This window comes from Triticum urartu, chromosome 5, assembly GCF_003073215.2.
Source record: "Triticum urartu cultivar G1812 chromosome 5, Tu2.1, whole genome shotgun sequence".
Classification (NCBI taxonomy): domain Eukaryota; kingdom Viridiplantae; phylum Streptophyta; class Magnoliopsida; order Poales; family Poaceae; genus Triticum; species Triticum urartu.
In genome coordinates this window covers 557984888-558056976 of record NC_053026.1, presented here as the reverse complement: position 1 = coordinate 558056976, position 72089 = coordinate 557984888, and the positions used below count along the sequence as shown (strand labels likewise).

Genomic DNA, 72089 nt, shown 5'->3' with positions numbered 1-72089 from the left:
TCACCCACCGTAAAATACTTATGCTCTTGAGAGAAGCCACTAGTGAAACCTATGGCCCCCGGGTCTATCTTCCATCATATTAATCTTCCAACACTTAGTTATTTCCGTTGCCTTTTATTTTACTTTGCATCTTTATCATAAAAATACCAAAAATATTATCTTATCATATCTATCAGATCTCACTCTCGTAAGTGACCGTGTAGGGATTGACAACCCCTTATCGCGTTGGTTGCGAGGATTTATTTGTTTTGTGTAGGTGCGAGGGACTTGCGCGTAGCCTCCTACTGGATTGATACCTTGGTTCTCAAAAACTGAGGGAAATACTTACGCTACTTTGCTGCATCACCATTTCCTCTTCAAGGGAAAACTAACGCAGTGCTCAAGAGGTAGCAATGGTAGATATAGGTTTTGGTAATTTACAAGTAAAAAAAGTGAGCGTAAACGGTATTGCAATGCTAGGAAACAAGGCCCAGGGTTCATACTTTCACCAGTGCAAGTTCTCTCAACAATAATAACATAATTGGATCATATAACTATCCCTCAACATGCAACAAAGAGTCACTCCAAAGTCACTAATAGCGGAGAACAAACTAAGAGATTATTGTAGGGTAAGAAACCACCTCAAAGTTATTCTTTCGGGTCGATCTATTCAAGAGTTCGTACTAGAATAACACCTTAAGACACATGTCAACCAAAACCCTAATGTCACCTAGATACTCCAATGTCACCTCAAGTATCCATGGGTATGATATTATACGATATGCATCAAACAATCTCATATTCATCTATTCAACCAACACAAAGTACTTCAAAGAGTGCCCCAAAGTTTCTACCGGAGAGTCAAGACGAAAATGTGTGCCAACCCCTATGCATAAGTTCACGAGCGGAACCCGGAAGTTGATCACCAAAACATACATCAAGTGGATCACGTGAATATCCCAATGTCACCACAGATGAGCACATGCAAGACATACATCAAGTGTTCTGAAATCCTTAAAGACTCAATCTGATAAGATCACTTCAAAGGGAAAATTCAATCCATTATAAGATAGTAGAGGGGGAGAAACATCATAAGGTCCAACTATAATAGCAAAGCTCGTGATACATCAATATCGTACCATCTCAAGAACACGAGAGAGAGAGAGAGATCAAACACATAGCTACTGGTACATACCCTCAGCCCCGAGGGTGAACTACTCCCTCCTCGTCACAGAGAGAGCCAGGATGATGAAGATGGCCACCGGTGAGGGATCCCCCTCCGGCAGGGTGCCGGAACAAGGTCCCGGTTGGTTTTTGGTGGCTACAGAGGCTTGTGGCGGCGGAACTCCCGATCTATTCTGCTCTTTGATGTTTTTAGGGTATATGGACATATATAGGCGAAAGAAGTAGGTCAGGGGAGCCATGAGGGGCCCACGAGGGTGGGGGCGTGCCTAGGGGGTAGGGCGCGCCTCCCTGCCTCGTGGCTTCCTCAAAGCATCCCTGACGTCTACTCCAAGTCTCCTAGATTGCTTCCATTCCAAAAATAACTCTCCCAATGGTTTCATTCCGTTTGGACTCCATTTGATATTCCTTTTCTTCGAAACACTGAAATAGGCAAGAAAAACAGCAATTTGGGTTGGGCCTCCGGTTAATAGGTTAGTCCCAAAAATAATATTAAAGTGTTTAGTAAATCCCATAAACATCCAAAACAGATAATATAATAGCATTAATACTTCATAAATTATAGATACGTTGGAGACGTATCAGCATCCCCAAGCCTAATTCCTGCTCGTCCTCGAGTAGGTAAATGAAAAAAGAAAGAATTTATGAAGTGTGAATGCTAGCAGGTGCACAAGTTTGATCAATGGTAATTTCAATCACCTTTTCTAGCATCATTATATATCATAACAGTAACTCAACTCATAGGACTTCTCATGATCAAGTAACAAGCTATTCACATGTTAAAGTATAGATCATAAACTTTCTTGAAAACTAACAAACTGTGTTATTAGTCATCAAACAATTACAATTCATCTTATTTCCAGGAAGGGTCTATGTCAGAGCTTTGATTCAGCAAACTTCACATACTCAACTATCATTTAGTCTTTCACAATTGCTCACACTCACGTGATATTTATGGGTTCAAAGTTTTAATCAGACACAGAGAAAGATAGGGGCTTATAGATTCACCTCACAACCTTTTACCTCAAGGGTAATGTCAACAATAATAGTTCATGATGCCTTACATCCAATTGGATATATATATCAGGATCTTTCCAACACAATGTGCTTGCCAAAGGATAAAATGTAAAAAGGAAAGGTGAAGATCACCATGACTCTTGCATAAGGTATAAGACAATAATAAAAGATAGGCCCTTCGCAGGGGGAAGCAGAGGTTTTCATGCGCTTTTATAGTTGGATGAAAAAAATCTTAATGCGAAAGAACGTCACTTTATATTGCCACTTGTGATAGGGACCTTTATTATGCAGTCTGTCACTTTTATTGCTTCCTCATCACAAGATCGTATAAAGCTTATTTTCTCCACACTAATAGATCACACATATTTAGAGAGCAATTTTTATTGCATGCACCGATGAAAACTTACTTGAAGGATCTTACTCAATCCATAGGTAGGTATGGTGGACTCTCGTGGCAATACTGGTTTAAGGGATGTTTTGAAGCACAAGTAGTATCTCTACTTGGTGCAAAGAATTTGGCTAGCATGAGGGGTAAAGGCAAGCTCAACATGTTGGATGATCCATGACAATATACTTTATTTCAGATATAAGAAAACATAACCCATTACGTTGTCTTCCTTGTCCAACATCAACCTTTTAACATGTCATATTTTAATGAGTGCTCACAATTACAAAAGATGTCATAGATAGTATATTTATATGTGAAATCTCTCTTCCCTCAATTTTCATGAATTGTTCAAGTGACCAATACAATGTTTGCTAACCTTCAATAAATTTACCACCTCTACTTCTTATATGTGAAGTCATTACTCCCCATGGGATAATCATATGAAACATATATAATTTTCAGATTTATTATATTCAAATCATTCAACTATTTACTCATAGGATATAAGTGAAGCACACGAGTAAATGACAAACTACTCCAAAAAATATAAGTGAAGATCAATGAGTAGTTAAATAATTATCTAGCTATGTGAAGACTCTCCCATTTAATAATTTCAGATCTTGATACTTTATTCAAACAGCAAGCAAAACAAAATAAAATGACATCTAAGAATAGCAAACATCATGTGAAGAAGCAAAAACTTAGGATCAACCGATACTAACCGATAGTTGTTGAAGAAGAAAGGTGGGATGCCAACCGGGGCATCCCCAAGCTTACACGCTTGAGACTTCTTGAAATATTATTTTGGGATGCCTTGGGAATCCCCAAGCTTGATATTTTGTGTCTCCTTAATTCCTCTCATATCACGGCCTGCCTAAATCTCAAAAGCTTCATCCACACAAAACTCAACAAGGACTCGTGAGATAAGTTAGTATAAACCAATGCAAAAACCTTATCATACTCTAATGTAGCAAATCACTAAAATTATTATTCAACATTGAATACTAAATTCATCTGCATATTTAATAGTCCTATCCTCAAATAGAATCATTAAACAGGCAAACATATGCAAGCAATGCAAACATAACAGCAATCTGCCTAAACAGGACAGTCTGTAAAGAATGCAGCAAGATCCATATTTCCCTAGCTCCAAAAATTATGAAAGAAAATTCCCACTGTAGTAAATTTATCAGATCTTATTATGCAAAAGGTTTCAACATTTTATCACATTCTTAATTTTCTAGGGAATTTTTGCAACAGCGGTAAACTTTCTGTTTTCAAACAGCAACATGTAGACTTGTAAAATAGGCATAGTAAAGGCTATCAATGCCACTTTTATTGAAATAAAAGATGCAAAACATTGTCCTAAATAACATCAAGCAAATACTAACAAAATAAATTGAAACTCCAAGCAAAACACATATCATGTGGTGAATAAAAATATAGCTCCAAGCAAAGTTACCGATGAACGAAGACGAAAGAGGGGATGCCATCCGGGGCATCCCCAAGCTTAGGCTCTTGGTTGTCCTTGAATATTACCTTGGGGTGCCTTGGGCATACCCAAGATTAGGCTCTTGCCACTCCTTATTCCATAGTCCATCGAATCTGTTCCCAAAACTTGAAAACTTCACAACACAAAACTTAACAGAAAACTCGTAAGCTCCGTTAGTATAAGAAAATTAATCACCACTTTTAGTACTGTTGTGAAATCATTCTAAATCCATATTGGTGTAATATCTACTGTATTCCAACTTCTCTATGGTTCATACCCTCCGATACTACTCATAGATTCATCAAAATAAGCAAACAACACACGAAAAACAGAATCTGTCAAAAACAGAACAGTCTGTAGTAATCTGTAGGTTTCGAATACTTATGGAACCCCAAAAATTCCAAAATAAATTTCTGGACGTGAGGAATTTATATATTAATTATATTCAAAAATAATTAACTAAATATCACTCTCCATTAAAAAATGTCAGCAAATCTCGTGAGTGCTAAAGTTTCTGTTTTTTACAGCAATATCGCAAAGACTTTCCCCAAGTCTTCCCAAAGGTTCTACTTGGCACAAACACTAATTAAAAGAATAAAACCACATCTAAACAGAGGCTAGATGAATTATTTATTACTAAACAGGAGCAAAAAGCAAAGAACAAAAATAAAATTGGGTTGCCTCCCAACAAGCGCTAACGTTTAACGCCCCTAGCTAGGCATGATGATTTCAAAGATGCTCACATAAAGATAAGAATTGAAATATAAAGAGAGAATCATGAAGAATATGACTAGCACATTTAAGTCTAACCCACTTCCTATGCATAGGGATTTTGTGAGCAAACAACTTGTGGGAACAAGAATCAACTTGCATAGGAAGGTAAAACAAGGATAACTTCAAGATTTTCAGCACATAGAGAGGAAACTTGATATTATTGCAACTCCTACAAGCATATATTCCTCCCTCATAATAATTTTCAGTAGAATCATGAATGAATTCAACAAAATAACCATCACATAAAGCATTCTTTTCATGATCTACAAGCATAGAATTTTTATTACTCTCCACATAAGCAAATTTCTTCTCATGAATAATAGTGGGAGCAAGCTCAACAAAATAACTATCATGTGAGGCATGATCCAATTGAAAATTAAAATCATGATGACAAGTTTCATGGTTATAATTATTCTTTATAGCATACATGTCATCACAATAATCATCATAGATAGCAACTTTGTTCTCATAATCAATTGGAACCTCTTCCGAAATAGTGGAATCATTACTAAATAAAGTCATGACATCTCCAAATCCACTTTTATAATCATCACAATAAGATTCAACACCCTCCAAAATAGTGGGATCATTACTTCCTAAAGTTGATACTCTTCCAAACCCACTTTCATCAATATAATCATCATAAATAGGAGGCATGCTATCATCAAAATAAATTTGCTCATCGAAACTTGGGGGACAAAATATCATCTTCATCAAACCTAGCATCCCCAAGCTTGTGGCTTTGCATATCATTAGCATCATGGGTATTCAAAGAATTCATACTAACAACACTGCAATCATGCTCATCATTCAAAGATTTAGTGCCAAACATTTTATAGACTTCTTCTTGTAGCACTTGAGCACAATTTTCCTTTCCATCATTCTCACGAAAAATATTAAAAAGATGAAGCGTATGAGGCAAACTCAATTCCATTTTTTGTAATTTTATTTTATAAACTAAACTAGTGATAAAACAAGAAACTAAAAGATTCGATTGAGAGATCTAAAGATATACCTTCAAGCACTCACCTCCCTGGCAACGGCGCTACAAAAGATCTTGATGTCTACTATGCAACCTTCTTCTTGTAGACGTTGTTGGGCCTCCAAGTGCAGAGGTTTGTAGGACAGTAGAAAATTTCCCTCAAGTGGATGACCTAAGGTTTATCAATCCATGGGAGGCGTAGGTTGAAGATGGTCTCTCTCAAACAACCCTACAACCAAATAACAAAGAGTCTCTTGTGTCCCCAACACACCCAATACAATGGTAAATTGTATAGGTGCACTAGTTCGGCGAAGAGATGGTGATACAAGTGCAATATGGATGGTAGATATAGGTTTTTGTAATCTTAAATTATAAAAACAGCAAGGTAACAAGTAATAAAAGTGAGCGTAAACGGTATTGCAATGCTGGGAAACAAGGCCTAGGGTTCATACTTTCACTAGTGAAAGTTCTCTCAATAATAATAACATAATTGGATCATATAAATACCCTCAACATGCAACAAAGAGCCACTCCAAAGTCACTAATAGCGGAGAACAAACTAAGAGATTATTGTAGGATACGAAACCACCTCAAAGTTATTCTTTCGGATTGATCTATTCAATAGTTCGTACTAGAACAACACCTTAAGACACATATCAACCAAAGCCCTAATGTCACCTAGATACTCCAATGTCACCTCAAGTATCCGTGGGTATGATTATACGATATGCATCAAACAATCTCAGATTCATCTATTCAACCAACACAAAGTACTTCAAAGAGTGCCCCAAAGTTTCTACCGGAGAGTCAAGACGAAGACGTGTGCCAACCCCTATGCATAAGTTCACGAGCGGAACCCGCAAGTTGATCACCAAAACATGCATCAAGTGGATCACGTGAATATCCCAATGTCACCACAGATAAGCACATGCAAGACATCCATCAAGTGTTCTCAAATCCTTAAAGACTCAATTCGATAAGATCACTTCAAAGGGAAAACTCAATCCATTATAAGAGAGTATAGGGGGAGAAACATCATAAGATCCAACTATAATAGCAAAGCTCGCGAAACATCAAGATCGTACCGTCTCAAGAACACGAGAGAGAGAGAGATCAAACACATAGCTACTGGTACATACCCTCAGCCCCGAGGGTGAACTACTCCCTCCTCGTCATGGAGGAGCGCTGGGATGATGAAGATGGCCACCGGTGAGGGATCCCCCCTCTGGCAAGGTGCCGGAACAGGGTCCCGATTGGTTTTTGGTGGCTATAGAGGCTTGCGGCGGCGGAACTCACGATCTATTCTTCTCTCTGATGTTTTTAGGGTATATGGACATATATAGGCGAATTAAGTCGATCAGGGAGCCACGAGGGGCCCACGAGGGTGGGGCGCCCAGGGGGGTAGGGCGCGCCTCCCTGCCTCGTGGCTTCGTCGAAGCTTCCCTGACGTCTACTCCAAGTCTCCTGGATTGCTTCCGTTCCAAAAATAACTCTCCCGATGGTTTCATTCTGTTTGTACTCCATTTGATATTCCTTTTCTTCGAAACACTGAAATAGGCAAGAAAACAACAATTTGGGCTGGGCCTCCGGTTAATAGGTTAGTCCCAAAAATAATATACAAGTGTTTAGTAAAGCCCATAAACATCCAAAACAAATAATATAATAGCATGAATACTTCATAAATTATAGATACATTGGAGACGTATCACTCTCAACAATTTTTATTCGTCATACTCTTTATATGTGAAGTCATTACTCTCCATAAGATCTATATGATCTCTTTATTTCTTTTTTATTATTCTATTCCCTCAAGATCATAGCAAAATAATCAAGCCCTTGACTCAACACTAATATTTATTATATATAGCTCACGGACTCGATTACATAGAAGGATCATAAAGCAAAACTCACAACTAGATCATACTAAAACTTTATTCTACTAGATCAAGAAATTACCAAAAGGATCGAACTAAGAAGAATGGTAAAGATAAAAGTGACGGTGATACGATACCGGGGCACTCCCCCAAGCTTGGCAGTTTCCAAGGGGAGTGCCCATACCCATGTGTTTATGTCTCCTTCTTCGGGGGTGGTGATGTGATATTCTTGGCGATGATGCCCCTCGGGATACGATTCTCTTCTTCGAGCTTATTGACTTGCTGCTTGAGGTCCATTATTTGCTTACGGAGCTTGGCCGTGACGGCTAAAGCTCCTTTCACCCAAGGATGTTGCATAGCCGCGGGAGAACAAGTAACACTCTTGTTCATATTTTCATAAGAAATAAATCTAACAATGGACGGGATGACCGAGTTTGGAATAGCCGAGCTTTGTAGTTTCCCCATAGTGAATCCCGCTCGGAAACGAGAAGTAACTTCTTCATCCTCCTCCATGGCATCTATCCTTTTCAAATCGGCCTCCATCTCTTCCTCAGTTGATGGCCCAAAGTGGTCAGCATTGATGTTTGCTCTTGGCCCCGGTGTCGGATGAGACACCCGGCTCTTCCCGACTGACTCTTGAGAAGACATCCTGCTCTAAATCTGTAGTAGAAACAACTCGAAACAAAGACAGAGGATATTTTCTTGATACGGTGGTCAAAACCCTCAGAAGATTATATAATGATTTTTTACCGATCAGAAGAAGTATCGTGCAAGAAAACGGAGTCCGGAGAGCACACGGGGTGCCCACGAGGCAGGGGGTAGGGCGTGCCCTCCACCCTCGTGGAAGCCTCGTGTCCTTCCCGGGCCACATCTTATTTTCCTATTTTCTTAAACATTCCAAAACGGAGAAAAATTGCTATTAGAACTGTTTTGGAATCGGTTTACTTACCGTACCACGTACCTATTCCTTTTGGGAGTCTGAAACATTCTGGAAAGTGTCCCTTATGTATTACTCCGGGGTTATGGTTTCAATAAAATTAGTTTCAATATTTATAGGATTACCTGAGATATAATGTTTGATTCTTTGACCATTCACCACCCTCGGATTTGTGCCCTCGAAGTTGTTGATTTTTATGGCACCGGAACGGTAGACCTCCTCGATGATGTAAGGACCTTCCCATTTAGAGAGGAGTTTGCCTGCAAAAAATCTTAAACGAGAGTTGTATAGCAATACATAATCACCTACATTAAACTCACGCTTTTGTATCCTTTTATCATGACATCTTTTACTCATAGATTCATCAAAATAAGCAAACAACATACGAAAAACAGAATCTGTCAAAAACAGAACAGTCTGTAGTAATCTGTAGGTTTCGAATACTTATGGAACCCCAAAAATTCCAAAATAAATTTATGGACGTGAGGAATTTATATATTAATGATCTTCAAAAATAATTAACTAAATATCACTCTCCATTAAAAAATGTCAGCAAATCTCGTGAGCGCTAAAGTTTCTGTTTTTTACAGCAATATCGCAAAGACTTTCCCCAAGTCTTCCCAAAGGTTCTACTTGGCACAAACACTAATTAAAAGAATAAAACCACATCTAAACAGAGGCTAGATGAATTATTTATTACTAAACAGGAGCAAAAAGCAAAGAACAAAAATAAAATTGGGTTGCCTCCCAACAAGCGCTAACGTTTAACGCCCCTAGCTAGGCATGATGATTTCAAAGATGCTCACATAAAGATAAGAATTGAAATATAAAGAGAGCATCATGAAGAATATGACTAGCACATTTAAGTCTAACCAACTTCCTATGCATAGGGATTTTGTGAGCAAACAACTTGTGGGAACAAGAATCAACTTGCATAGGAAGGTAAAACAAGGATAACTTCAAGATTTTCAGCACATAGAGAGGAAACTTGATATTATTGCAACTCCTACAAGCATATATTCCTCCCTCATAATAATTTTCAGTAGAATCATGAATGAATTCAACAAAATAACCATCACATAAAGCATTCTTTTCATGATCTACAAGCATAGAATTTTTATTACTCTCCACATAAGCAAATTTCTTCTCATGAATAATAGTGGGAGCAAGCTCAACAAAATAACTATCATGTGAGGCATGATCCAATTGAAAATTAAAATCATGATGACAAGTTTCATGGTTATCATTATTCTTTATAGCATACATGTCTTCACAATAATCATCATAGATAGCAACTTTGTTCTCATAATCAATTGGAACCTCTTCCGAAATAGTGGAATCATTACTAAATAAAGTCATGACATCTCCAAATCCACTTTTATAATCATCACAATAAGATTCAACACCCTCCAAAATAGTGGGATCATTACTTCCTAAAGTTGATACTCTTCCAAACCCACTTTCATCAATATAATCATCATAAATAGGAGGCATGCTATCATCAAAATAAATTTGCTCATCGAAACTTGGGGGACAAAATATCATCTTCATCAAACCTAGCATCCCCAAGCTTGTGGCTTTGCATATCATTAGCATCATGGGTATTCAAAGAATTCATACTAACAACACTGCAATCATGCTCATCATTCAAAGATTTAGTGCCAAACATTTTATAGACTTCTTCTTGTAGCACTTGAGCACAATTTTCCTTTCCATCATTCTCACGAAAAATATTAAAAAGATGAAGCGTATGAGGCAAACTCAATTCCATTTTTTGTAATTTTATTTTATAAACTAAACTAGTGATAAAACAAGAAACTAAAAGATTCGATTGAGAGATCTAAAGATATACCTTCAAGCACTCACCTCCCTGGCAACGGCGCTACAAAAGATCTTGATGTCTACTATGCAACCTTCTTCTTGTAGACGTTGTTGGGCCTCCAAGTGCAGAGGTTTGTAGGACAGTAGAAAATTTCCCTCAAGTGGATGACCTAAGGTTTATCAATCCATGGGAGGCGTAGGTTGAAGATGGTCTCTCTCAAACAACCCTACAACCAAATAACAAAGAGTCTCTTGTGTCCCCAACACACCCAATACAATGGTAAATTGTATAGGTGCACTAGTTCGGCGAAGAGATGGTGATACAAGTGCAATATGGATGGTAGATATAGGTTTTTGTAATCTTAAATTATAAAAACAGCAAGGTAACAAGTAATAAAAGTGAGCGTAAACGGTATTGCAATGCTGGGAAACAAGGCCTAGGGTTCATACTTTCACTAGTGAAAGTTCTCTCAATAATAATAACATAATTGGATCATATAAATACCCTCAACATGCAACAAAGAGCCACTCCAAAGTCACTAATAGCGGAGAACAAACTAAGAGATTATTGTAGGATACGAAACCACCTCAAAGTTATTCTTTCGGATTGATCTATTCAATAGTTCGTACTAGAACAACACCTTAAGACACATATCAACCAAAACCCTAATGTCACCTAGATACTCCAATGTCACCTCAAGTATCCGTGGGTATGATTATACGATATGCATCAAACAATCTCAGATTCATCTATTCAACCAACACAAAGTACTTCAAAGAGTGCCCCAAAGTTTCTACCGGAGAGTCAAGACGAAGACGTGTGCCAACCCCTATGCATAAGTTCACGAGCGGAACCCGCAAGTTGATCACCAAAACATGCATCAAGTGGATCACGTGAATATCCCAATGTCACCACAGATAAGCACATGCAAGACATCCATCAAGTGTTCTCAAATCCTTAAAGACTCAATTCGATAAGATCACTTCAAAGGGAAAACTCAATCCATTACAAGAGAGTATAGGGGGAGAAACATCATAAGATCCAACTATAATAGCAAAGCTCGCGAAACATCAAGATCGTACCGTCTCAAGAACACGAGAGAGAGAGAGATCAAACACATAGCTACTGGTACATACCCTCAGCCCCGAGGGTGAACTACTCCCTCCTCGTCATGGGGAGCGCTGGGATGATGAAGATGGCCACCGGTGAGGGATCCCCCCTCTGGCAAGGTGCCGGAACAGGGTCCCGATTGGTTTTTGGTGGCTATAGAGGCTTGCGGCGGCGGAACTCACGATCTATTCTTCTCTCTGATGTTTTTAGGGTATATGGACATATATAGGCGAATTAAGTCGATCAGGGAGCCACGAGGGGCCCACGAGGGTGGGGCGCCCAGGGGGGTAGGGCGCGCCTCCCTGCCTCGTGGCTTCGTCGAAGCTTCCCTGACGTCTACTCCAAGTCTCCTGGATTGCTTCCGTTCCAAAAATAACTCTCCCGATGGTTTCATTCTGTTTGTACTCCATTTGATATTCCTTTTCTTCGAAACACTGAAATAGGCAAGAAAACAACAATTTGGGCTGGGCCTCCGGTTAATAGGTTAGTCCCAAAAATAATATACAAGTGTTTAGTAAAGCCCATAAACATCCAAAACAAATAATATAATAGCATGAATACTTCATAAATTATAGATACATTGGAGACGTATCACTCTCAACAATTTTTATTCGTCATACTCTTTATATGTGAAGTCATTACTCTCCATAAGATCTATATGATCTCTTTATTTCTTTTTTATTATTCTATTCCCTCAAGATCATAGCAAAATAATCAAGCCCTTGACTCAACACTAATATTTATTATATATAGCTCACGGACTCGATTACATAGAAGGATCATAAAGCAAAACTCACAACTAGATCATACTAAAACTTTATTCTACTAGATCAAGAAATTACCAAAAGGATCGAACTAAGAAGAACGGTAAAGATAAAAGTGACGGTGATACGATACCGGGGCACTCCCCCAAGCTTGGCAGTTTCCAAGGGGAGTGCCCATACCCATGTGTTTATGTCTCCTTCTTCGGGGGTGGTGATGTGATATTCTTGGCGATGATGCCCCTCGGGATACGATTCTCTTCTTCGAGCTTATTGACTTGCTGCTTGAGGTCCATTATTTGCTTACGGAGCTTGGCCGTGACGGCTAAAGCTCCTTTCACCCAAGGATGTTGCATAGCCGCGGGAGAACAAGTAACACTCTTGTTCATATTTTCATAAGAAATAAATCTAACAATGGACGGGATGACCGAGTTTGGAATAGCCGAGCTTTGTAGTTTCCCCATAGTGAATCCCGCTCGGAAACGAGAAGTAACTTCTTCATCCTCCTCCATGGCATCTATCCTTTTCAAATCGGCCTCCATCTCTTCCTCAGTTGATGGCCCAAAGTGGTCAGCATTGATGTTTGCTCTTGGCCCCGGTGTCGGATGAGACACCCGGCTATTCCCGACTGACTCTTGAGAAGACATCCTGCTCTAAATCTATAGTAGAAACAACTCGAAACAAAGACAGAGGATATTTGCTTGATACGGTGGTCAAAACCCTCAGAAGATTATATAATGATTTTTTACCGATCAGAAGAAGTATCGTGCAAGAAAACGGAGTCCGGAGAGCACACGGGGTGCCCACGAGGCAGGGGGTAGGGCGTGCCCTCCACCCTCGTGGAAGCCTCGTGTCCTTCCCGGGCCACTTCTTATTTTCCTATTTTCTTAAATATTCCAAAACGGAGAAAAATTGCTATTAGAACTGTTTTGGAATCGGTTTACTTACCGTACCACGTACCTATTCCTTTTGGGAGTCTGAAACATTCTGGAAAGTGTCCCTTATGTATTCCTCCGGGGTTATGGTTTCAATAAAATTATTTTCAATATTTGTAGGATTACCTGAGATATAATGTTTGATTCTTTGATCGTTCACCACCCTCGAATTTGTGCCCTCGAAGTTGTTGATTTGTATGGCACCGGAACGGTAGACCTCCTCGATGATGTAAGGACCTTCCCATTTAGAGAGGAGTTTGCCTGCAAAAAATCTTAAATGAGAGTTGTATAGCAATACATAATCACCTACATTAAACTCACGCTTTTGTATCCTTTTATCATGCCATCTTTTATTACTCAATTACTCAATTCTATTTGACCACTAGACCATGGGTGATAAGGAGATGCAATTCTATGATTAGCATCATACTTAGCAAGCATTTTACGAAAGGCACCATGAATAAAATGTGAACCACCATTAGTCATTAAGTATCTAGGGACTCCAAACCTCGGAAAAATAACTTCTGTAAGCATCTTAATAGAGGTGTTATGATCAACACTACTAGTTGGAATAGCTTCTACCCACTTAGTAACGTAATCAACATCAACTAAAATATGTGTATACCCATTAGAGGAAGGAAATGATCCCATATAATCAAAGCCCCAAACATCAAATGGTTCAATAACAAGTGAATAATTCATAAGCATTTCTTGACGTCTACTAATATTACCAATTCTTTGACATTCACCACAAGACAAGACAAACTTATGGGCATCCTTGAAGAGAGTAGGCCAATAAAAACCGGATTGCAATACCTTATGTGCAGTTCTGTCTCCAGCATGGTGTCCTCCATAAGCCTCGGAGTGACACTTACATAGGATCTATTCCTGTTGATGCTCAGGTACACAATGTCTAATAACACCATCTACTCCTTCTTTGTAAAGATGTGGGTCATCCGAGAAGTAATGTCTTAAATCATAGAAGAACTTTTTCTTTTGCTGGTATGTGAAACTAGGTGGTATAAACTTAGCGACAATATAATTAGCATAATCAGCATACCATGGAGCAGTACGAGAGGCATTTATGATAGCTAATTGTTCATCGAGAAAGCTATCATCAATAGGTAGTGGGTCATCAAGAACATTCTCTAACCTAGACAAGTTGTCTGCAACGGGGTTCTCAGCTCCCTTTCTATCAATAATATGCAAATCAAATTCTCGAAGCAAGAGAACCCATCTAATAATTCTAGGTTTAGCATCTTTCTTTTCCATAAGATATTTAATAGCAGCATGATCAATGTGAACAGTTACTTTAGAATCAACAATATAAGGTCCGAACTTATCACAAGCAAATACAACCGCTAAAAATTCTTTTTCAGTAGTAGCATAATTTCTTTGGGCACTGTCTAGAGTTTTACTAGTATATTAAATAACATTTAATTTCTTATCAACTCTTTGTCCTAGAACAGCCCCTACAACATAATCACTAGCATCACACATAATTTTAAATGGTAAATTCCAATCAGGAGGTTGAACAATAGGTGCAGAAACCAAAGCTTTCTTAAGTATTTCAAATGCTTCTACACAGTCATCATCAAAGACAAAAGGAACATCATTTTGTAAGAGATTAGTAAAAGGCCGAGAAATTTTAGAGAAGTCCTTAATGAACCTCCTATAAAAACCGGCATGACCAAGGAAGCTTCTTATACCTTTGATGTCCTTAGGACACGACATCTTTTCAATAGCATCAACTTTAGCTTTATCAACTTCAATACCTCTTTCAGAAATTTTATGCCCCAAGACAATACCTTCATTAACCATAAAGTGGCACTTCTCCCAATTCAAGACAAGATTAGTTTCTTCACATCTCTACAAAACTCGATCAAGGTTGCTTAAGCAATCATCAAAAGAAGTTCCGTAAACAGAGAAATCATCCATGAAAACCTCAACAATCTTTTCACAAAAGTCAGAGAATATAGCAGTCATACATCTTTGAAAGGTAGCAGGTGCATTACATAAACCAAAAGGCATACGTCTATAAGCAAAGGTGCCGAAAGGGCAAGTAAAAGTTGTCTTTTCTTGATCCTCTTTGACACAAGTATTTGAGAGAAACCAGAACAACCATCTAGAAAGCAAAAATGAGTATGTTTGGATAATCTTTCTAGCATTTGATCAATAAAAGATAGCGGGTAATGATCCTTTTAGTAGCTTTATTTAATTTGCGGAAATCAATTACCATTCTATAACCTGTAACAATTCTCTGTGGGATCAATTCATCTTTATCATTAGGAACAACAGTAATACCTCCCTTCTTAGGGACACAATGGACAGGACTTACCCACTGACTATCAGCAACGAGATAAATTATACCTCCCTCCAGAAGCTTTAGTATTTCTTTTCTTACCACTTCTTTCATCTTAGGATTTAACCGTCGTTGGTGATCAACAACTGGTTTATCGTCTTTCTCCAGCTTTATTTTGTGCTGGCATAGAGTGGGACTAATGCCACATCATCAAGAGTATATCCAATAGCAGCATGGTGCTTCTTCAAAGTTTTCAATAATTTCTGTTCTTCATGCTCTGAAAGGTTAGCACTAATAATAACAGGATATATCTCTTTCTCATCAAGATAAGCATATTTAAGAGTATCAGGTAAAGGTTTAAGCTCAAACATGGGATCACCCTTGGGTGGAGGAGGATCCCCTAGAATCTCAACAGGCAAGTTGTGTTTCAAAATAGGTCCCTATTTAAAGAATACTTCATCTATTTTCCTTCTTTCATTCATAAACATATCATTTTCATGGTCTAGTAAATATTGTTCTAAAGGATCACTAGGAGGCACGACAATAGAAGCAAGACCAATAATTTCATATTTACTAGGCAATTCTTTATCATGGGGTTGTCTACGAAATTTAGAAAAATTAAACTCATGAGACATATCCCCTAAACCAACAGAAACAATATCCTTATTGCAGTCCATCTTATCATTAACAGTATTCAAGAAGGGACTTGTTGGTGAACGTAGCAGAATTTTAAAATTTTCTACGCATCACCAAGATCAATCTATGGAGTCATCTAGCAACGAGGGAGAGGGGAGTGCATCTACATACCCTTGTAGATCGCGCGCGGAAGCGTTCAAGAGAACGGGGTTGATGGAGTCGTACTCGTTGTGATCCAAATCACCGATGACCTAGCGCCGCGTTCAACACACGTACAGTTGGGAAGACGTCTCCTCCAACTTGATCCAGCAAGGGGGAAGGATAGGTTGATGAAGATCCAGCAGCACGACGGCGTGGTGGTGGAAGCAACGGTGATCTCGGCAGGGCTTCGCCAAGCACAGGGAGAGGGAGGAATGTCACGGGAGGGAGAGGGAGAGGCCAGGGGCTAGGGTGCGGCTGCCCTCCCTCCCCCCACTATATATAGGGTCCCTAGGGGGGCGCCGGCCCTAGGAGATCCAATCTCCAAGGGGGGCGGTGGCCAAGGGGGTGGCTTGCCCCCCAAGCCAAGTGGGGCGCCCCCCACCCCTAGGGTTTCCAACCCTACGCGCAGGGGGAGGCCCAAGGGGGGCACACCAGCCCACTAGGGGCTGGTTCCCCTCCCACTTCAGCCCATGGGGCCCTCCGGGATAGGTGGCCCCACCCGGTGGACCCCCGGGACCCTTCCGGTGGTCTCGGTACAATACCGAGTACCCCCGAAACTTTCCCGATGGCCGAAACTTGACTTCCTATATATAATTCTTCACCTCCGGACCATTCCGGAACTCCTCGTGACGTCCGGGATCTCATCCGGGACTCCAAACAACTTTTGGGTTACCGTATACTAATATCTCAACAACCCTAGCGTCACCGAATCTTAAGTGTGTAGACCCTACGGGTTCAGGAGACACGCAGACATGACCAAGACGACTCTCCGGTCAATAACCAATAGCGGGATCTGGATACCCATGTTGGCTCTCACATGCTCCTCGATGATCTCATTGGATGAACCACGATGTCGAGGATTCAATCAATCCGTATACAATTCCCTTTGTCAATCGGTACGTTACTTGCCCGAGACTCGATCGTCGGTTTCCCAATACCTTGTTCAATCTTGTTACCGGCAAGTCACTTTACTCGTACCGTAATGCATGATCCCGTGATCAACCACTTGGTCACATTGAGCTCATTATGATGATGCATTACCGAGTGGGCCCAGAGATACCTCTCCGTCATACGGAGTGACAAATCCCAGTCTCGATTCATGCCAACCCAACAGACACTTTCGGAGATACCTGTAGTGTACCTTTATAGTCACCCAGTTATGTTGTGACATTTGGCACACCCAAAGCACTCCTACGGTATCCGGGAGTTGCACAATCTCATGGTCTAAGGAAATGATACTTGACATTCGGAAAAGCTATAGCAAACGAACTACACGATCTTTGAGCTATGCTTAAGATTGGGTCTTGTCCATCACATCATTCTCCTAATGATGTGATCCCGTTATCAATGACATCCAATGTCCATAGTCAGGAAACCATGACTATCTTTTGATCAACGAGCTAGTCAACTAGAGGCTCACTAGGGACGTGTTGTGGTCTATGTATTCACACATGTATTACGATTTCCGGATAACACAATTATAGCATGAACAATAGACAATTATCATGAACAAAGAAATATAATAATAACCATTTTATTATTGCCTCTAGGGCATATTTCCAACAGTCTCCCACTTGCACTAGAGTCAATAGTCTAGTTACATTGTGATGAATCGAACACCCATGCAGTTCCGGTGTTGATCATGTTTTGCTCTAGGGAGAGGTTTAGTCAACGGATCTGCCGCATTCAGGTCCGTATGTACTTTACAAATATCTATGTCTCCATTTTGAACACTTTCACGAATGGAGTTGAAGCGACGCTTGATATGCCTGGTCTTCCTATGAAACCTGGGCTCCTTGGCAAGGGCAATAGCTCCAGTGTTGTCACAGAAGAGAGTCATTAGGCCCGACGCATTGGGTATGACTCCTAGGTCGGTAATGAACTACTTCACCCAGATTGCCTCTTGTGCTGCCTCCGAGGCTGCCATGTACTCCGCTTCACATGTAGATCCCGCCACAACGCTTTGCTTGCAACTGCACCAGCTTACTGCCCCACCATTCAAAATATACACGTATCCGGTTTGTGACTTAGAGTCATCCAGATCTGTGTCGAAGCTAGCATCGACGTAACCCTTTACGATGAGCTCTTCGTCACCTCCATAAACGAGAAACATATCCTTAGTCCTTTTCAGGTACTTCAGGATATTCTTGACCGTTGTCCAGTGTTCCATGCCGGGATTACTTTGGTACCTTCCTACCAAACTTACGGCAAGGTTTACATCAGGTCTGGTACACAACATAGCATACATGATAGACCCTATGGCCGAGGCATAGGGGACGACACTCATCTTTTCTCTATCTTCTGCCGTGGTCGGGCATTGAGCCGTGCTCAATCTCGTACCTTGCAATACAGGCAAGAACCCCTTCTTTGACTAATCCATTTTGAACTTCTTCAATATCTTGTCAAGGTACGTACTCTGTGAAAGACCAATGAGGCGTCTCGATCTATCTCTATAGATCTTGATGCCTAATATATAAGCAGCTTCTCCAAGATCCTTCATTGAAAAACACTTGTTCAAGTAGGCCTTTATGCTTTCCAAGAATTCTATATCATTTCCCATCAACAGTATGTCATCCACATACAATATGAGAAATGCTACAGAGCTCCCACTCACTTTCTTGTAAATGCAGGCTTCTCCATAAGTCTGCGTAAACCCAAACGCTTTGATCATCTCATCAAAATGAATGTTCCAACTCCGAGATGCTTGCACCAGCCCATAAATCGAGCGTTGGAGCTTGCACACCTTGTCAGCATTCTTAGGATCGACAAAACCTTCCGGCTGCATCATATACAATTCTTCCTTAAGGAAACCATTAAGGAATGTCGTTTTGACGTCCATTTGCCATATCTCATAATCATAGAATGCATCAATTGCTAACATGATTCAGACGGACTTCAGCTTCGCTATGGGTGAGAAAGTCTCATCGTAGTCAACCCCTTGAACTTGTCGATAACCCTCAGCGACAAGCCGAGCTTTATAGATGGTTACATTACCATCCGCGTCTGTCTTCTTCTTAAAGATCCATTTATTTTCTATGGCTCGCCGATCATCGGGCAAGTCAGTCAAAGTCCATACTTCGTTTTCATACATGGATCCTATCTCGGATTTCATGGCTTCCAGCCATTTGTCGGAATCCGGGCCCGCCATCGCTTCTTCATAGTTCGAAGGTTCACCGTTGTCTAACAACATGATTTCCAAGACAGGGTTGCCGTACCACTCTGGTGCGGAACGTGTCCTCGTGGACCTACGAAGTTCAGTAGCAACTTGATCTGAAGTTTCATGATCATCATCATTAACTTCCTCTCTAGTCGGTGTAGGCACCTCAGGAACATTTTCTTGAGCTGCGCCACTTACCGGTTCAAGAGGTAATACTTCATCAAGTTCTACTTTCCTCCCACTTATTTCTTTCGAGAGAAACTCTTTCTCTAGAAAGGACCCATTCTTGGCAACAAAGATCTTGCCTTCGGATCTGAGGTAGAAGGTATACCCAATAGTTTCTTTAGGATATCCTATGAAGACGCATTTTTCCGATTTGGGTTCGAGCTTTTCAGGTTGAAGTTTCTTGACATAAGCATCGCATCCCCAAACTTTTAGAAACGACAGCTTAGGTTTCTTCCCAAACCATAATTCATACGGTGTCGTCTCAACGGATTTCGACGGAGCCCTATTTAAAGTGAATGCGACAGTCTCTAAAGCATAGCCCCAAAATGACAGCGGTAAATCGGTAAGAGACATCATAGATCGCACCATATCCAATAGAGTGCGATTACGATATTCAGACACACCATTACGCTGAGGTGTTCCAGGCGGCGTGAGTTGTGAAACTATTCCACATTTTCTTAAGTGTGTGCCAAATTCATGACTCAAGTATTCTCCCCCACGATCTGATCGCAAGAACTTGATTTTCCTATCACGTTGATTCTCAACCTCACTCTGAAATTCCTTGAACTTTTCAAAGGTCTCAGACTTGTGTTCCATTAAGTAGACATACCCATATCTACTCAAGTCATCAGTGAGGGTGAGAACATAACGATAGCCACCGCGAGCCTCAACACTCATTGGACCGCACACATCAGTATGTATGATTTCCAATAAGTTGGTTGCTCGCTCCATTGTTCCTGAGAACGGAGTCTTGGTCATTTTACCCATGAGGCATGGTTCGCACGTGTCAAATGATGCATAATCAAGAGACTCCAAAAGTCCATCAGCATGGAGCTTCTTCATGCGTTTGACACCTATGTGACCAAGGCGGCAGTGCCACAAGTATGTGGGACTATCATTATCAACCTTACATCTTTTGGTATTCACACTATGAATATGTGTAACATTACGCTCGAGATTCATTAAGAATAAACCATTCACCAGCGGAGCATGACCATAAAACATATCTCTCATATAAATAGAACAACCATTATTCTCGGATTTAAATGAGTAGCCATCTCGAATTAAACGAGATCCTGATACAATGTTCATGCTCAAAGCTGACACTAAATAACAATTATTGAGGTTTAAAACTAATCCCGTAGGTAAATGTAGAGGCAGCGTGCCGACGGCGATCACATCGACCTTGGAACCATTCCTGATGCGCATCGTCACCTCGTCCTTCGCCAGTCTCCGCTTATTCCGCAGCTCCTGCTTTGAGTTACAAACATGAGCAACCAAAACGGTATCAAATACCCAGGAGCTACTACGAGTACTGGTAAGGTACACGTCAATTACATGTATATCACATATACCTTTAGTGTTGTCAGCCTTCTTGTCCGCTAAGTATTTGGGGCAGTTCCGCTTCCAGTGACCACTTCCCTTGCAATAAAAACAGTCAGTCTCGGGCTTGGGTCCATTCTTTGGCTTCTTCCTGGCAGCTTGCTTACAGGGCGTGGAAACTCCCTTGCCGTCCTTATTGAAGCTCTTCTTACCCTTGCCTTTCTTTAACTTAGTGGTTTTATTCACCATCAACACTTGATGTTCCTTTTTGATTTCCACCTCTGCTGATTTTAGCATTGAATATACCTCAGGAATGGTCTTTTCCATCCCCTGCATATGGAAGTTCATCACAAAGCTCTTGTAGCTCGGTGGAAGCGACTGAAGGATTCTGTCAATGACCGCGTCATCCGGGAGATTAACTCCTAGCTGAGTCAAGCGGTTATGCAACCCAGACATTTCGAGAATGTGCTCACTGACAGAACTATTTTCCTCCATCTTACAACTAAAGAACTTGTCGGAGACTTCATATCTCTCGACCCGGGCATGAGCTTGGAAAACCATTTTCAGCTCTTCAAACATCTCATATGCTCTGTGTCTCTCAAAACGCTTTTGGAGCCCCGGTTCTAAGCTATAAAGCATGCCGCACTGAACGAGGGAGTAATCATCAGCACGTGACTGCCAAGCGTTCATAACGTCTTGGTTCTCTGGGATGGGTGCGTCACCTAGCGGTGCTTCTAGGACATAATCTTTCTTGGCAGCTATGAGGATGATCCTCAGGTTCCGGACCCAGTCCGTATAGTTGCTGCCATCATCTTTCAGCTTGGTTTTCTCTAGGAACACGTTGAAGTTGAGGGCAACATTAACGTGGGCCATTTGATCTACAAGACATAGTGTAAAGATTTTAGACTAAGTTCATGATAATTAAGTTCATCTAATCAAATTATTCAATGAACCCCCACTCAGATAGACATCCCTCTAGTTATCTAAGTGAAACATGATCCGAGTTAACTAGGCCATGTCCGATCATCACGTGAGACGGACTAGCCAACATCGGTGAACATCTTCATGTTGATCGTATCTTCTATACGACTCATGCTCGACCTTTCGGTCTTCCGTGTTCCGAGGCCATGTCTGTACATGCTAGGCTCATCAAGTCAACCTAAGTGTATTGCGTGTGTAAATCTGGCTTACACCCGTTGTATTCGAACGTTAGAATCTATCACACCCGATCATCACGTGGTGCTTCGAAACAATGAACCTTCGCAACGGTGCACAGTTAGGGGGAACACTTTCTTGAAATTATTACGAGGGATCATCTTATTTAAGCTACCGTCGTTCTAAGCAAATAACATGTAAAACATGATAAACATCACATGCAATCAAATAGTGACATGATATGGCCAATATCATTTGCTCCTTTTGATCTCCATCTTCGGGGCTCCATGATCATCGTTGTCACCGGCATGACACCATGATCTCCATCATCATGATCTCCATCACCGTGTCTTCTTGAAGTTGTCTCGTCATCTATTACTTCTACTACTACGGCTAACGCTTTAGCAATAAAGTAAAGTAATTACATGACGTTTATGTTGACACGCAGGTCATAAATAAATAAAGACAACTCCTATGGCTCCTGCCGGTTGTCATACTCATCGACGTTGCAAGTTTTTACGTGGTTGCTATAGGTTTCTAGCAAGAACGTTTCTTACCTACGCCAAAACCACAACGTGATATGCCGATTTCTATTTACCCTTCATAAGGACCCTTTTCATCGAATCCGATCCGACTAAAGTGGGAGAGACAGACACCCGCCAGCCACCTTATGCAACTAGTGCATGTCAATCGGTGGAACCAGTCTCACGTAAGCGTACGTGTAAGGTCGGTCCGGGCCGCTTCATCCCACGATGCCGCTGAATCAAGATAAGACTAGTAACGGCAAGCAAATTGACAATATCGACGCCCACAACTGCTTTGTGTTCTACTCATGCATAGAAACTATGCATAGACCTAGCTCTGATACCACTGTTGGTGAACGTAGCAGAATTTTAAAATTTTCTACGCATCATCAAGATCAATCTATGGAGTCATCTAGCAACGAGGGAGAGGGGAGTGCATCTACATACCCTTGTAGATCGCGCACGAAAGCGTTCAAGAGAACGGGGTTGATGGAGTCGTACTCGTCGTGATCCAAATCACCGATGACCTAGCGCCGAACGGATGGCACCTCCGCGTTCAACACACGTACGGTTGGGAAGACGTCTTCTCCAACTTGATCCAGCAAGGGGGAAGGAGAGGTTGATGAAGATCCAGCAGCACGACGGCGTGGTGGTGGAAGCAACGGTGATCTCGGTAGGGCTTCACCAAGCACAGGGAGAGGGAGGAGTGTCACGGGAGGAAGAGGGAGAGGCCAGGGGCTAGGGTGCGGCTGCCCTCCCCCCACTATATATAGGGTCCCTAGGGGGGCGGCCCTAGGAGATCCAATCTCCAAGGGGGGGCGGCGGCCAAGGGGGTGGCTTGCCCCCCAAGCCAAGTGGGGCGCCCCCCACCCCTAGGGTTTCCAACCCTAGGCGCAGGGGGAGGCCCAAGGGGGGCGCACCAACCCACTAGGGGCTGGTTCCCCTCCCACTTCAGCCCATGGGGCCCTCCGGGATAGGTGGTGTAACACCCTCGATGCGACTATATCTCCCACGTGTCGAGTCACGACTTAGAGACATAATCGCATTGAAGGCATATGTCGCAAGTTAGGCAATCTTCACAACATCCCATGTAATATATAGATAATAAAAGGGGAGATAACATAGTTGGCTTACACTCGCCACGTCAATCAAGGTACATAAATAACATTACATCATTCAAACACTCATGGCCCGACTACGGCGCCAAAATAAAAGATAACCCAACATGCGACACGGTCCCGATCACCCCCAACTGGGCACCACTACTGATCATCAGGAAAGGAAACATAGTATCGTTGAGAGTCCTCGTCGAACTCCCACTTGAGCTCAAGCGCGTCACCTGGAGCTGAATCATCAGGCCCTGCATCTGGTGTAATAGTAATCTGTGAGCCACAGGGACTCAGCAATCTCGCACCCTCGCGATCAAGACTATTTAAGCTTATAGGTAAGGTAAGGTAAATATGTGGAGCTGCAACAAGCGACTAGCATATATGGTGGCTATCCTGTTCGCAAAAGAGAGCGAGAAGAGGAGGCAAAGCGCGAGCGAGAAACTAGAGGACAACCTACGCAGACATTACTCCAACACCGTGTCCACTTCCCGGACTCCGCCGAGAAGAGGCCATCACGGTAACTCACACTGTTGATTCATTTTATTTAAGTTAAGGTTCAAGTTATCTACAACCGGACATTAACAAATTCCCATCTGCCCATAACCGCGGGCACAACTTTCGAAAGTTCAAATCCCTGCAGGGGAGTCCCAACTTAGCCCATGACAAGCTCTCACGGTCAACGAAGGAATAGACCTCCTCCCGAGACGTTCCGATCAGACTCGGTATCTCGGTTCTTCAAGACACTTCGACATGTTAAAACAAATCCAGCAACACCGCCCGAATGTGCCGACAAATCCCGATAGGAGCTGCACATATCTCTTTCTCAGGGCACACTCAGATTGTCTTAGGTACGGGTAGGCCAGCCCAGAGATGCCCCTGGTGGCCACCGGCAGCTGACAGGTGGACCAACACCCAGAGGAGCACTGGCCCGGGGGGGTTTAAAATAAGATGACCCTCGGGCTCCGGAAACCCAAGGGAAAAAGAGGCTAGGTGGCAAATGGTAAACCCAAGGTTGGGCATTGTTGGAAAAGCTTTAATCAAGGCGAACTATCAAGGGGTTCCCATTATAACCCAACCGCGTAAGGAACGCAAAATCCGGGAACATAACACCGATATGACGGAAACTAGGGCGGCAAGAGTGGAACAAAACACTAGGCGAGAGGCCGAGCCTTCCACCCTTTACCAAGTATATAGATGCATTAAGATAACATAGCAATATAATGATATCCCAACAAGTAAATAAATGTTCCAACAAGGAACGACCTCCAATCTTCACCTGCAACTAGCAACGCTATAAGAGGGGCTGAGCAAAGCGGTAACATAGCCAAACAACGGTTTGCTAGGACATGGTGGGTTAGAGGTTTGACATGGCAATTTGGGAGGCTTGAAAGCAAGTGGTAGGCATCATAGCATTAGCATAGCAAAAGAGCGAGCAATCTAGCATGGCAAAGATAGTAGTGATTTCGAGGGTATGATCATCTTGCCTGCAGAGTTGTTAGAGTTGACTGGATCCTCGAAAGCAAACTCAACGGGCTCCTCGTTAGCGAACTCGTCTCCCGGCTCTACCCAAACAAGACAAACAAGCAAACGGAACACAATCAACCACGTGCAAGGATCAAACAATATGATGCAAACATGGTATGCTATGCGGGATGCGATGCGGGATGCATATGCAAGATTTGACAAGGGATGCATGGACCTGGCCTCAACTTGGAAATCCAAGTGTTCCACTGGAAAGATGATATGAAATCTCTTGAAAACGATATAAAGAACGTCGGAATCGGAGTTACGGTTTGGAAATGGCAAGCGATTCAAATATGACACCGGTCTGCGATTTACAGCAAGTAGCCATCTAAATGCAATGAGATGAACATGCTACAACACTCAAACATGGCATCAAAATACATGGCAGGGATGCATTCAAGATGCTTAACAAAAGTCTAGCACTGAGCTACGGACAATTCATCCATTAACAGGTTCAAACAAGCATGGCAAAAATGCATATGGTAAACAGATTTCAGACTTAGTGAAATTAACACTTCTCTGGAATCTCAGATCAGGTAGCACTCTCGCGATCAACAAAACCACATGCTACATGACCTGAACATAGCAAAGTAAAACATGGCATGGAGCTACTCAAAAAGCTTAACAAAAGTCCCTTAGTGACCTTGAGCCAAAAGGGATCAGAAAACATAATTGCAAGCATGTGAACATAGCAAAAGCATAATCAGTTTTCAGACTTAGTGAAAACTGGCACATGCTGAAACATATCTCAAGTAGGCATGTTTACGAGCTCGATGCACTCACTACGGAGCAAGTCATGAAAAGCTAAGCATACATCCATCAAGAATACACAAAATACAAGCTAGACATGGCAAGAACAATAGCGTAGCATGCACGGATCAACTACAACATCATCGGCAAAATCGCTAACAAGTAGACAATCTGCCCAGATTCACGAAGTAGCAAAAGTAGAGCTCGATTGACTCAAGCTAGGGTGCTCCATAATTGCAAACAAAGACATGGATGGATATAGCACTACAAGATTAACAAAACATCCTTACTGATCATCCTCAAAAGAGGCACGGATCACTAGGAAACAACATGAACATATGGCAACATGAGATAAACAGCTCAAGGACTTAGTGGAAATGCTAAGTCCCTGAAATCAGCATTACCAAGTGCCTCACTTTGCAAGCTCGTGCTAGTCACCACACACATCACAAAAATACATGGGTTGCACCTCTGGAAAGATGGAAAAACCCTTAACAAAACAAGTGTAGAGCACCAGGGCATATCATGCACACAATAATCATGGCAAAAATGACAAATATCTAAATGGAGTAGCAAATCTGACAATTATCTCAAGTAGCACTCTTCTAACAGCATTTCGGGCATCAAGATGAACTCAAATGAAAATGATGCAATGGAATGAAATGATGTACTCTCTGACACGAACATTTTGATATGCTATATTCCCAAATCGGAGCTACGGATGAGGAGATACGACACGATGAACATGAGCATATGGATCTGAGATTTGAGGACTTAGGGAAAACTCCGAAGTCAACCTAGGTTTTACTGTAGCCTCCCGATCCGGATCTGGCGAAGGGCACTGTAGCGGCGGCGGATCTGAAGCTCGCCGATGACGAGAGCTTGCTGGAGGAAGGAGAGCTCGCTGGGGCCTTGGCCGACCGGCGAGACGGCGACGTTGCGGCGGCGGTGGACGGAGAGGCGGCGGGGCGAGGCGGTCGGCGACGACTCCGGCCGGCGCGGCGTCCTGCGGCGGCGCGGTGGCGTCCGGTGGCGGAGCTCGTCGGAACCGGAGAGACGGCGTGGAGGCGGCGGCGTGCTCCGGCCCGGCGCTTGCGGGCAGCGGGGTCGATCGGGGCGGGCGGCGCGCGGTGCGGGCCGCGGGGGCCCCGCCTGGGCTCGGCGGGCCGGCGGCGGAGAGAGGCGGCCGGGCGTATGGGGAGGTGCCACGTGGCGGCGGCGGGTGCAGCGGACACGTCCGGCGCACGGAGGAAGAAGAGGGCTAGGGTTTCGGGGGACCCCCGGGACCCTTCCGATGGTCCCGGTACAATACCGAGTACCCCCGAAACTTTCCCGATGGCCGAAACTTGACTTCCTATATATAATTCTTCACCTCCGGACCATTCCGGAACTCCTCGTGATGTCCGGGATCTCATCCGGAACTCCGAACAACTTTCGGGTTACCGTATACTAATATCTCAACAACCCTAGCGTCACCGAACCTTAAGTGTGTAGACCCTACGTGTTCGAGAGACACGCAGACATGACCGAGATGACTCTCCGGTCAATAACCAACAGCGGGATCTGGATACCCATGTTGGCTCCCACATGCTCCTCGATGATCTCATTGGATGAACCACGATGTCGAGGATTCAATCAATCCGTATACAATTCCCTTTCTCAATCGGTACGTTACTTGCCCGAGACTCGATTGTCGATATCCCAATACCTCGTTCAATCTCGTTACCGGTAAGTCACTTTACTCGTACAGTAATGCATGATCCCGTGATCAACCACTTGGTCACATTGAGCTCATTATGATGATGCATTACCGAGTGGGCCCAGAGATACCTCTCCGTCATACGAAGTGACAAATCCCAGTCTCGATTCGTGCCAACCTAACAGACACTTTCGGAGATACCTGTAGTGTACCTTTATAGTCACCCAGTTACGTTGTGACGCTTGGCACACCCAAAGCACTCCTACGGTATCCGGGAGTTGCACAATCTCATGGTCTAAGAAAATGATACTTGACATTCGGAAAAGCTATAGCAAACGAACTACATGATCTTTGAGCTATGCTTAGGATTGGGTCTCGTCCATCACATCATTCTCCTAATGATGTGATCCCGTTATCAATGACATCCAATGTCCATAGTCAGGAAACCATGACTATCTTTTGATCAACGAGCTAGTCAACTAGAGGCTCACTAGGGACGTGTTGTGGTCTATGTATTCACACATGTATTACGATTTCCGGATAACACAATTATAGCATGAACAATAGACAATTATCATGAACAAAGAAATATAATAATAACCATTTTATTATTGCCTCTAGGGCATATTTCCAACAGGACTACCAAATATAATGGGACAAAAGTCATCTTGTGGGGAACCAAGAACAAGAAAATCAGCAGGATATTTAACTTTCCCACACAAGACTTCAACATCTCTAACAATCCCAACTGGTGAAATAGTATCTCTATTGGCAAGCTTAATTGTAACATCTATCTCTTCTATCTCAGTAGGTGCAATATCATGCATAATTTCTTTGTATAAGGAATGAGGTATTGCACTTTCACTAGCACCCGTATCACATAAGCCATGATAGCAATGATCTCCTATTTTAACTGAAATAACAGGCATGCCTACAACAGGTCTATGTTTATATTTAGTATCAGGTCTAGCAATTCTAGCAGATTCATTGCAGAGGTAAATAACATGCCCATCAATATTATCGGCCAAGAGATCTTTAACCTTAGCAACACTAGGTTAAACTTTAATTTGCTCAGAGGGAGTAGGTGTTCTAGTATTACTCTTAAGAACCACAGTTGAAGCTTTAGCATGATCCTTTATTCTAACGGGCAAAGGTGGTTTCTCAATATAAGCAGTAGGAACAACAAGATCATTATAAGTGATAGTATTTTCTTCAACTTTAATAGGTGCAACTACTTTTACTTCAATGGGAGGATTATATTTAAACCACTTATCCTTAGGGAGATCAACATGAGTAGCGAAGGATTCACAGAAAGAAGCTACTATCTCAGAGTCAAGTCCATATTTAGTGCTAAATTCACAGAAAGCATCGGTATCCATAAAAGATTTAACACAATCAAACTTAGGTGTTATACCTGACTCCTTACCTTTGTCGAGGTCCCAATCTTCAGAGTTGTGTTTAATTCTTTCCAATAAATCCCATTTGAATTCAATATTCCTCATCATAAAAGATCCAGTACAAGAAGTATTGAGCATGGAGCGATTACTGAGAGAAAGCCTAGCATAATTTTTTTGAATAATCATTTCTTTTGAGAGCTCATGATTGGGGCATGAATATAACATTGACTTAAGCCTCCCCCAAGCTTGAGCGATGCTTTCTCCTTCACGAGGCCAAAAATTATATATATAATTACGATCACGATGAACGAGATGCATAGGATAAAACTTCTGATGAAATTCCAATTTCAATCAGTTGTAGTTCCATGATCCCATATCATCACATAGCCTAAACCATGTCAATGCCTCTCCCTTAAAAAATAAAGGGAATACCTTCTTCTTGATAACATCCTCGGGCATACCTGCAAGCTTAAATAATCCACAAACTTCATCCACATAGATTAGGTGCAAATCGGGATGTAATGTTCCGTCACCTGTAAAAGGATTAGCTAGCAGTTTCTCTATCATACCCGACGGGATTTCAAAGTAAAAAATTTCAGTAGGTTCAGTAGGTTGAGGAGAAACTCTTTGCTCTACTGGTCAGGGTGAAGATACCCCGAACAAGCCCCTCAAAGGATTATGTTCCATAGTAACAAGTGACAGTAAATTTCAGCACACTATATAAATTTTTCCTTACCAAATTCCACCTACCAAAGGCGCTTCACTCCCCGCCAACGGCGCCAGAAAAGAGTCTTGATGACCCACAAGTGTAGGGGATCTATCGTAGCCTTTTCGATAAGTAAGAGTGTCGAACCCAATGAGGAGTAGAAGGAAATGATAAGTGGTTTTCAGCAAGGTATTCTCTGCAAGCACTGAAATTATCGGTAACAGATAGTTTTGTGATAAGGTAATTTGTAACGAGTAACAAGTAATAAAAGTAAATAAGGTGCAGCAAGATGGCCCAATCCTTTTTGTAGTAAAGGATAAGCCTGGACAAACTCTTATATAAAGGAAAGCGCTCTCGAGGACACATGGGAATTATCGTCAAGCTAGTTTTCATCACGTTCATATGATTCGCGTTCGGTACTTTGATAATTTGATATGTGGGTGGAGCGGTGCTTGGGTACTGCCCTTACTTGGACAAGCATCCCACTTATGATTAACCCCTATTGCAAGCATCCGCACCTACAACAGAAGTATTAAGGTAAACCTAACCATAGCATTAAACATATGGATCCAAATCAGCCCCTTACGAAGCAACACATAAACTAGGGTTGAAGCTTCTGTCACTCTAGCAACCCATTATCTACTTATTACTTCCCAATGCCTTCCTCTAGTCCCAAACAATGGTGAAGTGTCATGTAGTCGACGTTCACATGACATCACTAGAGGGATGAAAACATACATCTCATCAAAATATCGAACGAATACCAAATTCACATGACTACGTATAGCAAGACTTCTCCCATGTTCTCAGGAACAAACGTAGCTACTCACAAATCATATTCATGTTCATAATCATAGGGGTATTAATATGCATAATGGATCTGAACATATGATCTTCCACCAAGTAAACCAACTAGCATCAACTATAAGGAGTAATCAACACTACTAGCAACCCATAGGCACCAATCTGAGGTTTGGATACAAAGATTGGATACAAGAGATGAACTAGGGTTCGATATGAGATGGTGCTGGTGAAGATGTTGATGGAGATTGACCCCCTCCCGATGAGAGGATCGTTGGTGATGACGATGGTGATGATTTCCCCCTCTCAGAGGGAAGTTTCCCCGGCAGAACAGCTCCGCTGGAGCCCTAGATTGGTTCCGTCTCGTGGCGGCGGAGTTTCGTCCCATGAGCTCGCTTATGATTTTTTTCTCGACGAAAGACTCCATATAGCCAAAGATGGGCATCAGAGGGCCACCAGGGGCCCATGAGGTAGGGGGCCGCGCCCAGGGGGGTAGGGCGCGCCCCCACCCTCGTGGACGGTGGGTGGCCCCCTCTAGTACTTCTTTCGCCCAATATTTTTTTATATATTCTGAAAATAATTCCCGTGGAGTTTCAGGACTTTTGGAGATGTGCAGAATATGTCTCTAATATTTGCTCCTTTTCCAGCCCAGAATTCCAGCTGCCGGCTTTCCCCTCTTCATGTAAACCTTGTAAAATAAGAGAGGCATAAGTATTGTGACATAATGTGTAATAGCAGCCCATAATGCAATAAATATCGATATAAAAGCATGACGCAAAATGGACGTATCAGGATGTTTTGGGCTTTGTCCTCGCAAGGATCTCTTTCTCAAAGGCTTCAGAGGTGGGTTGCTCTCAAACAACAAAAGTCATGCACTCACTCTGAGCAGCCACCAATTTATGGTGTAGGGGGTGGGCTATTCATAGCCAGGAGGCAACCCAACATGATATGTCCGAAATGACCCCGGGTCACTAAGGAACCGACACGTGTCCAATGGTCAGATTTCAAACAACGCGACAGCTTGACTTGGGCTACAAGTAAAGCTGACTCATCCAGCTCTGGATAAGATTTACTTTCATTGTCTTCGCTCGAAGACATAGGATTTTGGTTGAACATCACATCAGTCACTCTGAATTTGTTCACTTGGACCCCACTTAACAGTACAATGGTTCCTATGACTCAATAAAAAAGAAAAAGAAATTAAGAGTATGTTAATCACACGAGAAGGATACCCCAAAAAAGAACCGAGGCAGTACGAATGCCCTTATAGATATGAAATCAATATTTACCTCATGCATCTGGCTGTAAAACAGAGCTGATCAACGGTGCCTATGCCACGCCGTACCGAAATGGGACATATATTGTATTGTATCGTGCATCCATGAGAGGACAAAGTCAACACTCAAAGTCAGCCAATCAGCGTCCGAAGACTTCTCCGATGCGTCCCGATTGACATCTCTCCGGTGCACCCGTGTCAACAAGGTGATGAAACGCTTGCGTTCTTCATCACATCATCAATCAAGAGAGAAAAAAATGTGTGCAATTTACTTGTAAGAAAAGACCGTCAGGCCAAACGGAAGCGAGTAGGCAGACGGAAGAAACGGAGAAACTCAACGGAACGGGGAAGGAAGGGCAGGCCGCGTGCAGTGCGCGACGTGTAACCGGAGACATTGACTCGCTGGACTTCTTCCCTAAGCCGCGTGGCCCCGGCCAAACCTGAGTGGAGGAAAAAAGAATAGCCGAGAGAGCAAACCAACTCCCCGCCCGGTCCCTCCCCCCCTCGCGAGAAAGGAGAAAACAAAAGCCAAAATGGCGGGGGTCGTCGTCTCCAGCCACCGATCCCCTCCCCACCTCCCCCCACCCCCACCCCCACCCCGCCATTACCACCTGTGGCCACTAGCTAGGGTTTCGTCCGCGGCCCCCCATAAGCCCCTCCCCTGCCCTCCCCCCTTCCCGATGCCCTGGTGGAAGCGCTCCGCCCACCGCCCCTCCTCCGCTTCCGCCTCCACGCCCGCCTCCCCCGCCCGCGCCTCCACCTCCCGCATCCCCCGCCACGGCGGCGCCGGCGACCCCGACCACCTGCCCCGCCTCACCAGGCAGCACCGCCTGCGCCATGTCGACGACATCGAGGTCGGGGCCTCCGCGCTCCGCCTCGACGACCCGCACGCCGCCCCGCCCTCCTCCTCCTCCTACCCCGCCAGGAGAGACGCGGTCTGGTCCGGGCTCGCCACCGCCAGCTCCACGCCGATCTCGAGGTCCCCTAGCAGCATGATGGAGGCGGCGCCGGCCAGGTCGTCGTCCACGCCCATGCTGCTGCCGCACCCTCTGCCGCTGCCCCACCATGACGACTCGCCGTGCCGAGGGCCTGGGAGGCCGCTCCCCTCCCCGAGGATGTTCGACGGGGATTGCAACGGGTCGGCCGAGTTCCTGGGGGTTGCAGAGACTGGAGGGGAGAGGCCGTCCACGTTTCCAAGGTGGGGATGCATTTTGTTTGTTTTGTACTTCCTCCGTTCCAAAATAAGTGACTCAACTTTGTACTAACTTTAGTACAAAGTTGAGTCACTTATTTGGACGGAGGGAGTACTAGTTTAGTACATGCTTCAAGCTTCCTTCCTTTGCCGTTCAAGTTCGTATAAACAGCATAACCTTGTTAGTTCTGTTTTAGTACTGATGAAGCGATTAGGGTGTTAGCAAGGAGGCCACTAGCAGTGATTTCTGAATGAGGTTGGGGTTACCAACAATATGGGCATATAAGAAGGCATGACACATGACACTATATACTAAAACTGCCACACTAGTAGCATTTCGACCACTTTGCAGGGCAGAATGTTTTGAGGTTGGTGAGAACAGTTTAGGTGAACAATAAGATGACCAGGGAAGATGGCCTTTGCTATAGTCTAACCATGTTGACGGTCTGAAATTAGCTTGGATTAGGGCTTCAGACATACATTGCTGCATAGTTGCATTCTACCAAGAGGGTTTTAGGCTTTCTGTGAACTTATTAGCTTATGACCAGGAGATCATAGCACCTTAGCAAAAATTGGATGATATGTCACGAAGAGTTATTGTGGTTTTGGACCCCCAGAACGAGTTGAGACAATTTGCTGTTTGGTGCTATGATACCCCATAACATTTTTACTTGATGATGCTTGGTTAAGCTACTTGCCAGTTTATTAGATCTTGACATGAAAAAAAGGCTGGCTCAGATTGTGATTTTTAACTGATGAGTGACTGAGATTGTTTCAGTACTGAAGTCAGTGAAGTGTAATTTGCTTTGATTAACTTCCATGAAGCTGCTAGTAAAGAAGATTGTACATGAACATGATTATTAAAAAAAAACTGTTGTCATGCCACACTGATCAGATTAACTCCATATCCATGTTTCTGATGTTGTTAATGTCTCCGGTGATAGATTTATGCCCCACCAAACTGTTCAAAAGGTTCACGAGCACAATGACTTACGGTCAGCTGGCACACATGGGGCCACCTGTGGCCAACGGAGAAAGACATATAAAGAGAAGTTCCAGGATGGTCCAACTGAAACTTTGAACTTTAGGTTGAATATTCCTGCTAAAAGTGCCCCGAGCAGCGGGTTTTCAAGTCCTGTACAGAGTCCTCGAAGGTTGAGTAATGTAGACTTCTCATCTGCTGCAATATCCATCCAAGGTAGCAATATATTGTCAGCACCATCACCATGGTCTTCAGATCAATCAGGATCTTCACCCCCTTCCACCTCACCTGAAAAATTTGTGGGTGGCCAGGAGCGATCTCCTCGCTCTAGTCCTTTGAGAAGTCCTGCTCTTAGATCAAGATACCCAAGTGCACCTCCATCACCAATGCATACAAACTTGTTCCCAGAGAACCACACTTCTCGTCCTGAGGGCAATCTGAGTGCCAATCTTCACCCATTACCTCTTCCTCCTGTTTCAATGAGCCCAAAGCAAACAAATTTTGGCCACCCGTCAGTTCCAAAAGTCGAGACACCCTCAATGGCTGGTCAGTGGCAAAAAAGGAAGCTCATCGGCAGTGGCACATATGGCTGTGTATATGAAGCTACCAATAGGTATGTTATATTTCATTTTTATTGTAGTAATCGCTTCTCTAAATTTTGAACATACCATCACACCAACATACAGGCACACCGGAGCTCTTTGTGCCATGAAAGAGGTTAACATAATTCCTGATGACGCAAAATCAGTTGAGTCTTTGAAGCAATTGGAACAGGTTCGGCCATACTTGTTTTGATGTTGCTTATTTCTGCTTATGGAGATCATTAGTCTTGTTCAATGTGATTGTTTAATGTTCTCTTTTCTTGTTGAGGATTAAGAAGCATATTTTTACTTATGCTCACATTTGGTTTGTCTTCCTTTTACCACTATACAATACTTCTTAAGTATATGTAAAACTCTGACCATACTTGTTTCATTTTTCTGAACTTGGTTGGGTAATAACTGTATACCACTATTTTCTTATGCTATCTAAGGATCATGCAATTATGCACTTCGTCTGATTGCTCATCACCTTTGTTTCAGGAAATTAAATTCCTTAGCCAATTTAAGCATGAAAACATAGTGCAGTACTACGGCAGTGAAACTGTAAGTTCTACTTGCCCACACCGAGGGAATTAACAGTGCTATATAATTTTGCTATTAACGGTGATATGGGCACCTTGCAGACTGAAGATAGATTCTACATATACCTGGAATATGTTCATCCGGGTTCAATTAATAAGTACATTAGTAAACATTGTGGTGCAATGACAGAATCAGTTGTCCGCAACTTCACTCGCCATATCCTTAACGGTCTTGCTTTCCTCCATAGCCAAAAAATTATGCATAGGTAATTTTTCTTTTTCATTATTTGTTCTTTATCTGATAATTGTTCGCCACTGGCTGTTTCCTAACTTTCTGAACCTAACCTTTGTTCAGTTTTTTACATTATCTCTTGTTTTTCCCTTATACCATTTGTCAGATTGCTTGGTCCTATTTTTCCCTTCCAACTTTATTTTGCATTCAGTTCATTTTGTTTTCTTGAGCCTCTTGTACAGCTCTATCCACATCTCAAGGGCTGATTCTGATCCCATTATTGTCTGTTAGCAAGTATTGGTTGGCTAAAATGACACATGGATGATGGATGTAGATAACATTATTATACTTTTGCAGGGACATTAAAGGAGCAAATTTGCTTGTTGATGTCAATGGCGTGGTTAAATTGGCAGACTTTGGAATGGCTAAGCATGTGAGTTCCACTTTGCGTCTTGGCTTATAATTTTTGACAGCACTGGCACTTTGCACATAAGTACTTAGTAGTCACTTTAATGTCTCGTCGGCTCGAAGTACTCAGTAGTCACTTTGAGAAGGATTAGACACAGATGAACATTTGCCTACCTTTAATTTTACGTCGCATTATGACCACCTGAGCATTATGTCTGCCATAAGCTGTTAATCGTAATTTTGACATTTGATATGAGTACTTGGTAAAACATTTCAATATTTCTTAGTTGGATTGGACCATTGGTTATTATTTCGAAGTAGTTTGATATGACATTAACTTTGGTATTCCTTACTTCTATAGTTATATTTTTAGTGCATACCCTGAGAGGCAATGAATTTACTATTACACCGTTTATTTTTCTCTTGGACCTGCGCTTTCAGGTTTTTCTTATTTGCCATGGTGCTACTTTTGTAATTAATTTGCTTGACTGTTTCTTCTTCTTTTCAGTTGAGCACTGCAGCTCCAAATCTTTCACTGAAAGGAACACCATACTGGATGGCCCCTGAGGTGCGAACTAGTTAGTCTTTATATTAATCATAGTTTTCCTTTTTCCTCATCATGGTAAGGTTAATTTCGGATTCTCAAGCGTAGTAGGCATTGTTTTATTTACTGACGTGCAGAAAATACTTGTGCGTTCTAATTTGTTGACGACAGCCAAAGTAAACTGCATCACAGTTTCTGTTGGATACCATGTAAATGTAATGCATTAGTCCACTGCACTACTTAGGAACACATATAAAGCAGTTAAGCCTGTTTTAGCGAGTCTCGTGCTCATCGAAAGGTTCCAGGTTGTAGCTGGGTCTGTTAGACCAAATAGGGCTACCTCCACTCTTAGGCTTCTTCAGTTGGAGCTAGAATCACCTTTTTGCATACCAAAAAGGCAAAAACACATCTAGGGGCCTTGAATTGTTCCATCAGTTTCACATTTCGTTTAGAAAAAAACTATCGGAAGGTGATACATTGATAGTCCCACCCAACTGGGCATTTCAATAAGGTTTGTTTGATCCACCCAACAATGGGATTTGTCCTATATACATTCATCCCACTTCCAAAACTACTGGCTACCCACAACTCCAAGTCAATGGCAATGCAGCACTTGGTTCGGTTCGGTTCCGGCACCCTCGCTGTCTTTCCTCTGCCATGTAGGATTGACACGCCTACTCCATACCTCGTGTTGGATGTCGTGATGTTGTTTCCAAGAAATAAAGGATGATGGTGACGGCATCACACTCCTCCATCCACCTTTACCTGTGTCTCCTTCACACTTTCATGCTGGACCGCAATCGCTACTGCCTCTTCTGAGTCAGATTTGGGCACCACCAGGAGGATTCAGAAGGAACTCAATGGTGGAATCTTCAATCACGAGTTCCACAACCTTCAACACATACGGCGATATCAAGGATAAGTACAGGTTGTTGATGGCTGTCAGAGCCAGCTAAGAGTGATGGATAAAATCTTCTGTTTAGTGAGGAGGTCGTTTTTTTTGTCTCTGTAGTTTCCTCTCTCTAGGTTCTGTATAAGGGAGGTTGTTTTCATATATTGGGTCGTTGTAAACTCTTTCTTGCTTAATATATTCACGTCCAGCTCTCCTGCATGTTCGTGAAAAGATTTGGGAACCACCATGGCTGTGTAGATAGTCACTCTTAATGGAGCTTCTGTTATGATGTATGCTTTTTGCTTCTCTTCTCACACACCCTCAGTCTTGAGGTCACCGCGGTCGATATGCAGCTTCACCCTTGTAAAATGGCTGTAAATACGTTATCTTAAGAGAAATTTAACCACAGGGGTCTACCCTACTGTTTCCTTGTGAGTAATTAACTGAAACTAGCTCAAAACCTCCTGAAACTTTGTCAAAACTTTCTGACAACTACATGATAGCTCAATTCCAGGGATCTGAAACTTGCTGAAATCCACATGAACTTGCTACCCTGTTGTAGGTTTTGAAACCCATATGTTAGAACTTTGTTCTGAAGCCTGAAACATTCTTGTAACGCAGTAGCAAAATCTGAAACAAAAAACGTGGTTAAAGGGGAACGGATCCCTCCCTTAACTGCACATTGTTAGATAGAAGATGAGACCTTTCTGCGGATTTCACGCAGATAGCACCCCACAGGTTCGAACGCTGGTCGGTGAGTTTACCACTGTAAACTCTAGCCACCGAGCTAGCGCTCGGTTCTCGTGAAACCTGAAACCTGAGTTTGTTGATACACGAAACTTGCCGAAAGCTTGCTGCTGAAACTGAATTTTTACTGAACCATGAAGCTTGACTCCTAAAGGAATGATGCTTTAGTGCAGTCATCGTCTCATTGCGCATGAGGAAGACCAACATGGTTATAGCCTGTGCTGCATTGATGGCATGTGACAACACCTTGAAAAGGTCTGCTAGAGGTGGACATCACACTGACAATGCCAGCAAGGTATTTACAGCATATTCCCCTGGGCCTGCATTGAGGCCATGGCAAGTTCTCAACCGTTAGTACCTGCAGGTGGATGATTTTGGGACTAAAGCACTTGAGATGGTGTGAGTTCGGTTCTCTGATTAGGTTTGACCAAGTGGTTGATACCTATCCTGTCTAGCCATGCCAATAATTTTTAACATTTAAAGATTGAACTGCATTTGCGCAATGTAAAATAATGACTTCTCTAGCAGAGAAACTGTGTGTAGCCCACCAAAAATGCTTACATCCATTTCATGTAGTCTTCTTGTGGACATGGCGCTCAGGCAAGAAAAGCAGATGTTCCAAATTCTCAAAAGCGATTCATGCATTTAATGGAACTTTATTTTCATGCAATGTGTTTGCTACAGCACCTAAGAGAGCTGATTTCTCGAACATTCAGCCTGCCTAAGGTATTATAATTTCCATAAAATCACGCCAATAACTTAAACATGTGAACAATATGCTCAGGGGATGCTTATCATCCCACATAGATTAGATTTTGTGACGACCTTTACTAACTTTATATGTCTTGAAATTAAGAAAGAACATCCACTTAATAACATCCTTAAACTACAGAAGTTCACGTTTCAACCTTAAATTCGTAAACCATTTATTTCCAGTCTTGAACCCTGAACTACCGTAAAAGGGCAAGAAAACACCGATTTCACAATTTATGGTTGAAATAAGCAGTTTACAGGTTCAAAGTGAAATGTTAACTTGTGTCTTGTGCAGTAGTTCAAGATTGCAAAGTGTTTTTTTTCTTCTAAATCTGATAGCATTTTTGGTTTGCACTCTTGTTTGATATGAAATCATTTAGTTTGAATGGATATTTTACTGTAGAATCACATCATTGGGCATACTGCTAAGTTGGCATTTAGATTTACAAATTCTTTGGTTTTGCCTTTTGGTTTGTTTCATAGAGCTGTAAGCTGCATCTCATTGGTCATTGCTTATATGGCACAGTCACACTTGCACATTTGTATCCCAGGTTGTCCAGGCTACACTTGTCAAAGATGTAGGCTACGATCTTGCTGTTGATATCTGGAGCCTCGGTTGCACAATTATTGAGATGTTCACCGGCAAGCCTCCTTGGAGTGGTCTTGAAGGGGTAAATAATTCAAACCTTTGTCCGTTTTGTAAAATCAGGATGTGTTGTATGAGTTGGACTTATGTAATTAGGGTAGCTCGCTTCTCATTAGTTAGTTTTGTATATGAATGATGATAATTGCCACACATTGGTCTAAATAAAATTGCGAATGGAGAAGTAATGTACTCCCTCCGTTTTTTATTTACTCCACATATTAGCTTTTTCTAAAGTGAAACTTTACAAACTTTGACCAAGTTTATAGAGAAAAATATTAACATATACAATACCAAATCAATACCATAGATTCATCATTGAATATATTTTCACATCATATTCATTTTTTGCTGTAAATGTTCGTATTATTTTCTATGAACTTGGTCAAACTTTATAAAGTTTGACTTCAGTCAAAGTTAACATGCGGACTAAATAAAAACGGAGGAAGTATGTCAACATTTGGGTATTTCCCTTCCCTGTCTTGGGATTCTGAAGCATGGAATCTGCTTGTCTGTGGTGCAACAGCCTGCCGCAATGTTTAAGGTGTTGAATAAAGACCCACCAATTCCAGATAATTTATCATCAGAAGGGAAGGATTTTCTGAAAGGCTGCTTCAAGAGAATCCCGTCTGAGAGACCTACAGCAAGCAAGCTGCTTGAACACCCATTCATCCAAAATTCAAATCACTTCAGCCAGCACGTTTCTGTACATTCTCCTGCAGGAAATAAATCCCCAGTAAGCTTGCCTCAGTTGCTGTATCCCCTTGAGTTTCGAGATTTTTGTGGACGTTCATGACTTTTCATGTTAATGCCAGGATGCTGGACACTGTTCAAGAGAAAAGAAGTCCTGGAAGACTGAGCCTTGTGTGAGAGGGAAACAGACAAATACAAACGGGTGTGTACTTTCTTCACACTTCTCTGTCTGTAATTTGATGTTTGATCTGTTCATGAAAGGTTTGCACTATTACAGATCTTGACCTTGTTATTCTTTTATTGCCTTCCGACCAGCGAAACAAGCAGCTCTAGATGTCCCGGGTCATTGGGTCATCGTTTGACCGCCCCAACCAGCTTGGATACTCATAGCTTGTCCCCTCCACCGACGAGTTATAAGTCTAGTTCTGGTTCTTCAGCTCATAATACACCGAACGGCATGCATTTTTCAATCGCATACCCTCAGCCCAGTCCACTACCGAGGCCTAACGGAAAGGAATCATTAAACATGTTTTCATATTGAAGAAGGATGGGCAAGCAGTCGTGTAAAGTATCGATGTAAAGAACGTCCCCTCGGTAATGATTGCAACGGGATATGTGTATGCTTATTTTCGGGGGAAATGTGGTGATCCCTTTGTAGCAAATTGTTTAGGGTTAGCTGTAGGTATAGCTAATGTTCCTGATTGTTGCCAGCACATAGGACATTAGGGTTGTAGTTGTAGCCTGTGTGGTGTTCATGTTGTAATCATGCCTCGATGTAATCATTTTTGATGATTTTTTGGGGGGGTCTTGAGTAATAATATGCGTGAATTGGCAACAGGAGATCAAGATAGACAATGTTTGTGTGTGTGCTCTCTGGGTTCAAAATTGGAACGTATGGTGTATTGTTCAGTGGTGGTAATTGCTTGCTCATTTGTTGTGGTCACGAGGTCCATGCTGGTTATTCTCCCTTGGCTTGATGAGCTTATTTATCATCACCCGATGGGCTACTTGCAGTTGTATCTTCAGTGGCATGTAAGTTCCAGGCAAATCTATGTGTCTCTGTAGAACATGCGTTCTCCATAGCCACGAAATAGCCTTTGGCAGTGTGATTGACACGATAATGATAAAATGATACAACGTCATGGATTCACGGCAAGCGATCGCCTCCAGCGTCTCGGGATCGTCGACTCCCTGAAACACAAATGCAAGGCCGAGGCTCCCAGGTATTGCCCTTGCGCGTCGTGAGCAGCTGCCGCAACCGTGCCCATTGTTCATTCTTCCAGACTGCAGCATCAACATTCAGCTTCACAAACACCCGCCCCACCCCCCCCCCCCCCCCCCCTGAAGAAAAAAAGCTTCACAAAACCCTCCTGGAGGTGGTATCCATCGGTGTGCCCGCGCCGCTGATGGCCGGAGCACAGCCGAGACCTTTTACGTGCTCCGCTGATTGTAGCTTCTTGGATAGAAAGTTATGCACAAAAGCACACGTCAGTGGAGGGCTTTGAAATGCTTCCTCGTGTATCACCTTCGGCCTTGCATACTAGATGGCCCAAAAGCGTCACACACATCTTCATCAGATCTTGATGAGATGAGATTCAATCATCGCAAAAAGCCACAACTTGGCGGATGGGTGTCGCATCTTGTTCATATGCTCGGATACCTCCTTGCCAACCAATGACCACACGCAATCCGCCATCGAGTGTACACTCGATCAGAGAATGGCGCCAAGAATCCCTTCCATGCACACTGCACAACGACTCTCCCTTGCCATGTTGTTGTGTCATAAGACGTCAGCTGTTTTTTTGTGTGTGGGGGTAAGATGTTAACTGTTGGTAATGAATGTCGGGCCAGCCGACATAGAAATTGTCTGATCCTCGTTGGGACTTGAATGTGCCACAATGAGATGGCATAGTGTTGATTGGAAGATATGAGACACGTGCTGTATGCGCGGGCCTCTTTTGCAGAGACACCCTGTACATACCGAGTACAATGTACACACAACTCATATGGATACTATAGTATCACGCACCGGCGGAGCTTCAGCAAGGCTGAAAGGGCCATGGCCCGCCCTTGGCTGGAGCAAAATAAAGTTTTACATGAAGCAGCCCACAGTAATTCATTAATTTTTAATTTGGTAGCACTGTACGTACTATCCGGCCCGCCCAACATTTTTTTGATAGCTCGGCCACTGATATCACGCAAACATTTTCACGCAACACTCTCACTATCAACGGAAATGTTGCCTCCCGCTGGAAGAATAATCTGCCGGTGTGACGCATAGTCAATCCTAGGGTCTGATCCTAGGTGGACTGAGATACAATCACCCTTAATTAATACTCCATCTATTTTTATTTACTCCGCATGTTACCTTTGTTTGAAGTCAAACTTTACGGACTTTGCTAAGTTTATAGAGAAAAATATTAACATATACAATATCAAATCAATACCATTGATTCATCATTGAATATATTTTCATATCATATAAATTTGTTATTGTAAATGTCCATATTGCTTTCTACAAACTTTGTTAAAATTTACAACGTTTGACTTCAGTCAAAGCTAATAAAATTGGAGGGGGTACTCACATTCAGATATTTCTTGTCTACTCTCTCTGTCTCAGAATGTTAGGTCAAAAAACGTCTTACATTCCGAGACAGGTCAAAAAACGTCGAGAGAAGTGCATATTACACTCCTCAACTCTAGCCCTAGTCTAATATACACCCCCCAACTTCAATACCATCTACTTTACACCCCCAACTCTCAAAACCAGGCGGAATTCAACCCTCCCCTTCCTGTTGACCGGTTTTGACATGTTGACTAGGTGAACAGTAACAAAAAAATCAAAAAATATTTTGGCTTTTCCAATGGGTGAACAGTAAGTTCCGAAAAAAAGTTGAAAAAAAGCGAATTATTTTTGCGTGGACGATTTTTCAACGCGTGATGTCTGTGACAATTTTCAGCTTGTTTGGACATTTCAGTTGTCTCTCAATAAAAAAATATATCAGCCCGAACAGTACACGACTGTTAACTGTTTCATGCAAATATAATTCAGAAATTTTTGTTTTCTTAATTTTTTCCTGAAATTTACTGTTCACCTGGACAAAAAATCAACATTTTTAAAAATCAATTTTCTTTTTTAAATTTTTTTATTTAGAACTTTTTAAAATTTTACTTTTCAACCCGTGAAAAAACAAAATTATTTTTTTTTAATTTTTTATTTCTTTTGAATTTACTGTTCACCCAGTCAACAGGTCAAAACCAGTCAACGGGGAGGGGAGGGTTGAATTCCGCCTGGTTTTGAGAGTTGGGGGGTGTAAACTAGATGGTATTGGAGTTGGGGGTTGTATATTAGACTAGGGCTAGAGTTGAGGGGTGTAATATGCACTTCTCTCAAAAACGTCTTACATTCTGAGACAGAAGGAGTACTTGTCAATTGTCATACACATATGACAGCTGACTCAAATGTTACACCACAATTTTTTTAAGAGAATTGTGTTAAGCCCATATACCCATGAGTTTCTACGAGGTAGCATTGTCAGTGAGGAAGAGAATCACTGATGGGTCGTTAATCTTTGACACTTCAGCACAAAGTTCTGACTGTCAACTGCTCAACGCACACAATTGGCCAACATGCATCAATGCATCATTATGAGATATTGCGGAATTTACATTTTGTGTAACTAGTATAGTATTATTCCTCTCCTTTCATCAACAATAATCAACCGGAGAAAATACGGAATCTACTCTGACATTATATCAGTGATTACATAATGCGTGTCTTCTGCAGCTCCTACTACGTGCTCTACTAAAAAGGACTTGCATTCCCGGCGGCACACGTTCTGCTGATCTACTACAAAAGTGCAGGACCTGTGAAGACCAAAGCCTCGTTTGCATTTGTGACTTTGATCATGATTTGTGGAGACATGCTGGCGAGTGACCAGAAAAATTGCTTCTTGGCTTCTTGCAAAGGAAGACAACTGCAAACCCATCGTACAGAAATTCTGTAACATCGTCAGTATTACATTGGTAAGCATGGATCGTCCTTAACAGTTCATCCTCTTTCAGAACGGTTAGTTTTCGCCTCGTTGAGATGGAAATCAAGCGAGTCAAGTTCATCATGGTTTTTTCTTCTTAAATAAAAGAAAAAGCTCATCACTGAGGGGTGATCCTCAGATCGATTCCGAAGCTCATGCCGCTGTAAGCGAGCGGCGCGTACATCCACATCTCGTCAGAGCTGAGCACCTGATCATGAAACAACCTTTCTGGTAAGAGACATCAAGATCACACAAAGTTCCTAGGAAAGAAAGGTCTAATACAACCATGAATATTATGCTTACCTTGATCTGTAGCTGCAAGAACTTGACGTAGAGGACTGCCTCCTCCAGCATAGTGCTGAGATCCACCTGTCAAGATATGTCACAACAGTCAGAACATACTAGCAGGCAGCAACTTATTAGTAACCAATGCAATCTCTAGTTGAATTTCTTTTGCAAAATGTAATGTATGTACGCGAGAGTTACTTTGGTTCCGTTGGGCACCAGCTTCTGCAGGACTCGGAGTCTGTCGTTAATCTTCTCCCTTCTTCTCTGCATTGGACAGAACAAAACTCTGAAGTCTGAACCAATCCACTGAAACGGTCGTATTGAATTGACCTGCGGGGCTGCACATGCATTGAGCTCACCTTCGCATAGAGGCTCTGGGGATCGGCCGCAGACCCGCGGCCGGCCCGCACTTTCACGGTGCCGCCGCCGGCGACGTTGGCCTCCTCGCCGCCGTCCCCCTGGGAGCAATTGGACTCGTTGTCCGAGCAGTAGCTGCTGGATCGCCGCTTCTGCTGCGCCATCTTGGTCTTGGATGTGACAGACTTCTCCCCCTGCATGATCACGGCCAATTAAACTGAATCAGCCCCGCGCCCTCGCCACGGTACGCAAGTAAACTCTTCAGCTATAGCTATCGATCGAAGTTGCGTTACGCCATGCCTTGTGATCTGCAGCTCGAGCCTTCTTCTTGTGCCGTCCAAGATCCCCTCCCTGATCATGGGCATGGCCGGCCTGAAAAACCTTCCGCTTCGGCGTTGCGGCGGCACCGTCGCCATTGCTGTCGCGATCGCTGAGGAGGTAACCAGCACCAGCGCGGACGCGACCGCGACCAGCGGGGGGCGAAGGGCCGGGGACCATGTTGCCATTGCCACCACGCTTGCCGGCCCTCTCCTCCTTCCGGGAGAGGTTGAGGTCGATGGAGCCGCAGTAGGAGAGCGTGTTGATCCCGAGCGACACGTCGGGCTCGCCGAGGAAGTCGTAGCCGCCGTCGAAGCACGGGTACGGCGCCGTCAGGAACTGCGCCACGATCTCCGACTCCTCCTCGTCCGGCGCGTGGCATGGCGACCACCGCGCGGCCTCCTGCGACCTGACGGCAGCTGCCTGCAACCGCAACATTGTGTACTACTGTCCAAGCGATCGAGGCGAATGGTGCGACGCAAGCACGGAGAGACGGACGCTAGCTGCACTGCGACGTACTGTAGGGAGTAGCTAGCTAGGGAGCATGCACGCAAGTGGATGACGGTGTGTACGTACGTGCTCGTATATATGGCCATTGAGGTTGAGATGAGCTCAAAATTGTTTCTTGCACAGCTCAGGCGCTGCTAGTGCTGGTGCTAGGTGCAAGCTGGGTAACGGCTGATTCGGTCGGCAAAATGTCAGAAGTCTCAAGAGAAAACACTAGTGGTAGTATACAAATACTACCATCTCGAAGAGAAAAATGGGAAATGATTGGTAAGATACTGAGAACATTCTTGTGACAACTGACAACACAGAAACATAGTCTCTTTTAGGGTGCTTGGATCCAAGGGACTATTTTTAGTCTGACTAAAAATAATCTTTTTTAGAGGCTTAAGTTCCAAGTACCCCTGACTAAAGAGAGGCTAGGACTAGTCTTGAGGCTAAAAATTTTTAGTCATAGGAAACCTACTAAAATATGTATTAGCTCTCTCTCTCCTCATTTAATTCCTCTTTTTTAACACATGCGAGTTCTGGATTGGAGGGTTTGGAGGATAATAAATGCTTAATAACTTGATTTTAGTCTCTTTAATATTTGGATCCAAGCATGGGTGAGGCTAGCAAGTTTTAGTCCCACTACTTTTAATCATGGGACTAAAACGTATCCAATCACCCTCATAGTAACATGGACTGAAACTGTGCTGAGTTCGTGCGCGCCTGTGAGAGTGAGCGCCAGTAAATTCATGCACTTAGATCTGAAACACCATTTACATGACCTGTATGGTTACCTTTTGATTTATCCTGTCCAAGAAAAAAATAAAATGCGATATTGCGATGAAATCTTCAAAGCGAGTTTTAATTTGTGTTACAACTGTCATCTAGCTCGCCGGACGCCGCGGATCGCCCCTTGAGCCTCTCTAAAGTGATGCACTATCAACGTGAATCCGAATTAACAATGTGTTAACGAATGATATTTCTGCTAATGAGCTTGCAAGGCTTGGGGTGCTAAATATAAAGGACAGCTTTGAGGTTTTTCTTCTGAAAATTTTAGCAGCTAGCAAGGCGCGTTATGCATGATATTCAGCTTTGTTAAGTGCCGGTGTAGCTAGCTGTGGCCATTGGGCGTTGCAAGCACGTCCAAACTTGTTAAACAAAAAGCGCGTCCACATGCTGACAGTCTTGCAAGCTGCAGCGCTGGAGACTGCGTGGCTGTCACAGTATATGGTTTGATTTTCTTTTGGAATAATTGGTCGTAGGCTGGCCGTAGCCACCAGCATTACTGGCGTGTAAGTATCTATGATTACATGTTGTATGCACTTTTTTTTAGAGTCATGGGAGACCGCCACACACGCCGGCCTGCTCCATTATTTGAATGAAATAGGATACGGAGTTCAAAGGAAATGCCAGTAAAACAAAAGCCGCATCAGTCGACTCAGGCAAGTACTAGACTAAAATTACAACCAATGGCTAAAGTAACCGCCCCAACAAAGAGCAAACTGGGAGGACAAGACCAAAACCAAGGGTACAATCATAAAGATTTGCTATTTCATTAATCAAGAGAGAAGGTTTAGGCATACGCCCACAACGCGGGGAAAAACGACCACTCTGGCGGCATTACATTAGTCAAGTGTCTCGCGCCCGCTAATGCCCAAAGATGGGCCTCCTCCTTGATCCTCCTAACAACCATCATGGTGGGGTTGGCAGCGTTGTGGAAAACTCTTGTATTGCGTTCCTTCCAAATCTCTCATGAGACTAACATCATCAACATAGTGAGAGCCTTCCTATGCGGTCTTGTCTTGTCCACCGTATCGACGCACCAACCTCTCATGGAGGTGGCATTTGCCCAAGCCAAGGCAGAGGAATCAAGAAGGCCGAGCCAGTTGGCGATCTCCGCCCAAATACGAGTCATAAAATGACATTGGGTGAGGAGGTGCACAACAGACTCGGGAGCTTGTTTGCAAAGAGCGCAAGACCGCCGTTTAGCCATCCCGATGGTGTAGTCTATCAGTTGTTCAAATCTTATTTTGTAAGACCAACCAACCGAAGAACTTACAATTTGGGCCAAATGGTTGTCGGCATGGTCAAGACGGCGAGACCCTCAAATTGCGCCTTGTAAGCCGAGGACACAAAGTACATGCCATCAACAGAGAGCTTCTAATTAATTGAATCGCGAACCCCATCGGTGAGGGTGATGTCGACGAGCCTTTCCCAATTCCTGGATGTGGGGGAGAGAGATCTTTGTGATGTATATTGATTTCGGTAATCCAATTTTTGTTCGTCAACGGCTTTCTAACCGAACAAGACTTCTTATGCGAGAGCTAAAAAAATCTTGGGCATAATATCCATCGGTCAGAGCCCCTCCAACCACGGAGATTACCAAAACCTGGTCGTGTTTTCGTCCCCAACAACCACTCCTATGGCATAAGCGAATAAATCACGGTCCTCGGGAGTGCACGAGCATCCTAGGCCAAGCCACATGCACTCCCAAGGGCGTGGCTTGGCCTAGTATGCACGACCTCAAGAAGTTTGCTTTGGCGCTCCACCTGGTGGAAGGCCACTTCAAGACAAAGCGCGAGGAACTGACACATGAGATTAACGGTCTCAAGGAGACAGCAACGACGGCAAATCGTGTTGGCCACACGGGTCCACGCCGAAGCCGAGATAGCCTCACTCCGGAAGCAGGTGGGGGACGTTGCGTCTGTTGTGGAGCGGGTGAGGGAGGAGGCGGACCAGGCTCGGGGGCGGCAGCATGAACATTCCAAGATGTTCCAAGCCCTCGAGTTGCGAGCCCGTCGGGCTTTGGACTCTATTTACAAGGAGGACGTTGCCAGTCCCCTCGAGACTGGTGATGCCAACTATCTTGACTTCTTTGCCAAGGTCGTGGAGCGGCTTGAGGACGACGCTAAGAAGGTGGGCAAAATCGTCAAAGAATAATGTCGTGACCTCCTTACCCAAGCGGCGACACGTGTCTTCAGGCATCTCCTTTGCACCAACCCCAACTTCGACTTCGAAGCCGTGATAGCTCCCGTCCCGGAGGACCTCCACAACATGCTGGGGAAGGTGGTGGAGGACCATGTGGATGCCGCCGTGCTTAGTTATGGCTGGGCCACCGCCGGGTGGGTCCAGGCCACCAGACCAATTAGTTTAGCCCTACAAACTGTCGTGTGGGGCCATCTCCCTAATTAACCTATAGATTAAACTAAATAATTTTAGTTGATTAGCTCAACCACAGACAACGGGTCCCCCTTGGCTAATTAAGAATTAACCAACTAAATTAAACCTATGTTAAACAAGTAGTCTATGACAAGTGGGACCCTTTCACTAATTCAGTGGCTAAGGTTTAGTATAACCCCCTCCCTATGACATGTGTGTTGGGGAACGTAGCATTCAATTTCAAAATTTCCTACGCTCACGAAGATCTATCTAGGAGATGCATAGCAACGAGAGGGGGAGATTGTGTCCACGTACCCGCGTAGACCGAAAGCGGAAGCGTTTGAAAACGCAGTTGATGTAGTCGAACTTCTTCTTGTTCTGACAGATCAAGCACCGAACGTACGACACCTCCGAGTTCTGCACACGTTCAGCTCGATGACGTCCCTCGAACTCTTGATCCAGCAAAGTGTTGAGGGAGAGTTCCGTCAGCACGACGGCGTGGTGACGGTGATGGTGAAGTGATCCGCGCAGGGATTCACCTAAGCACTACGTGAATATGACTGGAGGCGTATACTGTGGAGGGGGACGTCGCACACGGCTAACAATGATTCGTGTGTGTTCTAGCGGTGCCCCCCTTCATATATATAGGTTGGAGGGGAGGAGAGGCAGCCAAGGGGGCACCCCAAGCAGGAGGAATCCTACTTGGGCGCCTCCCCATTCGGCCTCTCCCCTTTCCTATTCCTATTCGGAGTAGGAAGGGAAGAGGGGGAAGGGGGAATCCTATTCCCTTTTTCCTTTCCTCCTTCCCCTTTCCTTCTCCAATTTGGCCAGCCCATATGGGAGGGGCGCACCAGCCCCTTTGTGGCTGGTGTGTTTCCCCTCTTGGCCCATAAGGCCCATATCTTTTTCCGGGGGTTCCCGAAACCCCTTCCGATGACCCGATAAGTACCCAGTGCATCCCGAAACACTTCCGGTGTCCGAATACCATCGTCCTATATATCAATCTTTACCTCTCATCCATTTCGAGACTCCTCGTCATGTCCGTGATCTCATCCGGGACTCCGAACAACATTGGGTCACAAAATCACATAACTCATATAATACAAAATCGTCATCGAACGTTAAGCGTGCGGACCCTACGGGTTCGAGAGCTATCTAGACATGGCCGAGACATCTCTCCGGTCAATAACCAATAGAGGAACCTGGATGCTCATATTGGCTCCCACATATTCTATGAAGATCTTTATCGGTCGACCGTGATGACAACATACGTTACTCCCTTTGTCATCGGTATGTTACTTGCCCGAGATTCGATCGTCGGTATCTTCATACCTAGTTCAATCTTGTTACCGGCAAGTCTCTTTACTCGTTCCGTAATACATCATCGTACATTAGTCACATTGCTTGCAAGGCTTATTATGATGTGCATTACCGAGAGGGCCCAGAGATACATCTCCGATACTCGGAGTGACAAATCTTAATCTCGATCTATGCCAACCCAACAAACACCTTCGGAGATACCTGTAGAGCATATTTATAATCACCTAGTTACGTTGTGACGTTTGGTAGCACAGAAGGTATTACTCCGGTATCCGGGAGTTGCATAATCTTATAGTTGAAGGAATATGTATTTGACATGAAGAAAGCAATAGCAATAAAACTGAACGATCAATATGCTATGCTAATGGATGGGTCTTGTCCATCACATCATTCTGCTAATGATGTGATCCCATTCATCAAATGGCAACACATGTCTATGGTTAGGAAACTTAACCATCTTTGATTAACGAGCTAGTCTAGTAGAGGCTTACTAGGGACACGGTGTTTTGTATATGTATCCACACATGTATCAAGTTTCCGGTTAATACAATTCTAGCATGAATAATAAAAATTTATCATGATATAAGGAAATATAAAATAACAACTTTATTATTGCCTCTAGGGCATATTTCCTTCAGTCTCCCACTTGCACTAGAGTCAATAATCTAGTTCACATCGCCATGTGATTTAACACCAATAGTTCACATCTTTATGTGATTAACACCCATAGTTCACATTGCCATGTGACCAACACCCAAAGGGTTTACTAGAGTCAATAATCTAGTTCACATCACTATGTGATTAACACCCAAAGAGTACTAAGGTGTGATCATGTTTTGCTTGTGATAGAAGTTTAGTCAACGGGTCTGCCATATTCAGATCCGTATGTATTTTGCAAATTTTTATGTCTACAATGCTCTGCACGGAGCTACTCTAGCTAATTGTTCCCACTTTCAATATGTATCTAGATTGAGACTCAGAGTCATCCAAATCAGTGTCAAAGCTTGCATCGATGTAGCTCCTTACGACAAACTCTTTGTCACCTCCATAACCGAGAAACATTTCCTTAGTCCTCTTTAGGTACCTAAGGATAATTTTGACCGTTGTCCAGTGATCTACTCCTGGATCACTATTGTACCCACTTTCCAAACTCATGGCAAGGTACACAATAGGTCTGGTATACAACATGGTATACTTTATAGAACCTATGGCTGAGGCATAGGGAACGACTTTCATTCTCTCTCTATCTTCTGCCGTGGTCGGTTTTTGAGTCTTACTCAACTTCATACCTTACAACTCAGGCAAGAACTCCTTCTTTGACTGATCCATTTTGAACTCCTTCAAAATCTTATCAAGGTATGTACTCATCGAAAGTCTTATCAAGCGTCTTAATCTATCTCTATAGATCTTGATGCCCAATATGTAAGCAGCTTCACCCACGTCTTTCTTTGAAAAACTCCTTTCAAACACTCCTTTATGCTTTCCAATTTTTTTACATCATTTCCGATCAGCAATATATCATTCACATATACTTATCAGAAAAGCTGTAGTGTTCCCACTCACTTTCTTGTAAATACAGGCTTCACCGCAAGTCTGTATAAAACTATATGCTTTGATCAACTCATCAAAACGTATATTCCAACTCCGAGATGCTTGCACCAGTTCCATAGATGGATCGCTGGAGCTTGCACACTTTGTTAGCACCTTTAGGATCGACAAAACCTTTGGTTGCATCATATACAACTCTTCTTTAAGAAATACATTAAGGAATGTAGTTTTGACATCCATTTGCCAGATTTCATAAAATGCGGCAATTGCTAACATGATTCAGACAGACTTAAGCATCGCTATGAGTGAGAAAATCTCATCGTAGTCAGCACCTTGAACTTGTCGAAAATATTTTGCGACAATTCGGGCTTTGTAGATAGTAACACTACCATCATCGTCCGTCTTCCTCTTGAAGATCCATTTATTCTCAATGGCTTGCCGATCATCGGGGAAGTCCACCAAAGTACACACTTTGCTCTCATACATGGATCCTATCTCAGATTCATGGCCTCAAGCCATTTTGCGGAATCTGGGCTCATCATCGCTTCCTCATAGTTCATAGGTTCGTCATGGTCTAGTAACATGACTTCCAGAACAGGATTACCGTACCACTCTGGTGCGGAACATGCTCTGGTTGACCTACGAGGTTTGGTAGTAACTTGATCTGAAGTTCCATGATCATTATCATTAGCTTCCTCTCTTGTTGGTGTAGGCATCACGGAAACATTTTCTGTGATGAGCAACTTTCCAATTCGAGAGAAGGTACAATTACCTCATCAAGTTCTACTTTCCTCCCACTCACTTCTTTTGAGAGAAACTCCTTCTCTAAAAAGGATCCATTCTTAGCAACAAAGATCTTGCCTTCGGATCTGTTCTAGAAGGTATACCCAACAGTTTCTTTTGGGTATCCTATGAAGACGCACTTCTCCGATTTGGGTTCAAGCTTATCAGGCTGAAACTTTTTCACATAAGCATCGCAACCCCAAACTTTAAGAAACGACAACTTAGGTTTCTTGCCAAACCATAGTTCATACGGTGTCGTCTCAACGGATTTAGATGGTGCCCTATTTAACGTGAATGCAATTGTCTCTAATGCATAACCCCAAAATGATAGTGGTAAATCGGTAAGAGACATCATAGATCGTACCATATCTAATAAAGTATAGTTACGACATTCGGATACACCATGTGGTGTTCCAGGTGACGTGAGTTGTGAAGCTATTCCACATTGTTTTAAATGAAGGCCAAACTCGTAAATCAAATATTCGCCTCCGCGATCAGATCATAGAAACTTTATTTTCTTGTTACGATGATTCACCACTCCATTCTGAAATTCCTTGAACTTTTCAAATGTTTCAGACTTGTGTTTCATTAAGTAGATATACCCATATATCTGCTCAAATCATATGTGAAGGTCAAAAAATAATGATACCCGCCGCGTGCCTCAACACTCATTGGACCGCATACATCGGTATGTATTATTTCCAATAAGTCAGTTGCTCGCTGCATTGTTTCGGAGAACGGAGTTTTAGTCATCTTGCCCATGTGGCATGGTTCGCAACTATCGAATGATTCATAATCAAATGATTCCAAAAGTCCATCTGCATGGAGTTTCTTCATGCGTTTTACACCAACATGACCTAAACGGCAGTGCCACAAGTATGTTGCACTATCATTATTAACTTTGCATCTTTTGGCATCAATATTATGAATATGTGTATCACTACAATCAAGATTCAATAAACCATTCACACTGGGTGTATGACCATAGAAGGTTTTATTCATGTAAACAGAACAACAATTGTTCTCTGACTTTAAATGAATAACCGTATTGCAATAAACATGAACTAATCATATTCACGCTCAACTCAAACACCAAATAACATTTATTTTAGGTCCAACACTAATCCCAAAGGTAAAAGGAGTGTGCGATGGTGATCTTATCAACCTTGGAATCACTTCCAACACACATCCTCACCTCGCCCTTAACTAGTATCTGTTCATTTTGCAACTCTCGTTTCGAGTTACAAATCTTAGCAACTGAACCGGTATCAAATACCCAGGGGCTACTATGAACACAAGTAAAGTACATATCAAAAACATGTATATCAAATATACCTTTGTTCACTTTGCCATCCTTCTTATCCGCCAAGTTTTTGGGCAGTTCCGCTTTCAGTGACCATTTCCTTTGTAGTAGAAGCACTCAGTTTCAGGTTTGGGTCTAGCTTTGGGCTTCTTCATGGGAGTGGCAACTTGCTTGCCATTCTTCTTGAAGTTCCCTTTCCTTCCCTTGTCCTTTTTTTGAAACTAGTGGTCTTGTTAACCATCAACACTTGATGCTTTTTCTTGATTTCTACCTTCACTGATTTCAGCATCGTGAAGAGCTTGGGAATCATTTTCATTATCCTTGCATATTATAGTTCATCATGAAGTTCTAGTAACTTGGTGATAGTGATTAGAGAACTCTGTCAATCATTATCTTATCTGAAAGATTAACTCCCACTTGATTCAAGCAATTGTAGTACCCAGACATTCTGAGCACATGCTCACTAGCTGAGCTATTCTCCTCCATCTTGTAGGCAAAGTACTTGTCAGAGGTCTCATACCTCTCGACACGGGCATGAGTCTAAAATACTGATTTCAACTCTTGGAACATCTCATATGCTCCATGGCGTTCAAAACATTTTTGAAGTCCCGGTTCTAAGCCGTAAATCATGGTGCACTAAACTATAAAGTAGTCGTCGTACCGAGCTTGTCAAATGTTCATAACGTCTGCATCTGCTCCTGCAATAGGTCTGTCACCTAGTGGTGAACCAAGGACATAATTTTTCTGTGCAGCAATGAGGATAATCCTCAGATCACAGACCTACTCCGCATCATTGCTACTATCATATTTCAACTTAGTTTTCTCTAGGAACATATCAAAAAATAAAACAGGGAGCTATATCGCGAGTTATTGATCTACAACATATATATGCAAAACTATCAAGACCAAGTTCATAATAAATTAAGTTCAATTAATCATATTACTTAAGAACTCCCACTTAGATAGACATCCCTCGAGTTATCTAAATGATCACGTGATCCATATCAACTAAACCATGTCCGATCATCACGTGAGATGGAGTAGTCATTAATGGTGAACATCTCTATGTTGATCATATCTACTATATGATTCACGTTCGACCTTTCGGTCTCCATTGTTCAGAGGCCATGTCTGTACATGCTAGGCTCGTCAAGTTTAACCTGTGTATTCCGCATGTGCAAAACTGTCTTGCACCCGTTGTATGTGAACATAGAGCTTATCACACCTGATCATCACGTGGTGTCTCAGCACGACGAACTGTCGCAACGGTGCATACTCAGGGAGAACACTTGTACCTTGAAATTTTAGTAAGGGATCATCTTATAATGCTACCGCCGTACTAACCAAAATAAGATGCATAAAAGATAAACATCACATGCAGTCAAAATATGTGACATGATATGGCCATCATCATCTTGTGCCTTTGATCTCCATCTCCAAAGCACCGTCATGATCTCCATCGTCACCGGCTTGTGTAGCGACCAGACCTCAACAGTCTGATCTCTGTGCTCCGGTGTCATCCCTGGATCAGTAATGCTGACACTACACAGTACTTGGAGGATTTATAACAGAGTAGCAATCACACACTTATTACATCGAGTGTCTCAATAGAGAACTTATTACAATAAATATGGCTTAAGGCCATCTAATAACGATAAAAGCGGAAGGCTTGGAAGATAAGTGAGTACATCAACTCCAACGGCATCACTGAGTATAGAACCACGACCTAAAAACTCCTTAATCGTCGTCTGAAAAGTCTGCAACATTAACGTTGCAGCCCAAAACGGGTCAGCACATGGAATATGCTGGCAAGGTAACACATAGAGAGTAATGGAATGAAACAACTATACTATATGCATATTTGGCTGGTGGAAATCTCTATGGTTATAGTTTTGCGTAAAGCCAATTTTTCCCTACTGCAAAGGAATAAATTTTATTTAACTATCATGGTAGTTGTTAAACATTGAGAATGGTTGACAGCATTCTCAATCCCAATTAAACATCATCATTAAACCCAACAAACTTAATTTAAAGTAACATGATGAGATTCACATGATAGTCCAGGTACTAGATACTCAAGATGTCCATAACCGGGGACACGGCTAATCATGATTAGTTTATTACACTCTGCAGAGGTTTGCGCACTTTTCCCCACAAGACTCGATCGCCTCCGTTTGGTTTCTCGCACTACATGGTGTTTGAGAAGACGGATGACCGAGACATAGTCTTTCAGAGGCTCCGGCGACGGCAGGCGGCGACGGCGGCGGCGGGGTCGGGCGGCGCGGTACGGTTTCGGGGGCGCGGGCTGGCTGGCTTCGGACTCCAAAAGAAATACTAAACGGACTCCAAAAATCCCAAAATAAATTTTCCTGAGCTTCTAAAATCAAGCCGCACAAGGTGAACATTTATTTGGGGGCCTAAATGCAATTTTGAAAAACGCACATTTTTCCTAAATTCAAATAAAATACTGAAAAACTCTGAAATAAAATCTTATTCGATTTTATTATTAAATCCTCAATATTTCTTTATTTTGGGAAAGTCATTTTATTCCCTCTCTCATATTTTTGTAATAGAAATAATTGATGAAAAATAATTAAAATCAAATGATCCTATCTTCAAAATTTGAGAAAACTCAAATATGAAAATAACGAAATCCCCAACTCTCTCCGTGGGTCCTTGAGTTGCGTAGAATTTCTAGGATCAAAACCAAAAGCAAAATAAAATATGATATGCATTGATGATCTAATGTATAACATTCCAAATTGAAAATTTGGGATGTTACAAACCTACCCCCCTTAAGATGAATCTCGCCCTCGAGATTCGGGTTGGCTAGAAAATAGGTGAGGGTAGTCCTTGAGCAAATCTTCCTCTCGTTCCCAGGTGGCTTCATCCTCTGTGTGGTGGCTCCACTGAACTTTGCAAAACTTGATAACCTTGCTGCGAGTGACTCGGCTGGCAAACTCGAGAATCTTAATTGGTTTCTCCTCATAGGTCAAATCATTATCCAACTGGATTGTTTCCTATGGCACTGTGTCTCTCAAGGGTATGTCAGCCATCTCCGCGTGGCACTTCTTTAACTGAGAAACGTGGAACACATCATGAACTCCTAACAATCCTTCGGGCAATTCCAACTTGTAGGCCACTTCTCCCATACGTTCCAATACTCGGTATGGTCCTACAAATCGTGGCGCTAACTTTCCCTTAACACCAAAACGCTTTGTTCCTCGAAGTGGGGATACTCGAAGATAAACTCGGTCTCCGACTTCGTAAACTGTCTCCTTGCGTTTAGAATCTGCGTAGCTCTTCTGCCTGGACTGGGCTATCTTGAGCCTATCGCGAATCAACTTCACCTTCTGTTCAGACTCTTTAATCAAGTCAGGTCCAAACAACTGGCGGTCTCCAACTTCGTCCCACGACAACGGTGTCCTGCACCTCCTTCCGTACAAAGCTTCAAAAGGGGCCATCTTTAAACTGGTTTGGTAACTGTTGTTGGAAGAGAACTCTGCATATGGCAAATTGTTGTCCCAACTAGATCCATAATCTAGCGCACAGGCTCTCAGCATATCCTCCAAAATCTGATTGACTCTCTCAGTCTGTCCATCTGTCTGTGGATGAAAAGCTGTACTGAATTCTAGCCTGGTACCCAAAGTTTCATGCAACTGCTTCCAGAACTTTGAGGTAAACTGGGTTCCTCTATCTGATACGATACTCCTCGGAACTCCATGTAGACATACGATTCTGGTCATGTATATCTTTGCCAACTTAGCACTGGTGTACGTGGTCTTTATTGGGATGAAATGAGCTACCTTCGTCAACCGATCGACTACAACCCAAATCGAGTCATAGCCTGAACGAGTCCTGGGTAATCCCATGATAAAATCCATGCCTAACTTATCCCACTTCCATTCGGGTATCGGCAATGGCTATAGCAATCCTGCTGGCTTCTGATGCTCTGCCTTTACTCTCTGACATACATCACAAACTGCTACATACTCCGCAATATCCTTCTTCATTCCGGTCCACCAGAAAATATCCTTCAAATCCAAATACATCTTGGTATTTCCTGGGTGAATCGAATATGGTGAATCGTGTGCCTCTTGCAGAATTAGCTTCCTAATCTCCGGGTCATTGGGCACATAAACACGGTCTTCAAACCATAGGGTGTCGTGCTCATCCTCACGAAATCCTTTAGCCTTTCCTTCGCTTATTTTCTCCTTTATAGAGGCAATCTCCTTGTCAGTCTTCTGAGTTTCTCTGATTCTATCCATCAAAGTTGACTGAATCTCCAATGCTGCTACATAGCCTCTAGGAACTATTCCCAAACATAACTCTCGAAGATTTTCGGCTAACTCCCTTGGTATTTCTCCCGTCATTAATGTATTGACATGGCTCTTACGGCTTAATGCGTCAGCTACTACATTAGCCTTTCCGGGATGGTAATGCAATCTCATATCATAATCCTTGATGAGCTCCAACCATCTCCTTTGTCTGAGGTTTAACTCCTTCTGTGTGAAAATGTATTTCAAACTCTTATGATCCGTGTACACCTCACAATGGTTTCCAATGAGGAAATGTCTCCATGTTTTCAATGCATGCACTACGGCTGCTAATTCCAAATCATGCGTAGCATAATTCAACTCATGAGGTTTTAGTTGTCTTGAGGCATATGAAACAACTCTCCCTTCCTGCATAAGCACTGCTCCAAGTCCTCGACGTGAAGCGTCGCAATACACCTCATAATCCTTGGTCTGATCTGGCAAAATCAACACTGGTGAAGTAACCAAACGTTTCTTCAACTCCTGGAAACTAGCCTCACATTCCTCAGTCCATTTGAACTTGGTATCCTTCTTTAATAACTCCATCATAGGCTTTGCAATTTTTGAGAAATTCTCAATGAATCTCCGGTAGTATCCTGCGAGTCCAAGAAAGCTCCGGATCTCTCCAACTGTGGTTGGTGCTTCCCACTTGGTCACGGTATCAACTTTAGTGGGATCTACTGCTATTCCTTCTCCGGATATAACGTGTCCGAGGAATCCTACTTTCTTCAACCAAAACTCACATTTGCTGAACTTGGCATACAACTGATGTTCTCTGAGCTAACCAAGTACCAAACGCAAATGCTCCTTATGCTCCTCTTCATTTTTCGAGTAAACCAGAATATCATCTATGAACACCACGACGAACTTATCTAAGAACTCCATAAACACTTTGTTCATCATGTTCATAAAATAGGCAGGTGCGTTAGTCAGACCAAATGACATAATGGTATACTCGTACAGCCCATACCTGGTGGTAAAAGCTGTCTTAGGAATATCCTGTTCTCGAATCTTCAACTAGTGGTATCCTGATCGCAGATCGATCTTGGAAAATACCTTAGCTCCTTGCAATCGATCAAACAGATCATTGATCATTGGTAGTGGGTACTTGTTCTTGATCGTTACTTCATTCAATCCTCGATAATCAACAACCATCCCTAACGATCCATCCTTCTTCTCCACTAGGAGTACTGGCGATCCCCAAGGCGAAGAACTTGGGCGAATGTAACCTTTATCCAGCAACTCCTTAATCTACTTCTTAATTTCCACCAAATCCTTTGTAGGCATCCTGTATGGTCTCTTCGATATTGGCCCTGTGCCTGGCAATAGCTTAATCAAAAACTCAATGTCTCTATCCGGTGGCATGCCTGGCAACTCCTCTGGAAATACATCAGGGAATTCCTTTACCACTGGTACTTCCTCCTGCACAACTCCTGTTAAGCAATTTACTTGAGTCCCTTTTGGCACATGCCGGGATACATACTTGATCCTTCTCCCTTCTGGGGTAGTAAGCAAAATTGTCTTACTGGCGCAATCGATGTTTCCTCCGTACATCGACAGCCAATCCATACCCAGAATTACATCCAATCCTTGTGATTCCAAAATGATCAAATCCGAGGGAAACACATGCCTACCTATACTCAATGGCACTTGAAAACATCCTTGACTAGCCATATACTCCGCTCCTGGTGAGCTTACTAGCATAGGTGTTCTAAGAACCTTAGTGGGAAGGTTATACTTATCCACAAATCCCCTTGATATGTATGATTGTGATGCACCAGTATCAAAAAGAACGAGTGCAGTAAATGACTTAACCAAAAACTTACCGATTACGGCATCCGGCTGTTCTTCAACCTCCTCCACGTTAACATGGTTCACCCGTCCCCTGTTGAAAGGGTTAGACTTCTTCCCAGAACTTCATTGCCATTCTGGCCTTCAGGACATTCATTGGCATAATGTCCGGTCTTCTGACACTTAAAGCAAGTGACTTGGCTCAGGTCCTTCTTGGCTGGGGTTGATGGGTTGGTACGGTTCTGGCCGTTGCTTCCTCCATTGCCATTACCATTCTTGGTGCCATTGTGATTGTGCGAGCTACCTCCTCCATGGGTATGCTGAAAATGTCCTCCCGATCTAGGGGTAAAACGTGGCTTCTGCTGAGCTCCTGAATTGTACTTCCCTTGTCCATACTTCCTCTTGCGATTCTCAATTTGCTGCTGCTTGCCTTCAATCATAAGAGCACGGTCTACCAACTCTTGGTAGTTGTTGAAGGTTGCTACCATCAACTGCATGCTTAACTCATCATTCAGTCCTTCCAGAAACTTCTCCTGCTTGGCTGCATCCGTAGCAACGTCATCTGGGGCATAACGTGCTAATTTACTAAAGTCCTCCACATACTGGCCAACTATCCATCCTCCTTAGCGCAAGTTGCGAAACTCACGCTTTTTCATGGCCATAGCTCCTGCTGAAACATGGGCAGTACGAAAGGCCTGCTGAAACTGGTCCCATGTGATAGTGACGACAGGGAAAGTGGCTGTGAAATTCTCACACCATGATGCTGCGGGTCCTTCAAGCTGATGTGCAGCAAACTTCACCTTCTCCGCATCTATGCATCCTATTGTGGTCAACTCTCTAGCTGTTCACTAGCTGAGCTATTCTCCTCCATCTTGTAGGCAAAGTACTTGTCAGAGGTCTCATACCTCTCGACACGGGCATGAGTCTGAAATACTGATTTCAACTCTTGGAACATCTCATATGCTCCATGGCGTTCAAAACATTTTTGAAGTCCCGGTTCTAAGCCGTAAATCATGGTGCACTAAACTATAAAGTAGTCGTCGTACCGAGCTTGTCAAATGTTCATAACGTCTGCATCTACTCCTGCAATAGGTCTGTCACCTAGTGGTGAACCAAGGACATAATTTTTCTGTGCAGCAATGAGGATAATCCTCAGATCACAGACCTACTCCGCATCATTGCTACTATCATATTTCAACTTAGTTTTCTCTAGGAACATATCAAAAAATAAAACAGGGAGCTATATCGCGAGTTATTGATCTACAACATATATATGCAAAACTATCAAGACCAAGTTCATAATAAATTAAGTTCAATTAATCATATTACTTAAGAAATTCCCACTTAGATAGACATCCCTCGAGTTATCTAAATGATCACGTGATCCATATCAACTAAACCATGTCCGATCATCACGTGAGATGGAGTAGTCATTAATGGTGAACATCTCTATGTTGATCATATCTACTATATGATTCACATTCGAACTTTCGGTCTCTGCTGTTCCGAGGCCATGTATGTACATGCTAGGCTCATCAAGTTTAACCCATGTATTCCGCATGTGCAAAACTGTCTTGCACCCATTGTATGTGAACATAGAGCTTATCACACTGATCATCACGTGGTGTCTCAGCACGACGAACTGTCGCAACGGTGCATACTCAGGGAGAACACTTGTACCTTGAAATTTTAGTAAGGGATCATCTTATAATGCTACCGCCGTACTAACCAAAATAAGATGCATAAAAGATAAACATCACATGCAGTCAAAATATGTGACATGATATGGCCATCATCATCTTGTGCCTTTGATCTCCATCTCCAAAGCACCGTCATGATCTCCATCGTCACCGGCTTGTGTAGCGACCAGACCTCAACAGTCTGATCTCTGTGCTCCAGTGTCATCCCTGGATCAGTAATGCTGACACCACACAGTACTTGGAGGATTTATAACAGAGTAGCAATCACACACTTATTACATCGAGTGTCTCAATAGAGAACTTATTACAATAAATATGGCTTAAGGCCATCTAATAACGATAACAGCGGAAGGCTTGGAAGATAAGTGAGTACATCAACTCCAACGGCATCACTGAGTATAGAACCACGACCTAAAAACTCCTTAATCGTCGTCTGAAAAGTCTGCAACATTAACGTTGCAGCCCAAAACGGGTCAGCACATGGAATATGCTGGCAAGGTAACACATAGAGAGTAATGGAATGAAACAACTATACTATATGCATATTTGGCTGGTGGAAATCTCTATGGTTATAGTTTTGCGTAAAGCCAATTTTTCCCTACTGCAAAGGAATAAATTTTATTTAACTATCATGGTAGTTGTTAAACATTGAGAATGGTTGACAGCATTCTCAATCCCAATTAAACATCATCATTAAACCCAACAAACTTAATTTAAAGTAACATGATGAGATTCACATGATAGTCCAGGTACTAGATACTCAAGATGTCCATAACCGGGGACACGGCTAATCATGATTAGTTTATTACACTCTGCAGAGGTTTGCGCACTTTTCCTCACAAGACTCGATCGCCTCCGTTTGGTTTCTCGCACTACATGGTGTTTGAGAAGACGGATGACCGAGACATAGTCTTTCAGAAGCACTAGCACCTTACGATGGATAGACCGTTACACCTACTTTCCCCTACATCTGCTAGTCTACCCTGTAAGAGTTCGCACGACTTAATCAACTATGCCAGAGCCCATAATGGCTTGTGGCTGCACACGGAAGTTTCTAGTATGAATAATCTCATGATCCCTTTGAGCCTGGGTGGCGGTCCAAAAAGAAACAGGCAATCCTGGAATACCCAGGTACCTCAATCCACCCAGATGTGTATTTAAGTTGCCACCTTAGATAAACCATTAATTAACAAACTCACATCTGTCATGGATAACACTCACCCAATCCACGTCTACTATCATAGCATGGCATAATGGCAAACGTAGAAGTAACTCCCAAAGGTTTGATAATAAAACAGGTAATAGGTACTACCTCAACTACTTCCCATCCCACAATTTATTTAGATCCTAATCATGCAATGTGTGAAGATTGATCTAATGCAATAAAACTGGGTAGTAGGAAAGGTATGATCAAAGTGTTACTTGCCTTGCTGATGATCCGCGAAACCTAGCAATTCGAAGTAACAGGCGGCACTCCAGGTATTCTATCGCAGACAAACAAACAAACATACAATAAGCACTCATCTAATGCACAGCTAAAACTCAAATAAGAGATCTAACCAGAAAATTCAACTTAAGAACTCCGATTGGCAAAAAGAATCAAATCAAACGAAGCAACGAAAGTCAAACGGCGAAAGAAAACAACTTCGTTCTACTAATCTGGATCTAAGGCAATTTTTTACAGTAGCAAAAACTTGTTTAAGTTGGTTAAACAGATAGAGGGTTTCGAGATGAAACTCCAGGCGCTTGAATCGCCTGATTCCGATAAACGAGCGAAAAGTTGTACTAAAACGAAAATCGGATCAGGAATCGCGATCAGAAAAATCACGGATTTTATCCGAGAAAAAGAAACGAACGTTCGCTAGAACGAACGAATGGACGAACGCTCGCTAATTAAATAAATCAGAAAAACCGATCTATTTAAAAAACTAAAACTAAAGAAAAACCGACGAAAAACAGAATGGTTTTTCAAAAAAAAACCGCGGCACGGATTTCGAGGCGACCTCGGGCGGCGGGTCGGCGAGGCGGTGGCTCCGGCGACGGCATGCGGCGGCGGCGGCGAGGTCGGGCGGGGTCGGGCGGCGCGCTAGGATTTCGGGGGCGCGGGCGGGCTAGCTTCGGCTGGGCTCCCCTCCCCCCGGCTTATAAAGCCTACGCGGGCCGGAGTCCCGGTCGGACACGGCCCGTAGGTCGGTGCGATTTTTTTTAAAATAATTACACGCAGAAGAAAAATAAAAAGAAATACTAAACGGACTCCAAAAATCCCGAAATAAATTTTTCTCGGGCTTCTAAAATCAAGCCGCACAAGGTGAACATTTATTTGGGGCCTAAATGCAATTTTGAAAAATACACATTTTGGGAAAGTCATTTTATTCCCTCTCCCATATTTTTGTAATAGAAATAATTGATGATAAAATAATTAAAATCAAATGATCCTATCTTCAAAATTTGAGAAAACTCAAATATGAAAATAACGAAATCCTCAACTCTCTCCGTGGGTCCTTGAGTTGCATAGAATTTCTAGGATCAAAACCAAAAGCAAAACAAAATATGATATGCATTGATGATCTAATGTATAACATTCCAAATTGAAAATTTGGGATGTTACAGCTTGACACCTTGATCTCCAATTTGGGATGTTACAGCTTGACACCTTGATCTCCATCATAGCATCGTTGTCATCTCGCCAACTATTGCTTCTAACGCATAGTGATGAAGTAAAGCAATTACATGGCGATTCTATTTCATACAATAATGCGACAACTATAATGCTCCTGCCAGTTGCCGATATATTTTACAAAACATGATCATCTCATACAATAACGTATATCACATCATGTCTTGACCATATCACATCACAACCTGCCCTGCAAAAACAAGTTAGACATCCTCTACTTTGTTGTTGCAAGTTTCACGTGGCTGCTACAGGCTTCTAGTAAGAACTGTTCTTACCTATGTATCAAAACCACAACGGTGATTTATCAAGTTTGCTGTTTTAACCTTCAACAAGGAGCGGCCGTAGTCAAATTCAATTCAACTAAAGTTGGAGAAACAGACAACCCGCCAGCCACCTTTATGCAAAACTAGTTGCATGTCTATCGATGGAACCGGTCTCATGAACGTGGTCATGTAAGGTTGGTCCGGACCGCTTCATCCAACAATACCACCGAATCAGAATAAGACATTGGTGGTAAGAAGTATGATGATCCCGCCGACAACTCTTTGTGTTCTACTCGTGCGTATCATCTACGCATAGACCTGGCTCGGATACCACTGTTGGGCAACGTAGCATTCAATTTCAAAATTTCCTATGCTCATGCAAGATCTATCTAGGAGATGCATACAAATGAGAGGGGGAGAGTGTGTCACGTACCCTCGTAGACCGAAAGCGAAAGCGTTTTACAACGCGGTTGATGTAGTCGAACTTCTTCTCGTTCCGGCCGATCAAGCACCGAACGTACGACACCTCTGAGTTCTACACACGTTCAGCTCGATGACGTCCCTCGAACTCTTGATCCAGCAAAGTGTCGAGGGAGAGTTCCGTCAGCACGACGGCATGGTGACGTGATGGTGAAGTGATCTACGCAGGGCTTCGCCTAAGCACTACGTGAATATGACCGGAGGCATAAACTATGGAGGGGGGCATCGCACATGGCTAACAATGATTCATGTGTGTTCTAGAGGTTCCCCCCTTCATATATATAGGTTGGAGAGGAGGAGAGGCATCCCAGGGGGCGCCCCAAGTAGGAGGAATCCTACTTGGGCGCCTCCCAATTCGACCTCTCCCCTTTCCTATTCCTATTCGGAGTAGGAAGGGAAGAGGGGAAGGGGGAATCCTATTCCCTTTTTTCTTTCCTCCTTCCCCTCTCCTTCTCCAATTTAGACAGCCCATATGGGAGGGGAGCACCAGCCCCTTTGTGGCTGGTGTGTTTCCCCTCTTGGCCCATAAGGCCCATATCTTTTACGGGGGTGCCGGGAACCCCTTCCGGTGACCCGATAAGTACTCGGTGCATCCCGAAACACTTCCGGTGTCCGAATACCATCGTCCTGTATATCAATATTTACCTCTTGACCATTTTGAGACTCCTCTTCATGTCCGTGATCTCATCTAGGACTCCGAACAACATTCGGTTACCAAATCACATAACTCATATAATACAAAATCGTCATCGAATGTTAAGCGTGCGGACCCTACGGGTTCGAGAACTATGTAGACATGGCCGAGACATCTCTCTGGTCAATAACCAATAACAGAACCTGGATGCTCATATTGGGTCCCACATATTCTACGAAGATCTTTATCGGTCGACCGTAATGACAACATATGTTACTCCCTTTGTCATCGGTATGTTACTTGCCCGAGATTCGATTGTCGGTATCTTCATACCTAGTTCAAACTCGTTACTGGCAAGTCTCTTTACTAGTTCCATAATACATCATCCCATAACTAACTCATTAGTCACGTTGCTTGCAAGGCATATTATGATGTGCATTACCGAGAGGGCCCAGAGATACCTCTCCGATACTCGGAGTGACAAATCCTAATCTTGATCTATGCCAACCCAACAAACACCTTTGGAGATACCTTTAGAGCATCTTTATAATCACCCAATTACGTTGTGATGTTTGATAGCACACAAGGTATTCCTCCAGTATCCGGGAGTTGCATAATCTCATAGTCGAAGGAATATGTATTTGACATGAAGAAAGCAATAACAGTAAAACTGAACGATCAATATGCTATGCTAACAGATGGGTCTTGTCCATCACATCATTCTGCTAATGATGTGATGCCGTTCATCAAATGACAACACATGTCTATGGTTAGGAAACTTAACCATCTTTGATTAACAAGCTAGTCTAGTAGAGGCATACTAGGGACACAGTGTTTTGTCTACGTATCCACACATGTATCAAGTTTCCGGTTAATACAATTCTAGAATGAATAATAAACATTTGTCATGATATAAGGAAATATAAAATAACAACTTTATTATTGCCTCTAGGGCATATTTCCTTCAATGTGGGTCCTACTGGTCAATTTGACCAGTCCAATTCAATAGTTGACTGTTGACTTGGCAGTCAACTGGACCCTACTGGCAGCATCACACTTCCACTGGCTGGGTACACTTATGGGCGCACATAGCATTTCCCCCAACTAATAATTTTGAATTAAACTAAATCCAGTAAATTTAGAAAATCATTTAAACTTTGAAAAATCATATAAAATAAACCGTAATTCCGATGAAAATAATTTCTATATGAATGTTGATCAGAAAATATGAAGAATTCGAATATGCCATCCACATACCTACCACACCCATCAAACATGATGAACATCAATGATTCACGCCTAGGTCAAAATACCGAAAAACATCTCGAGTTGGGAAAATACCGTCGGATATTTTCCTCCTTTTAAATTGCGTCGTAATGCATTAGGGCACACGACCACCCCTTTTTTCCATCTATGCATTGTGTTCCAGTTGTTGTGCTATTATTTATCTTTCCCCCCCTCTCATCAGTTCTTGCCGGTAGACTCTGAGGTAACCGTAAACCCCGAGTATGACTACGTCAACGACAAGCCGTCCTTCTAGGCAAGAAAACTCCCCCTTCATCATTCCGATATCGCCTATTCCTTATCTCTATTGCTTGCATTAGAATTGTGATATTGTTATTGCTTTATCGGTAAATCCTATACTGTTGCATAGCCTGCCTTTGCTACTGCTGTTGATACCATACCTGTTATCCTATATGCTTAGTATAGATATGCTAGAGTCCCATCAATGGACCTACATCCTCGTCCGACTGCCATGCTATTCTTGAAATACGCCCTAGAGGCAATAATAAAGTTGTTATTTTTATTTCCTTATATCATGATAAATATTTATTATTCATGCTAGAATTGTATTAACCGGAAACTTAGTACATGTGTGAATACATATACAAACAGAGTGTCCCTAGTATGCCTCTACTTGACTAGCTCGTTAATCAAAGATGGTTAAGTTTCCTAGCCATGGACATGTGTTGTCATTTGATGAATGGGATCACATCATTAGATAATGATTTGATGGACAAGACCCATCCGTTAGCTTAGCACTATGCTCGTTTAGTTTATTGATATTGCTTTCTTCATGACTTATACATGTTCCTATGACTATGAGATTATGCAACTCCCGAATACCAGAGGAACACTTAGTGTGCTATCAAACGTCACAACGTAACTGGGTGATTATAAAGATGCTCTACAGGTGTCTCCGATGGTGGTTGTTGAGTTGGCATAGATCGAGATTAGGATTTGTCACTCCGATTGTCGGAGAGGTATCTTTGGGCCCTCTCGGTAATGCACATCACTATAAGCCTTGCAAGCAATGTGACTAATGAGTTAGTTCTGGGATGTTGCATTACGGAACGAGTAAAGAGACTTTCTGGTAACGAGATTGAACTAGGTATGATGATACCGACGATCGAATCTCGGGCAAGTAACATATCGATGACAAAGGGAACAACGTATGTTGTTATGCGGTTTGACCGATAAAGATCTTCATAGAATATGTAGGAACCAATATGAGCATCTAGGTTCCGCTATTGGTTATTGACCGGAGATGAGTCTCGGTCATGTCTACATAGTTCTTGAACCCATAGGGTTCGCACGCTTAACGTTCGATGATGATCGGTATTATGAGTTCATGTGTTTTGATGTACCGAAGGTTGTTCGGAGTCCCTGATATGATCACGGACATGACGAAGAGTCTCGAAATGGTCGAGACATAAAGATTGATATATTGGACGGCTATATTCGGAGACCGGAAGTGTTCCGGGTGGTTTCGGGTAAAACCGGAATGCTGGAGGGTTACCGGAACCCCCCCGGGGAACTAATGGGCCTAGATGGTCCGTAGTGGAGAGAGAGGGGATGCCAGGGCAGGCCGCGCGCCCCCTCCCCCTTGAGTCCGAATTGGACTAGGAGGGGGGGCAGCGCCCCCCTTTCCCTTCCCCTCTCCCACTCATTCCTTCCCCCTCCTAGTAGGACTAGGAAAGGATGAATCCTACTCCTACTAGGAGGAGGATTCCTCCTCTCCTTGGGTGCACCAAGGGCCAGCCGGCCTCCCCCCTTTTTCCTTTATATACGGGGGCAGGGGGCACCCTAGAACACACAAGTTGATCATTGTCTTAGCCGTGTGCGGTGCCCCCCTCCACCATAATCCACCACGGTTATATCGTCGTAGTGCTTAGGCGAAGCCCTGTGCCGGTAGCTTCATCATCACCGTCATCACACCGTCGTGCTGACGAAGCTCTCCATCAACACTCAACTGGATCGAGAGTTCGTGGGACGTCACCGAGCTGAACGTGTGCAAATCGTGGAGGTGCCGTACTTTCGGTACTAGGATCGGTCGGATCGTGAAGACGTACGACTACATCAACCGCGTTTTCATAACGCTTTCGCTTACGGTCTACAAGGGTACGTAGACAACACTCTCCCCTCTCGTTGCTATGCATCACCTATATAGATCTTGCGTGTGCGTAGGAATTTTTTTGAAATTACTGCGTTCCCCAATAGTGGCATCTGAGCCAGGTCTATGCGTACATGTTATATGCACGAGTAGAACACAAATGAGTTGTGGATGTGGGTATATACATATTGCTTGCCGTCACTAGTTGATTCTTGATTCAGCGGTATTATTAGATGAAGCGCTCAGACCGATATTACGTGTACGCTTACGCGAGACTAGTTCTATCGACGTGCTTCGCACACTGGTGGCTGGTGGGTGTCAGTTTCTCCAACTTTAGTTGAATCAGATTCAATGAACAGGGTTCTTTCTGAAGATCAAAAAGCAATCACTATACCACGTTGTGGTTTTTGATGTGTAGGTAAGAACGGTTAGCAGCCACGTAAAACTTGCAACAACAAAGTAGAGGATGTCTAACTTGTTTTTGCAGGGCATGTTGTGATGTGATATGGTCAAGATGTGATGAGATGTAAATTGTTGTATGAGATGATCATGTTTTTTTAAAGTTATCGACAACTGGCAGGATCCTTATGGTTGTATCTTTATTGCATAAGATGCAAGCGCCATATAATTGCTTTACTTTATCGCTATGCGGTAGCAATAGTTGCAAAAGCAATAGATGGCGAGACGCCCATGTGACGACACATTGATAAAGATCAACATGATGGAGATCATGGTGTCAAGCCGGTGATGATGGTGATCATGACGGTGCTTTGGAGATGGAGATCAAGGGCACATGATGATGATGGCCATATCATATCACTTATATTTGATTGCATGTGATGTTTATCCTTTATGCATCTTATTTTGCTTAGTTCGCCGGTAGCATTATAAGATGATCTCTCACTAAATTTCAAGGTACAAGAGTTCTCCCTGAGTATGCACCGTTGCGACAGTTCTTCATGCTGAGACACCACATGATGATCGGGCGTGATAAGCTCTACGTTCACATACAACGGGTGCAAGCCAGTTTTGCACATGCAAAATACTTGGGTTAAACTTGACGAGCCTAGCATATGCAGATATGGCCTCGGAACACTAAGACCGAAAGGTCGAGCGTGAATCATATAGTAGATATGATCAACATAGTGATGTTCACCATTGAAAACTACTCCATCTCACGTGATGATCGGACATGGTTTACTTGATATGGATCACGTGATCACTTAGATGATTAGAGGGATGTCTATCTAAGTGGGAGTTCTTAAGTAATATGATTAACTGAACTTAAATTTACCATGAACTTAGTCCTGATAGTATTTGCATATCTATGTTGTAGATCAATTGCTCGCGTATAGCTTCCCCGTTTTATTTATGATATGTTCCTAGAGAAAACTATGATGAAAGATGTTAGTAGCAATGATGCAGACTAGCTCCGTGATCTGAGGATTATCCTTGTTGCTGCACAGAAGAATTATGTCCTTGATGCACCGCTAGGTGACATAACTATTGCAGGAGCAAATGCAGACGTTATGAACGTTTGACAAAGCTCGGTATGATGACTACTTAATAGTTTAGTGCGCCATGCTTTACGGCTTAGAACCGGGACTTCAAAAATGTTTTTGAACACCATAGAGCATATAAGATGTTCTAAGAGTTGAAATTGGTATTTCATACTCATGCCCGTGTCGAGAGGTAGGAGACCTCTGACAGTACTTTTCCTACAAGATAGAGGAGAATAGCTCAACCAGTGAGCATGTGCTCATGTTGTCTGGGTACTACAATTGCTTGAATCAAGTGGGAGTTAATCTTCCAGATAAGAAAGTAATTGACAAAGTTCTCTAGTCACTATCACCAAGTTACTAGAACTTAGTGATGAACTATGATATGCAAGGGATGACGAAAGTAATTCCCAAGCTCTTCGCGATGCTGAAATTGGTGAAGGTGGAAATCAAGAAATATCATCAAGTGTTGATGGTTAACAAGACCACTAGTTTCAAGAAAAAGGAAATGGGAAATAAAGAGGAACTTCAAAGAAGAATAGCAAGCAATTTGCTGCACCCATGAAGAATCCCAAAGCTAGACCCAAGCCTGGAACTGAGTGCTTCTAGTACAAAGGAAATGGTCACTAGAAGTGGAACTACCCTAGATACTTGGCGGATAAGAAGGATGGCAAAGTGAACAAAAGTATATTTGATATACATGTTATTGATTGGTACTTTACTAGTGTTTATAGCAACCCCTTAGTATTTGATACTGGTTCAGTTGCTAAGAGTAGTAACTCAGAACGGGAGTTGCAAAATAAACATAGACTAGTTAATGGCGAGGTGATGATGTGAGTTGGAAGTGATTCCAAGATTTATAAGATCACCATCGCACACTCCCTTTACCTTCGGGATTAGTGTTGAACCTAAAATAAATGTTATTTGGTGTTTGCATTGAGCATAATATGATTGGATCATGTTTATTGCAATACGGTTATTCATTTAAGTCAAAGAATAATTGTTATTCTGTTTACATGAATAAAACCTTCTGAGGTCATACACCCAAGGTGAATGGTTTATTGAATCTCGATCGTAGTGATACACATATTCATAATATTGAAGCCAAAAGATGCAAAGTTAATAATGATAGTGCAACTTATATGTGGCACTGTCGTTTAGGTCATATTGGTGTAAAGCGCATGAAGAAACTCCATGCTGATGGGCTTTTGGAATCACTTGATGCTTGCGAACCATGCCTCATGGGCAAAGATGACTAAGACTCCGTTCTCCGGAACAATGGAGCGAGCAACTGAATTATTGGAAATAATATATACTAATGTATGTGATCCGATGAGTGTTGAGGCTCACGGCGGGTATCATTATTTTCTGACCTTCACAGATGATTTGAGCAGATATGAGTATATCTACTTGATGAAACATAAGTGTGAACATTTGAAAAGTTCAAAGAATTTCAGAGTGAAGTGGAAAGTCATCGTAACAAGAA

At 42.8% G+C, this 72089-nt stretch overlaps 2 protein-coding genes across 2 annotated transcripts; one reads left to right on the top strand and one right to left on the bottom strand.

Moving 5' to 3' along the window:
* Positions 1–32687: 32687 nt before the first annotated feature.
* On the top strand, positions 32688–41114 carry LOC125510688 (mitogen-activated protein kinase kinase kinase 5-like). The gene is made up of 11 exons (XM_048675938.1): positions 32688–33236; positions 34175–34825; positions 34899–34986; positions 35295–35357; positions 35438–35601; positions 35925–36000; positions 36484–36543; positions 39463–39582; positions 40081–40290; positions 40370–40449; positions 40563–41114. Exons 1-11 carry the CDS (start codon positions 32719–32721, stop codon positions 40786–40788), a joined length of 2256 nt encoding a protein of 751 aa, XP_048531895.1. The 5' UTR covers positions 32688–32718; the 3' UTR covers positions 40789–41114.
* Positions 41115–43861: 2747 nt separating this feature from the next.
* On the bottom strand, positions 43862–45217 carry LOC125506006 (transcription factor RSL2-like). The gene is made up of 4 exons (XM_048670890.1): positions 44929–45217; positions 44768–44833; positions 44585–44650; positions 43862–44489 (listed from the first exon to the last, which is right to left on the bottom strand). Exons 1-4 carry the CDS (start codon positions 45124–45126, stop codon positions 44400–44402), a joined length of 420 nt encoding a protein of 139 aa, XP_048526847.1. The 5' UTR covers positions 45127–45217; the 3' UTR covers positions 43862–44399.
* Positions 45218–72089: the final 26872 nt, after the last annotated feature.

Excerpts from the sequence above, each read along its gene's own strand:
- LOC125506006 (XM_048670890.1), bottom strand. The coding sequence starts at position 45,126 with ATGCAGGGGGAGAAGTCTGTCACATCCAAGACCAAGATGGCGCAGCAG. Across the intron at positions 44,834-44,928 it reads CCCAGAGCCTCTATGCGAAG|AGAAGAAGGGAGAAGATTAA; the intron begins GTGAGCTCAATG and ends TGTCCAATGCAG. Across the intron at positions 44,490-44,584 it reads TCTTGCAGCTACAGATCAAG|GTGCTCAGCTCTGACGAGAT; the intron begins GTAAGCATAATA and ends TTTCATGATCAG.
- LOC125510688 (XM_048675938.1), top strand. The coding sequence starts at position 32,719 with ATGCCCTGGTGGAAGCGCTCCGCCCACCGCCCCTCCTCCGCTTCCGCC. Across the intron at positions 35,358-35,437 it reads AGTACTACGGCAGTGAAACT|ACTGAAGATAGATTCTACAT; the intron begins GTAAGTTCTACT and ends GGCACCTTGCAG. Across the intron at positions 36,001-36,483 it reads ACTTTGGAATGGCTAAGCAT|TTGAGCACTGCAGCTCCAAA; the intron begins GTGAGTTCCACT and ends TCTTCTTTTCAG.